This window comes from Dipteris shenzhenensis, chromosome 4 (assembly GCF_047967505.1).
Source record: "Dipteris shenzhenensis isolate YYH24624 ecotype China chromosome 4, Dip_SZ_1.0, whole genome shotgun sequence".
Taxonomy (NCBI): domain Eukaryota; kingdom Viridiplantae; phylum Streptophyta; class Polypodiopsida; order Gleicheniales; family Dipteridaceae; genus Dipteris; species Dipteris shenzhenensis.
This window is the reverse complement of record NC_141599.1, coordinates 19,867,434-19,939,522: the sequence shown is the minus strand read 5'-3', so window position 1 is coordinate 19,939,522 and position 72,089 is coordinate 19,867,434. Positions and strand designations below refer to the sequence as shown.

The window sequence follows — 72,089 nt, the reverse complement described above, 5'->3', positions numbered from 1 at the left end:
ATGGAATAAGGATTTGGAACAAGACCATTAAAGCATTACAAGTGCTAAGCATGCATCCTAAAGACTATAGGATATAGCAATCTATTCAAAACTTTTTTTTTATTTGTTGAAAACCAAAACGGATTGAAAATTTGGAATCCAAACTAGTGGGACTACTACATGGCGGTCTTAAAACATTGATAGTTGTTAGTATTGGTATAGATTCACCCTAAAATGGAAGAAGTTGGAAAAGTGCAATTTGTGCATGTGAAAATATATTTTAATAAATCCAACACTATTTATTGTTTCTTTTTCCATGTACTTGCTTACTATATGGCTCATAAGCATGCCAAAGGTCATTGCATTTAATAATACACAGCATCAAAACTGATAGTATGCCCTTTGGCCTATTTGTGTTTTGAAGCATTTTAGGCCACATTGCACTTGTTTGGGATATCCAATTCTGCTGATGTGTATCGCTAGAGGGGGGAAAACCGGTAGCTAAAATTTTTCTACTCCCATGAATTTCAAATTTTCACACTTCCCACTCATCAAATCTTGGAAGATTAACCAAGTCAAGGCACAAGGAATAGAGTGCGGGTTGAGGAAAGCACTCGCACGGTATCGAATAGGCAATGGTATCGAATCGGCAACGGAAGACACTTTTGCAACATCTGTGGAGGGAGAAATAACAACAAGAAAGAAGACCCCTTGTAGAGTAGCATAGCAGCAAGAAGCAGTTTTGCAAATGCACGCATTTGATCATTGCCATCAGAGGAAAGAACACGAACTATGGTGTCACGATTGGTGGGAGCATTCGAGGCAGAAACATCAGGCCATTCAGGTGATTACCAGTCTCAAGTCTTCATAAGCTTTAGCCTGCGCCCTAAAGTTTGTAGAGTAACAACCCCTCGGGAGATGCACGCTCAAAGGAGATGCTCTCTAACCTGAGAAATGGCCTACAGAAAGTGAAAGGGATGCACAGCTTAGATCAACTAGCTACAAAGAGGGCGACATTAGCTATGTTCGTGTCCCCTAAAACAAAGGAGAAACAACTTCGGTGCACAATGTCGAAGATGTCAATTAGAAGGACCAATGCAGGTCAGTGGTTGCCTAAACAAGCACGTTGTTTGTACACATGCTAGATACAACACAGGTCAGTGGTGCCTAAACCAGCGCAATGGTTGTTTGTGATTGAGCTTTGGGATAGTTTACTTGTTTCATTTCTTAAACCAGGCTTGGATTAAATGTGATTGTCCTAAACCAGACCGGTGGTTGGACAGACATTAGTTGTTGTCCAGCCCAGTGGCATGGTTGAGCAGAAATTAATAGCAATATATATCACAATATATTGTTATTTTACTAAACCAACCCGATGGTTGGAATAGCATGCAACCGCGGCTACTTCAGCTCAATCACCAGTTATGTGATTGTCCTGAACCAATGTGGTTGAACAGACATTAGTTATTGACTAGCCCATTGGTTGAAATTATTGTGTTTCTTAGTACTTAAATTCATTAAATTTAATTTTTTGCTATTTGGGTCATATACTGCTGTTAAATTGTGAAATTCAGCAATGAAAAGCAATATATTGTTATTTTATAATGGTGAAATTCTGAAATGAAAAGCAATATACTTGTTATTGTATAATATGTGAAGTTCATACCATCAGGCTAAACCATCCCGGTGGTTGAAATTGTGACAGTGTCCTAAACCATCCCAGTGGTTGAAATTGTGACTATCCTAAACGTGTCCTAAACCAACTTGATGATTGAAATTATGACTGTCCTATACTAGCGCGGTGGTTGAAAATTATTTTGCTTCATTATATACTTTAATTAAACTATGTTTTGTCTTCTTTTAGTAGTAGCAAAAAGGGGGCTCACTGTTCTGTTGTTCCTGCATGTTGGGTCAGTAGATGGAGTTGTATCTTAGTTTTTTGGATCAAAATCTGTACATTTCAATTGGGCAGAGGAGCTTTGAGCATTGTAAGCCTCGGTATGTCAGGAAACTCAAAGACAGGAATGTTGGTTATTGCAAGACACACATAGACTTTGACCTGGCCCGATAAGCTTGAGATCTGGTCGTGTTGGAGCATTGCTCCATGGGGATCGATGCCCATGCCTCCCTAATGAATATGTAGTCTGTAGGCCACCTGGATCCTCATCTTGTGTTACAAGGGAGGGCAAGTTTTGTAGCCTAAGGTCTCTATGGGAGCCAGTGGTTTGTCCAAAGGGAGACCGTGAGTGGCACAGGATTGAATGCATTTGTAGCACATGCAAGCATTGCAATTTGAAGCTAAAGAAGAAGACATACAATGTCTGTCCAAATGAAATGAGGGAAGACAACCATGTTGCTCGAAAATGGAGGAGATTTGAAAATATCAATGTTGAAGGATCCGATAAAAAGAGATGGCTACTACTATCATATAAGAGCACCCAACCAAGGGAGCTTGTAGGTCATGTGGTTCAATCCATCCCAAAATATGTGCTTCATAATTTCAAGGCCAACTGGCAGGATAAGCAGTTTAGGACGTGCCTTGCTAATTTTTTCCATGACACTATTAGATATGTCATAGATTTTGAAAAAATTTATTCATTTCAAGAACAAGATGAGATACCAAGTGCTCACTGGTACAACAAGTAGATAACAATTCTTGTGCATATCACGTACAATCATTTGCTTGATTCTTCCATGCCTGATGCCAATCTACTTGTGCTAACTCACAGGCATCCAGGTCAGTGCAACGCATGTACCATTTCTACATTTCAGATAATAGAGGGAACATGACACCTTATTTATGCATGTAGCATGCTTTTCTACTGCGTTGGGAATGGCTTTTAAAAAAAATCCCCATGCAAAAAATATAAAACAACATTGGGCGTGGTCAGATGGTGCTACCTCTCAATTTAAATCAACCCGTGGTGTATGCTACTTTGTCTCAAAGTTTAAATCCATGACCGGTCTAGACATGATGTGGAGTTTCTTTGGGTCTAGCCATGGCAAGGGTGAACATGATGGATGCGGTGTTGTTATTAAGCAAGCTCTGTTTATGGCACCAATTAGCATGCCCTCAACAAAAACTCAGAATGATGCCCATGATGCTGTAACATCGCTTACAGCCAGCCTCTCCACAGGCGCACATTTAACATACAGTAAACAAAGCTATAAACAGTAGTACGCAGAGTGCTCCATGAAGTGAAAATGGATGAAGTGCAAAGGAGAAGCTAGCACGATTGTGAGAAAATTAAAGGAGTTCATGGTCTGCACAGCATATGGGGCTTTTAAAACAACCAAGTAAATAAAACAAGAAAACTTTCTTGTTTCTGTAGTGCATGCATCATAGGGGATCATGATGATTATGAGAACATAAGACATGGGAGCGAGTTCAAGATTTCCCTGTACGTTCAGAGAGTGACAAACAATGGAGAGACAAACAACTCACCACAAATTCCAAATTATTTCAAGGAATATGTAAGTAAATATGAAACATTGATAAATAGATATAGATATAAATATACCTTTATATAATATACATATATAATGTCCAAGTGGTGACTTATTTTATGACTTTCAAAAATCCTTTCTTTTGCTTTCACCATTGCTTGGATCATAAAATTTTGAGCAAATATCCTCTTTACAGTTCCTAAGGATGACCTAGGAAAAATAAATAACACCTTTTTAATAGACCCTCTAAGTGTATTTTTCCAGAGGAATATGGTTTAAAGAGCTTGTCCCAACCCTATTCCGTCGACGAAATACCCTTGGAGAGCCTACACAGAAGGGGTCATAAGTTTTGCTCCTTAGCTCAAATTGAGGAGCTGTAAAAAGGAAAAATGTTCAAAATTTCATGATCTATGCAATGGTAGGCTTGAAACTATACTTTTTATAGTTATAAAAGAGAAAATTTAAAAATTTCAAGATGTATATGAGAGTTACAACTTCTCCCTAATTCATATTATGGTAGGAAGGAGTTCAATAGAGACCACATTTCCTAAAAGTAATTAGGTTTAGAGAATTGGGAATATTTTTAAAATCCCTACCTTGCCTTCCCATATTTGATAATGCATTAGAGATTAATTTATGATTGATTATAATGGCTTCAAGTATGAGGTTTTTAATATCTTTTTCCTACTCATCCAAGGAATATGGTATACATTATTACATGAGAGCTTCAAATATGGGATTGCTAAAGATTAGGGAAACTATTTTAAATTGATTGAATTACCAAAATGCTCAAAAGAGAGTATGTTAGGGAGGTATTTATAGGAGTTTCTAAAGTGTTCACTATTTGTTCATATATAGATGATGTTCTCTAAAATGAGGGTTATAATGAAAAATAAGTAAGTATATGGTTCCATAAATGAGAAATTAAGAAAGAATTATATATTCCTTTGAGAAATATACAAGCATGGGTGGTGTCAAAAATTATCGCTTAGACTTTTCTGCTCGTAGGTTTTTGCTCAAAAACTGTGCACATCCCTATTTGAGTTCGTGAGATTAATATTGCATATTATTTTCTTACATGGTATCAGAGCCTGGACTCTAGCAAGAAGATTTGGTAGTGTGTTTCTATTTGCGAGTAGATTGTGAGAGATGGCCCAGCCCACAAGACTGCGAATCCCACCGTTCGACGAAAGCGAAAAGTTGGATGGCTCTAACTATCCACTCTGAAAGTTCAAGATGAAGACCATCCTAAGCACATATGAGCTTTGGGATACTACTACTGGGGTAGACGTGAGGCTGGTTGCGAGACCACATCCAGCCAATGTAGGACAACAGATAGTACCAACTGCGGATGAGATTCTCGTGTGGACAAGAAGAAATGCAGATGCGCTGCACGTTCTATTGTCTACAGTGTAAGTGATTCCGTCATGGCGTTAATTCAATATGTCACCACAGTGGAGGAGGCATGGACGGTCTTGAAAAATCAGTACGAGACCACGAATCAAACGCGGATTCAGAATCTAGAGTCTCAAGCGGCAGAGAAGTTCATCACCAGGGTGAAGAATCTGCGCAATCAGATGACTGCGATTGGCATCACCATCATGAGCGAGAATCTAGCACGAAGGTGCATACGGATTCTCCCACCAAAGTACGATGGTCTTGTCACAGCACTGAATATGCAGAACAGAAATCCACCCCTCAATTTTGAGGATTTCAGTGCAATGCTTCTACAGGAGGAGATGCGTCAAAGACAAGGACTGGAGAAGATTCGGCTTTCTGGACTAGATCAAAGAGACGTAAGAGTAAGGACTCTGGTAACCCATCTTCTTCTGATGATAAAAAGAGAAAGAAGAAGATGAAATGCTTCTATTGCAATAAGGCAGGGCACAAGCAGAACGAGTGCTAGAAGAAGATTGCAGATGAGAAGAATGGAGTGAAGAAAGAGTCCAACAACAGTGCGCAGGTAGTACCAGTAGAGCTATTCGTAGCAATTGAGGAGATTTTCACGGAGGCAGTTCATGTACTTGTGGATGAACCTTGGATTATTGACAGTGGTGCATCGCGCCACATGACCAGTCGGAAGGATTGGTATACCTCTCTACAGCCGGTAGGGAATGACATCCTGGTAGCAGTTAGCAATGATGCAAAATGTCCAGCAAAAGGAAAAGGCACGATTGCTCTCAACTCAGATGGAGTTGTAAAATAGTTGTCCGATGTTCTTTATGTGCCAGATATCAAGAGGAACTTGTTGTCCATTTCTGTGATCATGGATCGGGACCTCAAAGTTCAATTCGATAAGAATGGTGCACAGATTCTGGATCTTCAAGGGAAGGTCGTTTGTAAAGGTACACGGCGCAACAACATCTACGAACTCTTAGCTTTTAGTGCTCGAGCCGATGTGAAGAACACTAAGCTGTGGCATGAGAGGTTTGGTCATCTAAACCTTAGTTCTTTGAAGGAGATGCATAAAAGTGGAATGATTGCAGACCTACCAAAAATTTCAGATCTGCCCGATGTATGTGAAGCTTGCATGATGGGCAAGCAGCATCGGCAGCCCTTTCCTAAAGAGGCCAGTAGGGCAAAGGCTCCTCTAGAGCTCGTTCACACGGACCTCTGTGGAAAGATGGAGACAGAACTTTGGGTGGTTCCTACTACTTCATGACACTGATCGATGACTACAGTAGAAGGATATGGATATACTTCCTGAAGACTAAAGACGAGGCTTTTAGTAGGTTCAAGGAATGGCATGTAATGGTCAAGAAAGAATCGGGGAGGAAGGTGGAGAAATTGAGATCAAACAGAGGTGGAGAGTTCACATCCATTGAATTCGAAAGTTACTGCAAAAGTCACGGGATCAAGAGGCAAAAACCCCCGCCACATACATCATAGCAAAATGGAGTAGCAGAACGCAAGATGCACGTCATCTGTGAAATGAGCAAGAGTATGATGAAAGGGAAAGATTTGCCAAAGACTTTCTGGGCTGAAGCATGTAACACGACAGTATACATTCTCAATCGTAGCTACACGAAGGCTGTGAACAGGATGACTCCACTGCAGGCCTTTTCTGGTAAGAAACCTTCAGCTGCACATTTCAGAGTTTTTGGATGTGACTATTTTGTGCATGTCCCTGATGCTACCAAGACCAAATGGGAACTGAAGAGCCGGAAGTGTATTTTCTTGGGCTATAGTGAAGAGGCAAAGGGTTACCGTCTCTATAACCCTGTTACCAAGAAGGTGATTGTAAGTCGTGACGTGGTCTTCTTAGAATAGCCGCATCAATTGGAGGAGGATGCTTCCTTCCCAGACAACCAGGACCAGGATATCCATCCAGTACCACCACCAATAGTAGACCAAACGCCCCCAACGGTGCTTGGGAGGATTCAAGATAAAGAAGATGAAGAAGAGCCTGCAGAACCACAACGGCAACGGCCATTCCTAAAGTGGGTAAAGCAACTTTTGGATGGCAGAGAACCTCCAGCCATTGAGGAGGAACCATCCGAACACTGCCGGTCCAAGAGATAAGAGGAGCAAAGAAGGGCGCAGGAACACTTGGTCAACTATGCTTTGATGACAAAGGTGATCCGTGCTAATGAACCCAAGTGTCTTGAAGAGGCATAGGGTGATGAAAGGTGGATGGAGGCTATGTAGTCGGAGTATGGCTCCATAATGAAGAACAACACTTGGAACCTTGTGGATCGACCACCAAAATGCAAGGTGATCAAGTGGGTGTACAAGACCAAGTACAAGTCTGACGGCATGTTGGATAAGTACAAGGCTCGGCTCGTGGAAAAGGGATTTGCACAGGTATATGGTTTTGATTATCAGGATACTTTTGCTCCCACAGCTCGTTGACTAACCACAATTCGCAATGTTTTGGCTTTAGCTGCCCAGGGAAGTTGGCTCGTGTTTCAGATGGATGTAAAATCTGACTTTCTGAATGGAGATCTCAAGGAGGAGGTATACGTGGAACAACCACCAAGTTTTGTGATCCCCGGTTCAGAAGGTAAAGTCTCTAAACTGAAGAAGGCACTTTACAAGCTGAAACAGGCCCCACGAGCATGGTACCAGCAAATTGATGCCTACTTTCTACAAAACGGGTTCAAGAGGAGCCCATTTGATGCAAATCTATATATCGTCAGAGAAGGAGGCAGATGTATGATCGTGGTCCTTTATGTGGATGACCTTGTCATAACAGGGAACCATGAAGAGAAGATCTCACAGACGAAGCATTTGCTAGGAAGAGAGTTTGAAATGACAGACCTCTCGGACTGATGCATTTTTGTTTGGGGATTAAAGTTTGGCAGGAGCCGAAACATATCTTCATTTCACAACTGAAGTATGCTGGAGAGATACTGAAAGCATTTGGCATGGCTGAGTGCAAGACAGTTGGTACCCCTATGGAGGTTGACGTGAAGCTCTCAAACGAGGATTCATCACCACTGGTGGACGAAGCGAAGTACAGAAGACTTGTGGGCACCTTGATTTACTTGTGCAACACATGGCCGGACATCAGCTTTGCGACTGGTGTACTAAGCAGGTTTTCCAATAAGCCCCGGGAGAACCACTGGAGGGCAGGGATGCAGGTGCTGAAATACATAAAAGGCACACTTGATTATGGCATCACCTATACCAAGGGCAACATCTTGACCAGATTCTATGACTCAGATTGGGCAAGAGACGTGGACAGTAGGAGATCAGTGACAGTTTACTGTTTCTCACTTGGATTTGGAGTTGTGTCATGGGTCAGCAAGAAGCAACCCACAGTTGCTCTTTCTTCTACTGAGGCTGAGTATAAATTTGCATGCTTTGCTTCTTGCGAAGCAGTATGGTTGAGGAGGATTTTGGGCGACATGGGTGCAGTGCAGAACAAGCCTACGCAGTTATCATGTGACAATCAAAGTTGCATGGTGATTGCAAAGAACCCGGTGTTCCACGCTCGCACAAAACACATTGAGATTTAATATCACTTTGTACGCGAGCTCACCATGGATGGAGAGGTCGACTTCGTGTACTGTTCGACTACAGAGAATGCTGCGAACATCTTCACGAAGGCTCTTGGAAGAGACTTGCTGGAGAGGCATCTTCATCGACTTAGCATTGGACCGAAAAAGTAAGTTCACTTGCGGGTGGACATTGAGGGGGGGTATTAGATATCAATGCTCCACTCTCGTGTAACTACGCAGGAACCAGCTAACTCTAGTTGTAAGCCCCCCATATGAGGAGAAGGCATTTGAGTAGCTCGGTTATCCGGTAGGTCCTGGTTTACACCAGATGGGGGCCATGTGTGGCCTGATGGCTGGACGGAGTTGGCACACTGCCAACTAGGCTACATGCAAGTGCGGGAAGGCATCCCATGACTGACCGCACTGAGGGTAGACAAAGCATTTCCCGAGGTAGCTCACTCTTGGGTTGCGGGGCCCGTTTGGAGTCCCAGATGATCCTGGATGGCTGTGGGCCGAACGGAAATCGTAGGTGAGTTGCTCTATTTTGCGCACCGGTTCTATCGCGTGGTCAGTGGCCTATTTCGGGATCGAACCCCCATCCGACCATTTTGGGCAAACTGGGTCGATCACCCAATTGAGCCCAACCGACTACGACTGGTGGCTATATAAGAGCAAGCCCGTGAAGCCTATTTTATCATTGGCTACAGCAACCTTGATTCCTTAGCATCTAACCTCCGTCCTCTACTGTTTCCAGCTTGCCATCGAAGCTTCTTTCACAGGAGCGCACGGTTGGGAGGTAGCACCATCTATTGTATCAGTTCTACAGTAATGAAATTTTTGATTCTCCATACTATCTGGTTTTCTCTCTTGCGTACAAGATCCTGTTATCTGTTGAGCACAGACATTGTATTATTTTCTTACATCTTCTTCATCCTGGTCTTTGCACTCATACATCTTTGTGCCTCTATCATGTCCTACCAAAAGAAGCCTACATCATGAGCTTGACAAGTACCTTAAAGGAGTAGGAAAAACAAAAGCCAGGGAAATTAATATTCACTGTCTTTGCCGACTCCAAGTAATACACCCACCACCGAAGCATGTCCTTCTTGCAGCTATTTTCCTCCTTCCTCTCCGGGTCTATTTTTGCAAGGATGCCATCCAGCATCATTTTTGGATAGAACAAAAGCATTCCAAAGTTATTTGGGTATGCCATATATTCGTTGTAGGTGGATCGGTGTACAGAGTTTTGGGCCTAGATTTCATAACACTACAAGGCATAGGCCATTTTCCGACGGAAATACTGACGCTTTTTACATTAAATTTTTTTTTTCACGGGCGCAAACGTCGCTATAAGTGTTGCTAAAAGTGTCAGAAAAGGAGCGTCGCTATATAGCGACATTGGCAAACGTCGCTATATAGCGACACTGTTAATCGTCGCTATATAGCGACACTGGTAAACGTCGCTATATAGCGACGATTAACAGAAGTTAAAAAAAAGGCTTAGTGGGGCTAAACAGGGCTTCCTTTTGGCCTTGTTTAGCCCCACTAATCCTTTTTTTTTTTGTAATTACAAAATAAAGTTTTTTATAACACTATCGGAGCGCGTGTATAGAGGCGTCTGAGGGCGCGTCTAAACGCGTGTCTACAGGCGCGTCTATATGCGCGTCTGGCTTGTTACAGACACACACAGACGCGTATATAGACGCTCACACAGATGATCTGTTAAACGGAGTTTTAAACGAATTGTTAGATGTGCTTTTAGACGTGCTGTTAGACGGATGTTTGGACGGACTGTTAGACGTGATGGTAGATGCGGTTTTTAACGCACTGTTAAACGGATGTTTGGATGGACTGTTAGACGCGGTGGTAGACGCACTTTTACTTGAACTGTTAAATGCTCTGTTAGACGCGTTTATAGACGCGAAGATTAGACGGGTCTATAGACGCGCTCTGACAGAGGCTCTTTTTTTTTTTCCCCTCTTTCTTCTCAGCTCCCAAAGTAATAGATTTGTTTATTTTTTTCTAGTTTAACATGTGGGGAGGAAGTGCTTCTAGCTCACCTGATCCGCGTGAATCGATATGGAAGGATTTATATAATATTTTAGGGCACCCTCCTAGTCCTGCGGAGTTATACGGGTACATGACGGGTGCCCTTAACACTCCCCAGGAGTCGGCACTATAGACTCCGAGCCACCCCACACCGCTTGAGATCACCCCAGCGGAGTCCGCACAGCCGTCTTATGCCCCGTCTTATGCCCCTTCCCCCTTCCCGTCTTATGCCCCTTCCCCCATGCCGTCTTATGTCCCTTCTGCCATCCTATCTTATGCCCCGTCCCCCATGCCTTCAGGAGGTCCTTCTACCTCAGTGAGCCATCGACGTACTCCCTAGCCATCGAGACTCGGTTCTCCAGCTACGAGTGGTCAGCGTAGTCCCGCGCAGTCCCCAGCTACGAGTGGCCAGCGTACGAGCTCGACACGATAGGGTGGCAGGCGTAGTAGCAGGGAGAGCGGTGGCGGATGCATGGCACAGTGCTTTGGGCCATGTGGCGGTGAGGAGGATGATGATTCCGATGATTTAGACGTGCCTCTGGGTGATGGTACGATTTATTATGACATCACCCAGACAGGAGGCATCTTGATGGATGCGTGGGGGAAGGATATAATGGCCTTCATGCACTCTGTAATTGCTAACAATTACAGAGATTGCTTTATCCACTATAAAGACCACCCAAAGAGGTTGGCTGATGAGACCCTCGCTACTGTTCGCTCTAGGTATCCTAACCCCCCCAATCGCCAATTCACAGATAAATGGGGGAAGTCAAAGATTGTTACGATACTTAGCAATAAAAGATCTTCCCTTAAGAGGTAGGCACTAGCGGAGCTTGCCAGACTTGAGGCAGGTCAACCTCCAAGGGGCCCGCCCCACACCGCTCAGAAGCGTGAGTGGAAGAAGGCAATGAAGTCAGCAAGGGAGGAGCCCAGTCTGCAGCATGTGGAGGCACGGAGGATCTAGATGGAGGAGTATGGGAGCGCGCATTTTGGAGCAGGGGGTGTTGAATCATGGGAGGCCCAATTTGTAAGTATCGATCTCAAATTATATTGCTTATGTAGTTTATTAGGAGGTTGGTTGTTTCTTTGTACTAATCCCTCCACAAAGTGTATCGCGGTCATGCAGCTTGAGATCGTGGGCAGATACCCTACTCCAGTGGAGACAGCCTACCACCGCCACCATCGCAGAGGAGATACATGGAGGCACTTCTATGATGACGGGTTGATTACTGAGGAGCAGTATACCCGAGCTACTGGACAGGCCCCCCAGGTATTTGAAAGTAATTAAATAATGCCAAAATTATAAGTAAAGATTTGATTTTTCATACATTGATATATGTTGTCCCTTGTTTACAGGGCGCCCCTGCACAAGACGACGAGGAAGACGAGGAAGGAGGTGCAGAAGGGAGCGTAGAAGGCAGCGCAGAAGGGAGCGTGGAAGGCAGCGAGGACTAGTCGTAGAAGTAGTGCTACTATTCTTTTTTGTACTTAAAGCCATTGGCTTGGCTTCGTGTCTCTTGTATATAGACTCCTCTTATTTTTTGTACTTGAAGCCACATGACATGGCTTAGCTTCCTTATTTTTTGTACTTGGAGCCACATGACGTGGCTTAGCTTCGTGCTATATGTATATACAAGCACTTTTTGAGCTTTCAATTTTATTGCGTTTTGGAGTTGTAATATTTTATTTGGAATTGTAATTAAAATGCGGTTGGCTGTAAGAATTGAATTACAGAATGTGGATATGGGATTCTTGTAACTATATAGCATACACAACATACACAGTATTCTGTAAAATTTAAAAAAAAAAAAGGTGCGTCTATCAGTGCGTTTACAAACGCGTTTATATTCGCGTCTGTCTATTCGACTTGCGTCTATACGTGCATCTATCAAAGCGTTTATATGTGCATCTATTTACGGGTGTATGAGCGTGTCTATACGTGCGTAAGTCTGATATATAGACGCACTAATAGACGCGGGTCTCCTGATGCACAAATAGACGTGCAAATAGACGCACCCGTAAGTTTTTTATTTAGTTCATGAAACGCGTCTGTGCGTGCGTCTATGGGTGCTTTGTCTTGTTGTGGCTCATGCATAAGCATGAGCCTATGCGGAAATAGAGAATGAGAGAAGCATAAGCATGAGAGAGAATGGAGAAGGGGGAAAGAGAATGGAGAGCTTATGTGGAAATAGAGAATGAGAGAAGCATAAGCATAAGCTTATGCGGAAATAGAAGCATAAAGAAGGGGGAAACTTAAGCATAAGCTCATGCTTATGCTCATGCATGAGCATGAGCTTATGCAAATGAGAGAAGGGGGAATGAGAGAAGGGGGAATGAGAGAAGGGGGAAATAGAGAAGGGGGAAAGAGAGAAGGGGGAAACTTAAACATAAGCTCATGCTCATGCATGAGCATAAATAGAGAATGAGTTTCCGCATAAGCTTCTCTCATTCTCTATTTCCGCATAAGCTCATGCATAAGCATGAGCTTATGCGAAAATAGATAAGCATGAGCTTATGCGGAAATAGAGAATGAGAGAAGCATAAGCATGAGCTTATGCTTCTCTCATTCTCTATTTCCACATAAGCTCATGCATAAGCATAAGCTTATGTGGAAATAGAAGCATAAAGAAGGGGGAAACTTAAGCATAAGCTCATGCTCATGCATGAGCATATGCTTATGCTTAAGCATTAGCATAAGCATACGCTCATGCTTATGCTCATGCATGAGCATGAGCTTATGCGAATGAGAGAAGGGGGAAATAGAGAAGGGGGAAAGAGAGAAGGGGAAATGAGAGAAGCATAAGCATAAGAGAATAAGAGGGAAAGGAAATAGAAGGAAAGAGAGAAGGGAAAAGAGATGAGGGGGAAAGAGAGAAGGGGGAAAGAGAGAATAAGAGAAGAGGGAAAAAAGAGAAGGAGGAAAAAGGAGAAGGGGGAAAAAAGAGAATAAGAGAAGGGGAAAGAAGGAAAGAGTGGGAGGGGAAGAGAGGGTTCCTACCACAACAACACAAAGCAACTATAGACGTGCTTGGTAGACGCGCAAATAGCGGGTGCGTCTATAGGCGTTGCTCTAGTAGAGAAATTACGGGCGCGTCTATAGGCACGGCTAAACGCTCGTCTATTTACACATAAATCACCGCGTTTATTTGCACGCTAGATCTGAGAAAATACGGGCCCGTCTAACATCCCGTTTATTAGCGCGTCTATTTGTGCATCTATTTGCGCGTTTATTTGCGCGTTTACACTGAGACTCAGACGCGCATTTAGACGCGTAAATAGACGCGCTCCAGAGAATACAGAAAGTGAGATTTTGGTGTACATCATTGCTTTCCAAACATTGCCCATGATTACCAAAGCACATAATTTTTTGCAAGCCCACATATACAAGAATTAAGGGAAATGAAGAGAATGAAATAATATGTAAAATAGTTTTGCCAATATCAATTGTGGGGCTACGGTTCAATCTCATCCTCAATGAGATCAACCCTTGCCAAACTATCTACTTCAAAATCCAAACAAGTGTTTAGATCTACAAATACATTCAACCCACTACTACTTGTGCCACTCATGTGCTCATCGAAATCAAGATCTCCAATGGTAGGCTCGTCCTCACGGGTAATGCCAGCCTCAATATCTATATCTCCTATCTCATGATCATCCTCCTCTCTTGTATCACGGTCATCATCATGTCCATGGCCATGATCATCCTCCATACGCTCCATATTAGTAAATGTACTATACATCACTTTGGAACGTGGCATAATAGGTATGACATGCCACCACCTATTATTATCCACCATTGGTTGATAGAAAACCTAATTTAAACACAAATACAATCATGTTACTTTTCTTGCATCAAATATTTAAAAGCGAGTATTTTTATGTGTGTGCACAGTATCTGTTCACATTGTTGCGGTAGTACTAGTGTGTCCTTCCTACTTTGCCAAAACTTTGTAGAGTCAATAGTTACAAAGCCACTTGCATGGCGTTTGATTGTTGTATTAGGGCCTCTTTCCACCACGTCCTTAAACCACTTTACATCCAAAACATACACAAAGAAGCGTCGAAAGTCAAGCATAATGATATCTTGGATTATGCCACAATAATCATCCATGGCTCCATTGGCTTCAAAGCTAGCAATGACGCCGCAATCTTGTGTGTTTCTCTTATCATCAATCCGTTGTGTTCGAAAATGCTTGCCCTCACACCATATAGCATTGAACATAGTGCACTACACTAAGAAAAAATCAATTAAATAAGCAATCTAAATTATAAAAACCTCCTAACTTATGCATAACATTCTATATACCGACCTTGCTCATGCATCCCCTAGCATACTCCCATTCTTCCATTATGATATGCATCCCCTCGTCTTTCTCTGCTTTCTCCATTTCATCAAGTAGCCAATCCACATGAATATCCTTTGGAAGTGCTCTTAGACGCTGAGGGTATGGCACACGAGATCCGTGGTGTGTACGAAAGAGGGCCCTTTCTTCTTGTCTTCTTGCCTTTGCATCCTCGTATCTTGTCACCCATCTTTTCATCACATCACTATTAAGCACGCAAAAGAGGTTGATACTATTACGCAACTTCGTGTCTATTACTTTGTTGCGTCCTTTTCCTTGAGGCACAATAGAGGTCATCCTTAGGTCTTCATCATCTCTCCATAGTCGTGGGAGAGAGCTATCCACATCAACAAGAAACTCAGAAATATATACAAGTGACTCTTGTACCAACCAACCCTCGACCATGCTACCTTCGGGTCTTGCATTTTGTCTCACGAAGCCCTTCAATGTCTTCATGAAGCACTCCAGGAAGAACAACCATCGTGCATGTATAGTACCGCATATAGCAATCTCATCCACCAAATGTACTATGAGATATTGTAGTTGGCTTGTGAGAATAGAACGTGGAAATGTCTCCTCCACTAAACAAACCGCCTCCACTGACATAACTCGAGCATTCTCAAGCATGGTGGGATCTATTTCCTTTGAGCTCACATACCTCACAAGCTCGCCCATCTTGTAAATACAATCTTTCACGTCCTTTGATGCACTACGTGAAATGCTAGTAGGTAGTATGAACTGAACCCGCGAGGAGGTGGTTGATTAGTTGCTTATAGCTATTCACTCACAAATTTGAAAGGAAAAAGATATTATGCATATAAAATACTTACTTGGAGCATCTTGTGCCAATCATGAGATTTCAAGCCATATAATTGCTCTATACCTCTTTTCTTGCTCTTTGTAAAGGCTCCCTTCAAACACCTCATGCATCCAGTGGGAGTACGAATTGTAGTAATAGTGCGCTTCACCGTCGCCATCTCTAGCTTTGATAACATCCACGGTGCACGAGGTAAAAAAACACGCCCATTTGGTCTCTCTTGAGGCCAAGCTTCACGCATCCTCCCTGTGGTACGTAGATCCTCCCTTATGCCTGTCGAATCTCGTGTCCCATTCAAATGCTCCCAAATTGTAGATGCCACATTCTTGAAGATATGCATGGGATCGAGCAGGTGATTGACCTTGAGGTGGGACCAATATGGTAAACGATAAAAGATGGAGTATCTAAACAAAATAAAGTGTTAGCGTGCAATCTTCACTTTCAACCAATATAGCCAATCTTTACTTCCAGCCAATAGTTACAAATCCTTACCGGCTCATGCCAAGTGGTGGAGGAGTTGTGGAACCATCCCAAATTCTCATCCAATCTCCCGCGGTGAGTGATTGTGGGAGGACTTCATTCCAAGGGGCAACATATCTAGGATGATCAGGTGGGAGAAATCGATGGTGATTCTCATAGATGACCTTATTCAATGCATCTGCCCGTGAGGCAACTAGCAAAGGACCACAAACAGGACATGCATGGTAACCCAATGTAGTGAGACCTGAAGCAATAGATGCAATTAAGAGTGGAAGGTGGGTTTAGGGTGCCACGTCATGCACCTCGGTACCTCTCCTGGGTTTAGGGTGACGAGGGAGGCCTGATCACATCATGCACCTCGATACCTCTCCAAAGTATCTCTAGCTCATCAATCAAAGGCTCCAAATAAACATCAAAGTTTTTGACTTTATGTCTCCCTGGAATTAGAAGGGACAGCATGACATGTCCTTTCTTTATAGCCATAGAGGGTGGAAGATTGTAATTCACCAATACCACTGGCCATACACTGTAAGACGTGCTTTTGAGACCAAATGGGTTCACACCGTCCATACCCAATCCAAGTCTCAAGCTCCTAGGTTCTTCCTTGAAGCTTGGCCATGTGTCTTCAATATGATTCCATGCAGGAGAGTCCGCGGGAGTTCTCCACTTGCCATCGGTTGATCGATGGGAGGAATGCCATGACATGAGCTCTGCAATAGATTTGCACTTGAACATATGTTGGATGCGAGGGATTATGGGAAAATGTCGCAATACCTTACGAGGCACGTCCAAGGTTTTGAGATCTGCTCTACATCTTGCCTCTCCACAAGTAGGACACTCTCTTGCATCCTTATGTAGTCCACGAAACAAAACGCAATCGTTGACACATGCATGGATGCGCTTGTAATCTAATCCTCCAAGAGAGGTCACATGTTGCCTTGCCATATCTCTTGAGGTCGGTAATTTATTCTCCCTTGGAAGCATTTTACACAATAGCCTGCCCGTGAAGACCATAAATGAGGAAAAGCATTCGAGTAATTGACCCACTAGCATAATTCACCATGTTTGCAAAATCGACTTTAAAGCTTACTTGAGTAATGCATTCAAACTTGCATTGCTCCATCCATAGATGGTTTGCAAGTTTAGTAACTCAAGGGAGGCACGTAGAACAGAGAATGTGCACCCCTCAAACAGTGGAGTCGATGCTGTGGTAAAAAGATCATCCTGCTCCATGCTATTATCCCTCCCTTGATGGACATATAAATCCCGCACCATATCATCAAACACCTCCTCCTCCACGGCTTCATGAGGAATGGTGGAGGGCTACTATCACCATCACTCCATGCATCCGTAATGGTCCCTCCTGAAGATCCCACCTCATATCGCCGATGCTTCGCCTCCTCACGACGGGCATAGGGTAACATGTGCGGGTGTGACACTGCATCCTGTATCAAATTAAAACGGGATCATTATAACTCAAACATATGAACACCCATAGGTATCTCAATCAACCTTAATTTACAAACCCTTACCCTGTTTACGGTCACATCCCATTCTCCATACTTTGAGATATGATTGAGCGTAATCCTGCGTGCACGATACATGTTTCCTCGACATCGATCACACAGACATTTGATTTTTTGCTCCAACCACATTTCGCGATGGTGGATACGGAGGGATTCATCCTCACTGGAGCTGCTTGTTGAAGATGGAGACATCCTACAAACAAACAACCCACCAAATTTGCTCTTCTTCAAATGCTTAACTTAAAAACTCTGTGTTGCGTCTATCGCCGCGTCTATCGTCGCGTCTAATGTCGCATCTAATTGCGCGTCTAAACGCACGTCTACTCTGTGTATTTAAACGTGCCTATAGATGCGCTAATAGACGCGACTATAGACGCATCTACTCTGTGTATTCAGACGCGACTATAGACGCGCTAATAGACACGACTATAGACGCGACTTTTAAACCTGCTTTTCGGTGCGCCGCTCGCTTTGCTTTTCTTTTGACTACTTAAACTTCACGAGCAGCTTTCTTCCTTCTTTATTAGTAGTTCTATAGATTCGAAGCTTAAGAGAGAGCCTCCCATACACAGTTCCAAGCTTTCACTCAAGACAAAGGGACCGTACCTACACTTGCTTCCAAGCCTAAAGAAGAGGAAGAGTACGAACAAGGAGAAGAAACAAGTTTGGAAAAGAAAGATCCTTCCATACCTTTTTCCAAGTAAGTCCTTTTGAAGTTGTTCTTGCTTGCTGTTTCCAGTTTTGTACTTTCTCGCATCCACGAAACGCAGCATCTAGGTATGAGCGACACGTTCTTTTGTCGGGCGAAACGTCCTTTTCGACTTTTTAGTATTCTCGCCTGTCGGAGCGCGTGTATACAGGCGTCTGAGGGCGCATCTAAACACGCATCTACTCTTGAAGGGAGGAGATTGAGGAGACAAGGAAAGGAGGAGATTGAGGAGACAAGGAGAAAGAGAAGGAAGAGAAATACATAAAAAAGAGGTGAGTTTTCTTTCTTTCTTGAAATCTCGTTTTTTGTTTCAATCCTTTCAAAACAAGCATGAAAACTAGTTTATAGGTTTAGCAATACAAGAAAAAACACTCACAAAACTAAAGCTAACAAACAAACAACCTACATTGTTGAAACAAACTCACCTCTTGAAGAACTTCCTTTCAAGAAACCAAAGAGGGAAAAGGATAGAGAGGGAGTACAAGAGATAGGAGAAGGGTGAGGAGTGGAAAATAGAGTGAGAGGTTGCTTGGAATAGGCGGGAGGTCGTCGAAAATAGGTGGGAGGAGATTTTGGGTTGCTTACTTGAGAGATTAGGGAATAGTATGAAGAAAACGCCACACGTTTAGCGTTTCGGGTTTTAACCCACAGCGTCGCTATATAGCGACGCTTATTTGTCGCTATATAGCGACGTTTTTAATTAAAAACGTCGCTATATAGTGACGGAACAGAGGAAAGCGTCGCTATATAGCGACTCTTACTGTCACTTTTTTTATGTAGCCTCAAGAGAAGCTCAAACATGCTATTTTATAATTGTTAATATCTCCTCTTCATGCTTATGTTATGATTTTATAAGTGTAGATGGAAGGGACGAGTGGAAGCTCGTCCGATGATGCACCAATGCCCGGGAGCACGAAGTGGCTTACGGAGAGGTTATACTATCATTGCACTCATTGCAAGCGAGAAGTACGACATCAACGTCATATTATCATGCGCCACCTGCGGATGTATGGGGAGGAGCCGGAACCAGTACCCCCCGTTGGTGTTGCACATGTTGATGGATCATCGGTAAGTCAAAGCTATTTAAGTTCGCAATCTTATTGTATACCAGGAAATAGAAGATCTTATATTTACACGAAATCTTAAAACAGGATGAGGAGGGTGACGAGGGTACACATATACCTTCTCACTTTCACAAGACTATAGTCTCCTGGATGATGACGAGGGTATGGTCGACATGATGGATTCCATTTTTAGGGGCACTACATCCCACGTACACGTGATGTCAGAGTCTGAGGTCAAAATGCGAGAGTTGCAATCAACACAATTGTACGAGGGTGCTAGGATGTCTAAACTACGTGCTTGTCTCTCAATCTTGAATCTACAAGTACAGTATGGGTGGTCAGATACAAGTGTCTCGGCATTAATGAGGTTAGCCCTTGCATTAATTTGACTCATTATTTGGATATTATTTGTTTTGAGAATCATCATTTGGATAGTGTCTTTGTCATAGGTTGCTCCAGAAGATGTTGCCTGCACCAAATACCATGCCCGCATCAAGAGATGAAGCGAAAAAGATGCTAACAACGGTGGGTATGGATTATGATACCATCCATGCTTGCCATAATGATTGTATTCTCTTTCATCGTGAGCATGGAGATTTGGCTAGTTATCCAAAGTGTGGGGAACAACAATATAGAGATGACTTGCAGGGTGAGTGGATACCGGTAAAGGTCTTAAGACACTTTCCCATCATTGCAAGAATACAACACATGTTTCGATGCAAATCCATAGCGGAGTTGATGACATGGCATGCATCTCATCGGTCCACTGATCACACATTGAGGATTCCTGCAGATTGTGCAGCTTGGAAGCACATAGATAATCAGTGGCCGGACTTTGCGAGGGAGCCATGCAACTTACATCTTGGGCTAGCCATGGACGGCATGAATCCTTTCGGGTTATGCTCGACATCTTGGCCAACATGGCCCATAGTCGTGGTGAATTACAATATCCCACCATGGCTAACAATAAAAAAGGGACACCTCATGCTTGCACTACTTGTGCGAGAAAAGTACAAGGCAAAAAACAAGGACGTGTACATGGCACCTTTGATAGAGGAGTTATAGATACTATGGAGAGGAGTGCAGGTCTTTGATATTTCCAGAGCTCCTAGACATACCAATGATATTTTGGTCACGGGTATCTTGATGCAGACCATGCATGACTACCCAGGATATGGAGAGTGCGCAGGTACGTGGTTGTGTCTTTACATGTATAATGAGGGATTATGCTTTTTTTACTCTCTTTTGCACGCATGTCTTGTACTAACACATTCATGCACGCGTGTAAGACTTGTTACAAGTGGGTACCATGCTTGTCCTGTTTGTGGACCGGCTCTGAAATCGCTTGCACGCTACTCCAAACATATGAGGAAATATGTTTATGAAGGTCATGCTCGATACCTTCCACTCGACCATCTCGCACGTGCAGGTCAGTTTGATCCACCACCATCATATTTGAAGGCAAGTGATTGGATTCAAGCTTGGAGGGCGAATGGAGAGGAACCTCCTCCTGGTATGAAGAGGCTATCGATCTTTCACGAGCTTCCTTATTGGGGTCAGTTACAAATCAATCATCTCTTGGATCCCATGCATATCTTCAAGAATGTGGGGGCTACTATTTGAGCACACTTGGTTGGTTCCAAGGACTTGAGAGGAGTGCGAGACGACTTGCGTGCTATGAATAGGATGTCTCGTTTGTGGCCCCAAGTGCATGCTTCGGGAAAAGTTGTCCTCCTGAAAGCAATGTGGATCCTCTCTACGAGGCAGGAGGCAGCGGTCAAGGCAGACATTGCCTCTTTTCAAACACCGACAGGGTACATGCATTGCTTGAAAGGAGCATTTTCAAAGGACAATAAGCTTAGTGGCCTCAAGTCCCATGATTGGCACAAGGTCTTATAGTTATTTTAAGTAGAATTAGTGTACCGATAATAGTGATGCGTTAGCATAATTATTATTATGTTATATTGTTGACATGACTTCATTGTTGCTTTGATAGTTCATCCTCCCAATTACAATAAAAGGGTGCTTACAAGAAGATGTTAGAAATGCTATATTCAAGATCTGTGGTATTGTGAGGTATGCTTACTATCAAATCGCATTATGTATTTTCTTCATGGACATGTGAAATAGGTGGATATCTCAAATATCTTACATATGCATGGACATGTGAAATAGGTGGATATCTCAAAAAGAGATCTCTATATCGAGCATCGAGAAGGCTAGGGTGGAATCCATCGAAGCCGTATGCTTGCTTGAGAAGCACTTTCCCTCAAGCATTATGACAACTCAAGTCCACTTGCTTGTGCACATAGTTGATGAGGTGCCTATAGCAGGTAGTACCGTTCATAGTCGATGGATGTTTTTTCTCGAGCGGTTTATGAAAACTTTAAAGGGGTTTGTAAGACAAAGAGCAAGACCGAAAGCAAACATGGTAGAGGGATGGCTTGTGTAAGAGTCATTAGTATATATCACAGAGTTTCTTGCATCCATGGATCCTGATATGCCGCAAGCTTGGCACAACAATGATGATCGCATCGTTGGCGAGGTTCCCCAAGGAAAAGGGGTTGAAAGACAGATGAGCGAAGAGCAAATGGAGAAATTCAATAAGTTTTGTATCCTCAATAGCCCTGAGATGCAGAAGTGGATTGAGAGATATGAAGTGGCCAAAGCAGAAAGAATTAATGCAAGGACGAGATTCAGAGTAATGTACAGGCGATCACAACCATATCCACGAGATCTGGCTCTTGTCCCTACTCACATGTCACTTGATTGGCTACAACTGGCTCTACGTAAAGCCAAACGTGATGGAGAGACAATAAACGAGTGCGAGCGAGAGTTATCATCTGGATGTATGGTGCATGTAAGTTTCTTATCTCTTGACGTAATTAAGTAATTGTTTGTGGCAATATATGCTATAAAATAGGTGCATCTTCATTGTTTTAATGATGCTCTTTTACAATACAAAAAGTACAGTGCATTATGGTCATATCACTACAAGGCATAGGCCATTTTTCGACGGAAATACCGATGCTTTTTACATTAATTTTTTTTTTCACGGGCGCAAAGGTCGCTATAAACGTCGTTAAAATCGTCGAAAAAGGAGCGTCGCTATAAACCGTCGCTATATAGCGACGTTATTAATCGTCGCTATATAGCGACGATGCAAACGTCGCTATATAGCGACGATGCAAATGTCGCTATCTAGCGACTCTGTTAATCGTCGCTATATAGCGACACTGGTAAACGTCGCTATATAGCGACGATTAACAGAAGTAAAAAAAAAGGGTTAGTGGGGCTAAACAGGGCTTCCTTTTGGCCCAGTTTAGCCCCACTAATCCTTTTTTTTTTTTTGTAATTACAAAAGAAAGTTTTTTATAACAAAATTTCCCTTGCTTGCAGGGTGATACAAAATTGTTCTTGTGAACGATGAGGAAGAAATGCATATACATATACAACTGTGTTTGTAACAAAATTACCCTGTGAAAGGGCGATACAAAATTGCTCTAACGAGCAGATATACAAAATGCTACTACCACTACTAATCCGAATCCGAATCCGAATTGTCTTGTTGGGCTGTTCCCTGGTCCTCGGCACCTGCATCTTCTCCCTCGTCCCCGACACCTGCGTCTTCTCCCTCGTCCTCAGCACCTGCGTCCGATCCTTGCCCCTGTTGATCGCTCGTCTCTGATGATGGGACGCTTGAGCTTTGACCCTAAGAGTGAACCATATAAATCGAAAATTAGATTGGAACTTAAATTAAAAAGTGAGATTACAAGTAGGAGTAAACTTATACCGTGCGAGCAGCCACCTCAGCCCAATCGACTGTCGCTCCCATTGCCTCTTGCTCAATGAACCACGGCTTGGTTCCTATCCGAAATACGCGCCGCGTCTCTGCATCCGTAGGAAGACGACCCATCGCAGCTTGCTGTGGATCCAATTTACGAGAGTTAGAGTTAGCTAAAGTGCATGTAATATGTAAGTAAAACAAATAGAACAATACATTAAATGGAAAGAAGTAAACTTACCACGGTTGCCTCGAACGCATACCGTCCGCCTGCACCAAAGTGCGAAGTACCTACGACGTCCAGCCATCTCTTCGCAGCCCTCCTCTGACCCTCGAACATTTCGGGATGGTCCCTATGTTGCTTCTTGAAGTACTTCCAATCAGCTTTGTCTGCCCAGCTGGGTTTAGCCAACCCCTTTGTAATGGAAGTACGCATGGTTGATCTGCGATGCTTTAGGACCAAACCCATGCGCTCGAGCATATAATTGTTATTAAACTCCACATTTGGCGGATTAGGATATCTTTGTTTTAACTCATCGATCACCGCCTGCTTCTTTTGGGCATCTTGATACCGCCAATCGATATTTATGCCGCTCTTGAAGTGATGACTCATCAACCGCCTCATGGCGGCCATCACTGCTTTGCCCTTTTTGTCTTCTATGATCTCTCCAGCAGATGTGATTTGATAGGAGAGATCCCCTGATGAGTAAGGGGGACTGACGGTAGCAGAGTTTGAAGGAGTGGAAGCTGCGCGACCGCTTCCGGATCGAGGAGTAGCTGTGGGAGTGAGAGAGGGAAAGGGACCTGACTGATACTGTGTCTCCGGACCAAGTGGAGACCTAAAGGAGCGTGAGTGTGCTGACTCGTCTACATCTCCTGAGTCAGCACAACATGAGCCGCCCATCCTACTCTTCCTTCCCTTGCGGGAGGCATGCGCAGGTGATGATCCCGCGGTTGAAGAGGCGCGAGGGGATGGCTGGGTAGTACGTCCACCCGTCGGTGTAGGGGAAGGAATTGCGGAGGTCCTCTGAGAGAGCAGAGAGAAGAATCTCACTGCCTCCTCATCGCTCATCTGCGCTACAAACTCGTCGGGAGTCCCAACAAAGCCATGCGCGGCTAGCAAAGGAGTCCCCTGAGGGGTAGTCGCAGTGCTACGTGGAAGAGGGGTCGGACCAGGGGTAGTCACAGTGCTAGGACCGAGAGGAGTCGGACCAGGGGTAGTCCTCGGGGTAGTCGCCTGAGAGGAATCAAAGTCCTCTGGAGCATATAGATCGTGAGCTCTCCTCCTGCGAGGCTGTCCGTACTCGTCTGATGAGCGACCTGATCCCATGTCTAACATAGACACAAACACGAAAACAAAAAACAAAAAACAAACATGAGCATTCTCATAGGCATAGGCATAGGCAAGAAGAAAGAAGAGGGAAAGGAAAGAAGAGGGAAAGGAAAGAGGGAAAGAAGAGGGAAAGATAAGAGGGAAAGAAGATGTAAAGGAAAGAAAAGAATGAGAATGAGGAAATAGAGAATGAGAGAAGGGGGAAATAGAGAAGGGGAAAGAGATGAGGGAAAATAGAGAAGGAGAGAAGGGGGAAATGAGAGAAGGGGGAAATAGAGTGGGAAATAGAGAATGAGCTTATGCAGAAATAGAGAATGAGCTTATGCTTCTCTCATTCTCTATTTCCGCATAAGCTCACGCATAAGCATGAGCTTATGCGGAAACTTAAGCATAAGCTCATGCACATGCATGAGCATAAGCATGAGCTTATGCTTAAGCATAGGCATCGGAAATAGAGAAGGAGCTTATGCATAAAATAGAGAATGAGTTTCCGCATGCTTATGCTCATGCGGAAAAAGAGAAGGAGCTTATGCGGAAATAGAGAATGAGAGAAGCATAAGCTTCTCTCATTCTCTATTTCCGCATAAGCTCCTTCTCTTTTTCCGCATGAGCTTATGCTTATGCTCATGGGTAAGCATGAGCTTATGCTCATGTTTTCGCATATGCGGAAATAGAGAAGGAGAGAAGCATAAGCTTCTCTCATTCTCTATTTCCGCATATGCTCACGCAAAAGAGAAAGAGAAAGAGCTTATGCGGAAAAAGAGAAAGAGCTTATGCGGAAACTCATGAACTATTTCCGCATAAGCTCCTTCTCTTTTTCCGCATGAGCTTATGCTTATGCTCATGGGTGAGCATGAGCTTATGCTCATGTTTCCGCATATGCGGAAATAGAGAAGGAGAGAAGCATAAGCTTCTCTCATTCTCTATTTCCGCATATGCTCACGCAAAAGAGAAAGAGAAAGAGCTTATGCGGAAAAAGAGAAAGAGCTTATGCGGAAACTCATTCTCTATTTCCGCATAAGCTCCTTCTCTTTTTCCGCATGAGCTTATGCCTATGCTCATGGGTGAGCATGAGCTTATGCTCGTGTTTCCGCATATGCGGAAATAGAGAAGGAGAGAAGCATAAGCTTCTCTCATTCTCTATTTCCGCATATGCTCACGCAAAAGAGAAAGAGAAAGAGCTTATGCGGAAAAAGAGAAAGAGCTTATGCGGAAACTCATTCTCTATTTCCGCATAAGCTCCTTCTCTTTTTCCGCATGAGCTTATGCTTATGCTCATGGGTGAGCATAAGCTTATGCTCATGTTTCGGCATATGCGGAAATAGAGAATGAGAGAAGCATAAGCTTCTCTCATTCTCTATTTCCGCATATGCTCACGCATAAGCGGAAACTTATGCATAAGCTCATGCTCATGCATGAGCATAAGCATGAGCTTATGCTTATGCTTATGCTTAAGCATAAGCATAAGCATAAGCTCATGCTTATGCTCATGCGGATATGGAGAAGGAGCTTATGCGGAAACTTGCGCATAAGCATAAGCATAAGCATAAGCATAAGCTCATGCTTATGCTCATGCGGAAATAGAGAACGAGCTTATGCGAAAAGAGAGAAGGAGCTTATGCGGAAAGAGAGAAGGGCTTATGCGGAAAGAGAGAAGGAGCTCATGCGGAAAGAGAGAAGGAGCTTATGCTCATGCGGAAATAGAGAAGGAGCTTATGCGGAAAAAGAGAATGAGAGAAGCATAAGCTTCTCTCATTCTCTATTTCCACATAAGCTTATGCGGAAACTTACGCATAAGCTCATGCTCATGCATGAGCATAAGCATGAGCTTATGCTTATGCTTATGCATAAGCATAAGCATAAGCTCATGCTTATGCGGATGCGGAAATAGAGAAGGAGCTTATGCGGAAAGAGAGAAGGAGCTTATGCGGAAACTTACGCATAAGCTCCTTCTCTATTTCTGCATGAGCATAAGCATGAGCATAAGCATGAGCTTGAGCACAAGCATGATCTTATGCTTATGCTTATGCATAAGCATAAGCATAAGCTCATGCTTATGCGGATGCGGAAATAGAGAAGGAGCTTATGCGGAAAGAGAGAAGGAGCTTATGCGGAAACTTGCGCATAAGCTCATGCTCATGCATGAGCATAAGCATGAGCTTATGCTTATGCTTATGCTTAAGCATAAGCATAAGCATAAGCTCATGCTTATGCGGATGCGGAAATAGAGAAGGAGCTTATGCGGAAAGAGAGAAGGAGCTTATGCGGAAAAAGAGAATGAGAGAAGCATAAGCTTCTCTCATTCTCTATTTCCACATAAGCTTATGCGGAAACTTACGCATAAGCTCATGCTCATGCATGAGCATAAGCATGAGCTTATGCTTATGCTTATGCATAAGCATAAGCATAAGCTCATGCTTATGCTCATGCGGAAAAAGCGCATGAGCTTATGCGGAAAGAGAGAAGGAGCTTATGCGGAAACTTACGCATAAGCTCATGCTCATGCATGAGCATAAGCATGAGCTTATGCTTATGCTTATGCTTATGCTTATGCATAAGCATAAGCATAAGCTCATGCTTATGCTCATGCGGAAAAAGAGAAGGAGCTTATGCGGAAACTTGCGCATAAGCTCATGCTCATGCATGAGCATAAGCATGAGCTTATGCTTATGCTTATGCATAAGCATAAGCATAAGCTCATGCTTATGCTCATGCGGAAAAAGTGCATGAGCTTATGCGGAAAGAGAGAAGGAGCTTATGCGGAAAAAGAGAATGAGAGAAGCATAAGCTTCTCTCATTCTCTATTTCCGCATAAGCTTATGCGGAAACTTACGCATAAGCTCATGCTCATGCATGAGCATAAGCATGAGCTTATGCTTATGCTTATACATAAGCATAAGCATAAGCTCATGCTTATGCTCATGCGGAAAAAGAGAAGGAGCTTATGCGGAAAAAGAGAATGAGAGAAGCATAAGCTTCTCTCATTCTCTATTTCCGCATAAGCTTATGCAGAAACTTGCGCATAAGCTCATGCTCATGCATGAGCATAAGCATGAGCTTATGCTGATGCTTATGCATAAGCATAAGCATAAGCTCATGCTTATGCTCATGCGGAAAAAGCACATGAGCTTATGCGGAAAGAGAGAAGGAGCTTATGCAGAAAAAGAGAATGAGAGAAGCATAAGCTTCTCTCATTCTCTATTTCCGCATAAGCTTATGCGGAAACTTGCGCATAAGCTCATGCTCATGCGGAAAAAGAGAAGGAGCTTATGCGGAAAAAGAGAATGAGAGAAGCATAAGCTTCTCTCATTCTCTATTTCCGCATAAGCTTATGCGGAAACTTGCGCATAAGCTCATGCTCATGCATGAGCATAAGCATGAGCTTATGCTTATGCTTATGCATAAGCATAAGCATAAGCTCATAAGCTTATGAGCTTATGCTTATGCTTATGCATAAGCATTAGCATAAGCTCATGCTTATGCTCATGCGGAAAAAGCGCATGAGCTTATGCGGAAAGAGAGAAGGAGCTTATGCGGAAACTTACGCATAAGCTCATGCTCATGCATGAGCATAAGCATGAGTTTATGCTCATGCTTATGCTCATGCTTCTCTATTTCCCCCTTCTCTCATTCGCATAAGCTCTTTTTCCGCATGAGCATAAGCTCCTTCTCTCTTTCCGCATGAGCATAAGCATGAGCTTATGCTCATGCTTATGCTTAACATGCAGAAAAAGAGCTTATGCGAATGAGAGAAGGGGGAAATAGAGAAGGGGGAATGAGAGAAGCATAAGAGAATAAGAGGGAAAGGAAATAGAGAATAAGGGGGAAAGGAAAGAGAGAAGGGAAAAGAGAGAGGGGGAAAGAGAGAAGGAGGAAAGAGAGAATAAGAGAAGAGGGAAAAAAGAGAAGGGGGAAAAATGAGAAAAAGAGAAGGGGGAAGAGAGGGTTCCTACGCCCATCACTACAGCTAGCGCTTAAGGCGCTAGCTGCAGGCCAATGCAAATAACAAAAAGCTTAAATGGAAAGAAGAGGAAGCACTTACCTGTAAAAGTATGTCCCGCTCGGTGTAGTGGACTGGGCCCACAAAAGAGAGAGTATGTCCCGCTCGGTGTAGTGGACTGGCCCTACAAAAGAGAGAAAACAACCCATTTTTTCAAATAAGATGTTAGTGGAAAGAGGAGATCACAAAAGCAACTTTTTGAAAGGAGATAAGGAAAGAGAAGATTGAGGAGACAAGGAAAGGAGGAGATTGAGGAGAAGAGAAGGAAGAGAAGGAAGAGAAATACAGGAAGAAGAGGTGAGTTTCTTTCTTTCTTTCTTGAAATTTCGTTTTTTGTTTGAATCCTTTCTAATCAAGCATGAAAACTAGTTTAAAACTTTAGCAATACAAGTAGAAACACTCACAAAACCAAAGCTAACAAACAAACAACCTACATTGTTGAAAGAAACTCACCTTTTGAAGAACTTTCTCTCTGGAAACCAAAGAGGGAAAAAGGAGAGAGAGGGTGTACAAGAGGTAGGAGAAGGGTGAGGAGTGGGAAATAGAGTAGGAGGTTGCTTGGAATAGATGGGAGGTCAGTGAAAATAGGTGGGAGGAGATTTTGGGTTGCTTACTTGAGAGATTAGGAAAGCTTTGAGCAAAACGCCGTGCGTTTTGGCGTTTCAGGTTTTAACCCACAGCGTCGCGACGGAACAGAGTGTCGCTATATAGCGACGCTTATTGTTTATTTTTTGGTGTGGCCTCTTGTGAAGCTCAAACATGCTATGCCTATAATTGTCAATATCTCCTCTTACTACATAGCCTTACTATATAGGATTTTTTGTTTCAATCCTTACTATATAGCGATGTCATTCTTTTTATATAGCCTCAAGAGAAGCTCAAATTAAACATGCTATGCTCATAATTGTGTACATCTCCTCTTCATGCTTATGTTTTGGTTTTACAAGTGTAGATGGAAGGGACGAGTGGAAGCTCATCCGATGATGCGCCAACGCCCGGGAGCACGAAGTGGCTTACGGAGAGGTTATATTGTCATTGCACTCATTGCAAGTGAGAAGTACGACATCAACGTCGTATTATCATGCGCCACTTGCGGATGTATGGGGAGGAGCCGGAACCAGTACCCCCCGTTGGTGTTGCACATGTTGATGGATCATCGGTAAGTCAAAGCTATTTAAGTTCGCAATCTTATTGTATACCTGGAATTAGAAGATCTTCTATTTACACGAATGAGCTTATGACAGGATCTTCATCTCCACTTCACCCCTCTCCTCTACTCCCATTTTACCCCTCTAGTCATCTCCCCCGTCCTTTTGCTAATGAATGGAGGGTTTTATTTTAGTGGCTTATTATCAAGAAGAAGGGGGGGGCAGCATTGGGGGGGGCTTTTTTGTAGAAATATCCTATATTGCATGTGGATTCAAGGGTTTCAAAAACTCTTTTTTTCCATATGGATTTTCTATAAGAGGATATTTAAAACTTCTCCCAAAGTGAATTAATAAACCCCTTCTATAGATAAACATTTAGTAAAAGATAGTCGTTTAATCTTGTTGAATTAATGCATTATGATTACAAACTTTTAGTGGCCCCCCTGAGCTTTACATTGTCCCTAGCTATAATTGTATTGATTTTGCCACTTGGATGTATATTTAGTTGGTGGTTTCAAAAAGGGGATCCCTTGGAAAGGATTTATCATTTTTCACATGGAAGTGTCCACATTGGGTGGTTGTCTCATAAGGACTACCACCTAACCCTTGGGTGCAACAAAGGGCTTGACATGACTGGTTATATGTTTACTAAATCCTTTCCATATGAGCTAGAGGAGGAGGAAATTCATAAGGATATAGATGCTCATAAGAGTTAGAAAGGGATGTGGATGGTTGAACCCATGCACAAGTTAATCATAGGATGAATGAATTCAAAGGGAGTGGTATCAGTTGTCAACGATGTAGGTGACATGGAAAATTAGAATGGACCTAGCGAATAGCTAGAGCTGAGTGAGGTTGTTTTTGTACTATTGTCAATGTCATTACAAGGCCTTTACCCTTTGTCATTGCCATTGCCTTTGCCTCTTCCACAATTGACAATGTTTTAGCTTGTTCAGCTTTTGGAGTGAAGCCTTGATGACCTTTTGGACACTCTAGGACTCTTGCCCTAGTGTTGGGGCTAGGGGTGTGTAACTAGAGGCACATGGAAGGAAGACATTCACATGCAATGTTAGGTGCTATTGTTGTGGTAGCAAGCAAGAGCAATCGCTCCTAGATGGCAAAGAAAAGGGAAGAAAAGGGAAGGGACTGAGGCATCTAGATCACCCTCAAAGGATGATCTGTGATTGCACTGATAGTAGGGAACCATTTTATAGGAACGTGAAAACCCACAGTCCTTTTGTAAGGTGGGAGTCTTGGAAAGTAGCCACTTGAGCAAGATTTGAGGATTTTTTGGAATTTGGTGGAAGTCAGCTTGGGGAGAAGCCACACAAGCAAGATTGGAGAAATTTTAGGAATTTGTGTATCCTATGGTAGGTTCATGGTGGGTAAGAGCGCTTCCCTATGTGGAAGCCAACACTACAAGGACCTATTTCCACACAAGGGTAAATGGCCCAAACGAAAGCTGTAAGGCCTATTTGGACAGTTCTCACGGGAGAGGAGGAGTGGGGAAGAAATGGTGGATGGTGCCAACGAGTGGTAGACTGAGTCCATCTCTTTTTGTTAGATTGTTTGGGCCTCCTGGGTGCTGCTTGCATTGAAAGCTGTATCTCTAGCCTCGAACACAACATCCATCCAATCTGCTGCCTCCTGTAGGTTCTACAGGCTCCAGGTGTAGGAGAAATAGCATCAAACAGGGTCACTCGCAGCAGCAAGCCTCCATTTTTGAGCGTGAACTAGAAAGAGGGTGGTAGTTTGGCAACCTGACAGCGATCACTGGCCCTGAGGAGCACCTGGGTGTGACTTTCACCCCTGGGTGGAAACAAGTCCCAAGTGTAGTAGTCCACTACCGAGCTAGCATTCAAAACATAGCCCATGAAGGCTTGCAGTTGGAGGTTTGGCATAGGCCATTGCAAGTTTTATAGTGTGAACCTTCAACGACCTTCTAAGCCCTTTAGGCATTCTAGGGAAGGCCATATGAAAAATTGAGGTTGCAAATGAATGTCAACAATTGTGGCAAGGTTGCAAAATTTTGCATATAAATACGTTTGAAGGCCAATGACAGATTTTGGCATTTTTACTTACTTTTGAACAGATTTTGTCCTGCAATATCGTTAGGGCAGGCCTTCAAATTTCAGGACTGGTCTGAACGCAACTATTACTCTGGCCACAGTACCATTTCTACTTTTTCATTTGAGAGCGAGATTTCCCAGGCGTTGATAATTGACCAAAATCAATTAAGCCGATGTTAAATTTAGCCAGGACGTTAGCTGCGGTCAGCGCTTCTATTATGACGTTTTTGCTTCGTAGCGGCACACGTTCGTTCTGCAAATCGTACGTACTCCCGTAAAGGACTTTACATTTCTGAAGTGGCCGGTACACCCTCTAAAATTCATTAAAACCGGGCCACTTCTTAAGGTTGTAATAGACAGTGAATGAGCAAGGTTGGCAGAAAGGCAACGAGGGGGGGACCTAGGAAAAGATACTAGACGTAGCTATACAGCAGTTTTTGAGTGTCGTGTCCGATTGGAACCGCTTGGAAATCAAGGGAAAGACGGATTGGAACCGCTGGGAAATCAAGGGAAAGAGGACGCAGGAGGATTGAAAAGTGGATAGATCATGGGATCGATTGTAGATGACGCTCGAGTCATGAGCATCTACGAGGTGCTTGCGCAAGACAGGCAATTGCATGGCATGCAACAACTTTCAACGGATTGCATGCAGGCAGCTGTCCTCGGGCACGTCCTGCGTGGCCAGCCTTTGCTTTTTACTCCCGTTTCGCTCCCTCTCCCCAGCTCGTGTGGCTGCCAGGACAGCCGCGTATTATTGCTGGCAGCCACAGCCGCGTATGATTGTTAGACCGTCATCTCCTTGCACCCTCCCACCTTTGGCCATCAGCATCCTCCAACCTCCCCCATCGGTAGTGTTAAACGCTGCATTCATAGTCCTCGTTCGGCCACCTGACTTAAAATGGCAGCTTCTCTCGTCTAGTGCATTATTTTCCAGAGTCCAGATCCAATAGAGCAGGTTTGAAACTTTGCTTGCATGCTGGGAGCTCCCCTGGCCAAGTGCCAGTGCCGATTGTTGAAGCTGGTAGTGGTACATAGACCATATCAAGCGTCGGATGTAGTAGGCTTTACTTAGGGAACGTACTCAGAGCCAGCAATCGTCAGAGCCTCGGGTGTCGTAACTTGTATCTTATCATTAAAACACCGCTTCGTTCTAAAAGTTCTGCGTCCCAGTGTAGCACTACCGTGCACTCCAAGTCTGCTTGGCCCTTCCTTCCATCTGATTCAGTCCCTGCAATGGGTCGCAATGGCACTTTGTCTCCTGCTTTTGCTCTCAACGTAGACTTGAAAGACCCAGAGATAGTCCTCCCCACTGACCCAACAGAAGAGTGCAGCTTCTTCCTCTCTAATATCGATAAAAGCGTAATTTATACAGTCGAAACTGTCCACTTTTTCGCTCCCACGGATCAGAGATCTACGGAGAACGTGGTAAAGGTTCTCAAGGATGGTCTTGGCAAGCTGCTAGCTGGGCCGTATCACTTCATGGCCGGACGTCTAAGGTTGAATCAGGAAGGACGTCTTGAAATCCATTGCAATAGAGCTGGGGCGCTCTTCGCGGAAGCCACTGCAGGTCACACTATTGAAGAGGTGGGGGATGTCACGTACCCAAACCCAGAGTTCAGGAAGCTCGTATTGCAAACCAACCATGCCACAAGTCTAGCGGAGCTTCCTCTACTACTGGTGCAGGTGAGTGCTACAACTTTCTTTCCTGCCTTGTGAGTCGTGACACCTTCTTTGGATGCGTAGCGGATGTGAACTTGGCAGCCCGCGTGCCTGGCTGCTAGCGCTATGTATTTGTCCCGTTTCAATTTTCATTTGCTTTAAGGGGTGTCCTCTACATTTCGTTACATCGCTTATCTGTCTACTGTTTCTGAGTCGGAAGCAGGTGACGCGCTTCAAGTGTGGAGGTTTTGTGATCGGACTGGGCACGAATCATACTCTCGTCGATGGATTCGCAGCTGTGGACTTCATGCTGAACTACGCGTCTGTCGCGCGAGGAAAGGGATTGGTTATCGAGCCACACCCGGATAGGACCCCCCTTAAAGCACGATCGCCTCCTTGCGTCACTTACGAGCACAACGAGTTCATAAGATTGAGCGACCTGCCTCCGGAAATCGTCTCATCTTTCACTGATCAAAACTTCGGAGCCGGCGGTGGGAATCTCTCCGGGAATATGCTGCCGTTAGACACGCACGCATTCCGCTCCTTTGCCTTCTCTGGAAAAGAGCTGGAGCGCTTGAAGCAAAAGGCCATGGAGGATGGAATGCTAACAAAGTGCAGCAGCTTCGACGTTCTAACTGCCCGTATCTGGCAGGCTAGAGCCGAGGCAACAGAGTTGCATCCTCATCACCCCTCCACCGTCTTTTTTGCAGTGGATCTCAGAAGCCGCATGAAGCCTCCTCTTCACCCTAACTTCTGCGGAAACGGTGTTTTCCCTGCGCATGCGACAGCAACAGCTGGAGAAATACGTGACAAACCGCTCTCTTTCGGCGTATGGAAGATTCAGAAAGCAATAGAAGCTGTGACGGACGATTACGTGCGGTCGGCGTGTGATAACGGGGAGGCTTCTCAAGGCGTGCCAGCGATAATGGAGGGATGCTTCTTTGTGTCGGCATGGTGGAAGCTACGATTCGACTTGGCAGACTTTGGCTGGGGAAGGCCTTTCTATTGCGGCCCTGTGGTGAATGGGAGGGTAGAATTCGTTCTACTACTGCCCAGCACTTCCAAAGACTCCTGCAGAGTCTTCCTTTCATTGAAGCCAAATGAAATGGCCAAATTCGAGCACCTTATGAGATCGGTTTGAATCTGCAGGAACGTGAAATGATCTCCTAGCAGAATTAAGTGAGGAAGCAGAGATAAAACTGCAAACTAATCAGGGAGTGACTTGTCGTTGATGGTGCATATTTTGTATTTTGCGTTTGGCGGTTGTATAGAATTTGTAATAGGCGTGTCCATAGTAGTCGAACCGAACAGAAGCAATATACAATTTGTAATAATGTCCAATTAGTTTGATGCAACAAAACAATCTCGCTCTGAGGGGTCAATCATTTGGGAATAAACTCATAAGTTTGTGGTGTGTAGTAGATGGTATCGATCTCAATTTGATGGCCCTGTTCAATCATTTGAGAATATTCAATAAACTCCGTAAATCATTGACCTTTAAACGAATAACCTTCTAGAATCTAAAGCATATGCTGCAAATTCATCAATGTCTGGTTTATGGATGAGATATGTTATCGTTGCATGTGGAAAATTCAACCGCCCATCTTTTCTTCTTGTCCACTATACCAAGGTTTTTAACATACCATTGGCATGGATTTCTTTTTGGCCTTCCTTATGGGAAAGTTTAATTGGAGTTTCCACTTTGAGAAGCTAAAAATGTTGGTTTTTTGAAATTAGCCTTTTAGATTTTTATGATTGGAACCATTTGCATCCCATCTTTTTCTCGTTCTTCTTCTCCTTCTTCTCTCTCTCTCTCTCTCTCTCTCTCTCTCTCTCCTTCTTTTTCTTTTTTTTCTTCTTCTCTCTCTCTCTCTTTGGGCAAGCCACATGAATGAAATTCATCTTATTCTGAATTTTGAGGAAGATATATTTGGGTAAAGACACGCTTTGGTATGGTTGTAGTCACTTGTATTCTTTGGCATCCTTTATGTTGTTTACATAAACAAGATTGCAAGGGGATCTTGAGATCAACCCACTATTTAAATCATCTTTACACACATTCTACTCATTCATGTAACGGTGATGAGTGTAGCATAAAGAGAGAGGCAATGCAACGAGGTCATCATTAAGAATTATTCAGAATGAGAAGGTCGGGCTCAATGAACTGATTAAATATTTCGAATACCAAACTAATATGAGACTGAAGATTGAGAAGGTCGGGCGCAATGAACTCTCTCCCTATTTAAGTGCAGTGCAGACACAACTAAGAGCCCATTACACTACTACACACAGATCCTATTGCGACGTTTACGTACCGACGTGTAGCGCCCGCTTAGCGTTAATCGTCGGTATGAAAAGCAGGTTTCGTAAATCGTCGCTATATAGCGACTGTTGGTAAAAGTCGCTATATAGCGACTTTTACCAACAGTCGCTATATAGCGACTTTTACCAACAGTCGCTATATAGTGACTTTCAAAAGTCGCTATATAGCGACACTGATACAAAATATTATAGCGACGATTTTACAGAGAGGTTTTTTTTTTTAATAGGCCTTAAAAGTTAGTTTTTTCCAATGACAAATTTTTTTAAATTTTCATACATGTTTGAGCTCATAGAGAATAAAAAAATGAGAGCATGTACATCAAGCCTTTGAAGCTCATATATTCATGTCCAAGTTTGAGATGCGAAAAATCAAATAAGAGCATTTACATCAACTGTTTCATCTTGAGACAAGTTTAAGGTGCCAAGCAAGTCTATCTCCAACTCTATACTGAGTTGATCTCCTATATCATCATCGTACTCTAGCATCGTACGTTCACCTAAAAGTATTTGATCATCTTCTTCAATAAAGCTTAAGTGTGGTGATTGATCTTGATGATTGTTGTCTTCTTCGTCAATATCGTGATCTCCATCCTCCTCCCGTGTGATGTCATTATGCGCATCTTCCTCTTGGCTCATATGGTGATCTACATCTTCTCTCGGGGGGGTCACTCATCATATGTAACCCTATCACGTGAGTTCAACAGAAGGATTTTTTTTATTTCTCAAATTTACAGAAATAAATATACATAAGGGACTATTTAAAATAGTTTTGGAAAAAATTTACAGATTTATATAGAAAAGGGGTACATTTTATTAATGAAATTTTTTACAGATAAGGGACTTTAAATATAGGCCTTGAACGCACGTGATATAGAGGGTTTATACATAGTGACCCCCCCGAGCATCTTCTTCGCTAGATTCATCAATTGGATCTGGCATTGGTAGTGGCATCTCCATATCCACATCTCGATCTTCAAAAATTTGCTTACTTCGTGATGCAACTTGGATCACATACCACCATCTTGGATCAGAACGATCCGGATGAAAAACCACCTATATTGAAGATGGGTGCCAAATGTCATCAATTATATATATATCAATGGACTTTAAAAACGAAAGCTTCGACTAATTAAATCATTAGTATGCACTTGCTCACAGTGCTCGGGAAGAACAAAAGTATCACTTTCATTGGTCCAATGTTTAGTGGAGTCTATTGCAAAGAGACCGCTACTATCTTTTCTCACTGTCGCATGGGGACCGTTGTAAGTAGTTCTAAACCATTTTACATCAAGAATGAAAATAGTAAATCGTCTGAAATCGATTTCATAGATGTCGCGTATGGTTCCACAATAATCCAACTGTGAGGAGAGAAGATTGGTATCCGAAGCACTTGCTCGGCTATCTTGTGTGAAGTTAGCCATGACTTCACAATCATACGTGACTCTCTTTGAATCGATGCGTTCCACGCAAAAATGGCGTCCATACACTACTACACACGCATCCTATTGCGACGTTTACGTACCGACGATTAGCGCCCGCTTAGCGTTAATCGTCGGTATAAAAATCGGGTGTCGTAAATCGTCGCTATATAGCGACTTTTACTAAGCGTCGCTATATAGCGACGTTAGTAAAAGTCGCTATATAGCGACTTTTAAAGGTCGCTATATAGCGACACTGAGACAATATATTATAGCGACGTTTTACAGAGAGGTTTTTTTTTTTTTTAAGCCTTAAAATTTATTTTCTTCCAATGACAAAATTTTTTAAATTTTCATACATGTTTGAGCTCATAGAGAATTAAAAAATGAGAGCATGTACATCAAGCCTTTGAAGCTCATATATTCATGTCCAAATTTGAGATGAGAAAAATCAAATTAAATAAGAGCATTTACATCAATTGTTTCATCTTGAGCCAAGTCTAAGGCGCCAAGCAAGTCTATCTCCAACTCTATACCGAGTTGATCTCCTATATCATCATCGTACTCTAGCATCGTACGTTCACCTAAAAGTATTTGATCATCTTCTTCAATTAAGCTTAAGTGTGGTGATTGATCTTGACGATTGTTGTCTTCCTCGTCAATATCGTGATCTCCATCCTCCTCCCGTGCGATGTCATTATGCGCATCTTCCTCTTGCCTCATATGGTGATCTACATCTTCTTCGCTAGATTCATCAATTGGATCCGGCATTGGTAGTGGCATCTCCATATCCACATCTCGATCTTCAAAAATCTGCTTACTTCGTGGTGCAACTTGGATCACATACCACCATCTTGGATCAGAACGATCCGGATGAAAAACCACCTATATTGAAGATGAAAAATCACGTGCCAAATGTCGTCAATTATATATATATCAATGGACTTAAAAAACGAAAGCTTCGACTAATTAAATCATTAGTATGCACCTGCTCATAGTGCTCGGGAAGAACAAAAGTATCACTTTCATCGGTCCAATGTTTGGTGGAGTCTATTGCAAAGAGACCGCTACCATCTTTTCTCACAGTCGCATGGGGACCGTTGTAAGTAGCTAGTTCTAAACCATTTTACATCAAGAATGAAAATAGTAAATCGTCTGAAATCAATTTCATAGATGTCGTGTATGGTTCCACAATAATCCAACTGTGAGGAGAGAAGATTGGTATCCGAAGCACTTGCTCGGCTATCTTGTGTGAAGTTAGCCATGACTCCACAATCATACATGACTCTCTTTGAATCGATGTGTTCTACACGAAAATGTCGTCCATATGACCATAATGCACTGTACTTTTTGTACTGTAAAAGAGCATCATTAAAACAATGAAGATGCACCTATTTTATAGCATATATTGCCACAAATAATTACTTAATTACATCAAGAGATAAGAAACTTACATGCACCATACATCCAGATGATAACTCCCGCTCACGCTCGTTTATTGTCTCTCCATCACGTTCGGCTTTACGTATAGCTAGTTGTAGCCAATCAAGTGACATGTGAGTAGGGACAAGAGCCAGATCTCGTGGATATGGTTGTGATCGCCTGTACATTACTCTGAATCTCGTCCTTGCATTTATTCTTTCTGCTTTGGCCACTTCATATCTCTCAATCCACTTCTGCATCTCAGGGCTATTGAGGATACAAAACTTATTGAATTTCTCCATTTGCTCTTCGCTCATCTTTCTTTCAATCCCTTTTCCTTGGGGGACCTCGCCAATGATGCGATCATCATCCTTGTTGTGCCAAGCTTGCGGCATATCAGGATCTGTGGATGTAAGAAACTCTGTGATATATACTAATGACTCTTGCACAAGCCATCCCTCTGCCATGCTTGCTTCTGGTCTTGCTCTTTGTCTTACAAACCCCTTTAAAGTTTTCATAAACCGCTCGAGAAAAAACATCCATCGATTATGAACGGTACCTGCTATAGACACCTCATCAACTATGTGTACAAGCAAGTGGACTTGAGTTGTCATAATGCTTGAGGGAAAGTGCTTCTCAAGCAAGCATATGGCTTCGATGGATTCCACCCTAGCCTTCTCGATGCTCGATATAGAGATCTCTTTTTGAGATATCCACCTATTTCACATGTCCATGCATATGTAAGATATTTGAGATATCCACCTATTTCACATGTCCATGAAGAAAATACATAATGCGAATTGATAGTAAGCATACCTCACAATACCACAAATCTTGAATATAGCATTTCTAACATCTTCTTGTAAGCACCCTTTTATTGTAATTGGAAGGATGAACTATCAAAGCAACAATGAAATCATGTCAACAATATAACATAATAATAATTACGCTAATGCATCACTATTATCGGTACACTAATTCTACTTAGAATACCTGTAAGACCTTGTGCCAATCATGGGACTTGAGGCCACTAAGCTTACTGTCCTTTGAAAATGCTCCTTTCAAGCAACGCATGTACCTGTCGGTGTTTGAAAAGAGGCAATGTCTACCTTGATCGCTGCCTCCTCCCTCGTAGAGAGGATCCACGTTGCTTTCGGGAGGACAACTTTTCCTGAAGCATGCACTTGGGGCCACAAACGAGACATCCTATTCATAGCACGCAAGTCTTCTCGCACTCCTCTCGAGTCCTTGGAACCAACCAAGTGTGCCCAAATGGTAGCCCCCACATTCTTAAAGATATGCATGGGATCCAAGAGATGATTGATTTGTAACTGACCCCAATAAGGAAGCTCGTGAAAGATCGATAGCCTCTTCATACCAGGAGGAGGTTCCTCTCCATTCTCCCTCCAAGCTTGAATCCAATCACTTGCTTTCAAATATGATGGTGGTGGATCAAGCTGACCTCCACGTGCGAGATGGTCGAGCGGAAGGTATCGAGCATGACCTTCATAAACATTTTTCCTCATGTGTTTGGAGTAGCGTGCAAGCGATTTCAGAGCGGGTCCACAAACAGGACAAGCATGGTACCCACTTGTAACAAGTCCTGCACGCGTGCATGAATATGTTAGTAGAAGACATGCGTGCAAAAGAGAGTAAAAAAAGCATAATCCCTCATTGTACATGTAAAGACATAACCATGTACCTGCGCACTCTCCATCCTGGGTAGTCATGCATGGTCCACATCAAGATACCCCTGACTAAAATATCATTGGTATGCTTAGGAGCTCTGGAAATATCAAAGACCTGCACTCCTCTCCATAATATCTGTAACTCCTCTATCAAAGGTGCCATGTACACGTCCATGTTTTTTGCCTTGTACTTTCCTGGCACAAGTAGTGCAAGCATGAGGTGTCCCTTTTTTATTGTTAGCCATGGTGGGATATTGTAATTCACCACCACTATGGGCCATGTCGACCAAGATGTCGAGCGTAACCCGAAAGGATTCACGCCGTCCATGGCTAGCCCAAGATGTAAGTTGCATGGCTCTCTCGCAAAGTCCGGCCACTGATTATCTATGTGCTTCCAAGCTGCACAATCTGCGGGAATCCTCAATGTGTGATCAGTGGACCGATGAGATGCATGCCATGTCATCAACTCCGCTATGGATTTGCATCGAAACATGTGTTGTATTCTTGCAATGATGGGAAAGTGTCTTAAGACCTTTACCAGTATCCTTTCACCCTGCAAGTCATCTCTATATCGTTGTTCCCCACACTTTGGACAACTAGCCAAATCTCCATGCTCACGACGAAAGAGAATACAATCATTACGGCAAGCATGGATGGTATCATAATCCATACCCACCATTGTTAGCATCTTTTTTGCTTCATCTCTTGATGCGGGCATGGTATTTGGTGCAGGCAACATTTTTGGAGCAACCTATGACGAAGACACTATCCAAATGATGATTCTCAAAACAAACAATATCCAAATAATGAGTCAATCAAATTAATGCAAGGGCTAACCTCATTAAGGCCGAGACACTTGTATCCGACCACCCATACTGTACTTGTAGATTCAAGATTGAGAGACAAGCACGTAGTTTAGACATCCTGGCACCCTCGTACAATGGTGTTGATTGCAACTCTCGCATTTTCACCTCAGACTCTGACATCACGTGTGCGTGGGATGTAGTGCCCCTAAAAATGGAATCCATCATGTCGACCATACCCTCGTCGTCATCCGGAAGACTATAGTCTTGTTGAAAGTGAGAAGGTATATGTGTACCCTCGTCACCCTCGTCATCATTGCTTTCCAAACATTGCCCATGATTACCAAAGCACATAATTTTAACAAAAACATCAATGCTTTTTTGCAAGCCCACATATACAAGAATTAAGTGAGGTGAGGAGGATGAGACAATATGTAAAATAGTTTTGCCAATATCAATGATGGGATACGGTTCAATCTCATCCTCAATGAGATCAACCCTTGCCAAGCTATCTACTTCAGAATCCAAACAAGTGTTTAGATCTACAAATAGATTCAACCCACTACTACTTGTGCTACTCATGTGCTCATCGAAATCAGCATCACCAATGGTAGGCTTGTCCTCACGGGTAATGGCCTCAATATCTGTATCTCTTATCTCATGATCATCCTCCTCTCTCGTATCACGGTCATCATCACGTCCATGGCCATGATCATCCTCCATATGCTCCATATTAGTAAATGTACTATACATCACTTTGGAACGTGGCATAATAGGTATGACATGCCACCATCTATTATTATCCACCATTGGTTGATAGACAACCTAATTCAAACACAAATACAATCATGTTATTTTTCTTGCATCAAATATTTAAAAGCGAGTATTTTTATATGTGTGCACAGTACCTATTCACATTGTTGCGGTAGTACTAGTGTGTCCTTCCTACTTTGCCAAAACTTTGTGGAGTCAATAGTTACAAAGCCACTTGCATGGCGTTTGATTGTTGCATTAGGGCCTCTTTCCACCATGTCCTTAAACCACTTTACATCCAAAACATACACAAAGAAGCATCGAAAGTCAAGCTTAATAATATCTTGGATTATGCCACAATAATCATCCATGGCTCTGTTGGCTCCCTCAAAGCTAGTAATGACGCCGCAATCTTGTGTGTTTCTCTTATCATCAATCCGTTGTGTTCGAAAATGCTTGCCCTCACACCATATAGCATTGAACATAGTGCACTACACCAAGAAAAAATCAATTAAATAAGCAATCTAAATTATTGAAAGCTCCTAACTTATGCATAACATTCTATATACCGACCTTGCTCATGCATCCCCTAGCATACCCCCATTCTTCCATCTTGTCCTCAAGTACCTCCCTGATGAAATGGTACCTGACCTCGATGTGTTTGGTCTTTGCATGAAAGACCGGATTCCGTGTAGCACTCATGGAATCACTATGCAATGTCGGTACACCTGTATGAATCCCCAAATCTCCCACTAGCTAATCAAGCCATATAGCCTCCTTGCAACCCTCTGTGGCTGCAACATACTCAGCCTTTGTGGTAGACGAAGCAACACACTTTTGTGCACGAGACATCCACGACACTGCACCACCTGCAAAGGTGAACACATAACCAGAAGTGGATCTCCTACTATCCACATGCCCTGCATAGTCTGAATCTGTGTACCCAAGTACATGCATGTCTCCTTTACCAAAGCAAATGCACATCTCCTTGGTACCCTTCATGTACCTCATGATGCACTTAACTGCCTCCCAATGCCTCTTTCCTGGATTAGCCATATACCGGCTAACAACTCCCACTGCAAATGCAATGTCTGGTCTAGTAGCTATCATAGCATACATAAGACTCCCAACTGCTAATGCATAAGGAACCTTGGCCATCATGGCCCTCTCCTCATCTGATTTGGGACTATCTGTATGACTCACTTTCACATATGGAGGCAATGGAGTACTCACTGCCTTCCCCCCCTCCATATTGAAACGCTGCAATACTTTTGTAACATACTCTTTTTGTGAAAGCCAAAGGAGTTTCCTACTCTGATCACGCATGATGCGCATACCAAGAATATGACCTGCAAGTCCCAAATCCTTCATATCAAAGGCCTCATGCAACTTGGCCTTTAATGCATCTAGCTCATAAGTATTCTTGCTAGCCAATAGCATATCATCCACATATAGTGCCAAGATTATCAGGCTATTATCCTTAGCCCTTTTAGTGTAGAGGCAGTGATCAATTTCACTCCTTCTAAAACCCTGGGACCGAATGAAAGCATCAAACTTCTGATACCATTCTCTAGGTGCTTGCTTAAGACCATAGAGACTCTTCTTCAGCTTGCAAACTAAATGCTCTTTGCCCTTTTCTTCAAAGCCTTCCGGCTGAACCATGTAAATTTCCTCATGCAAATCCCCATGCAAGAAAGCTGTCTTGACATCCATCTGCATAAGCTCCATATCCTCTATTGCCACTAGTCCAAGCATGCATCTAAGTGTGGTCATCTTCACAACCGGAGAGAATATCTCATCAAAGTCCACACCCTTCTCTTGCTTGAACCCTTTAGCAACCAAACGGGCCTTGTACCTAGGCACATCATCACCTGTGACCTTCATTTTGTAGACCCATTTACATGGCAATGCTTTCTTTCCATGTGGCAAAGAAACCAAGTCCCAAGTCTTATTCTTCATAAGTGAACTCATCTCTGATTGCATAGCATACTCCCACTTGCGTTGATCCTCACGCATCATAGCCTCTCTGTAGCAAGAAGGCTCCCCGCAATCAGTAAGCATCACATAGTCTACCCCTGGAACAAACCTATCAGGCGGTCTAGACACTCTAGATGATCTTCTCAAGGGCATTTCAGCTTGCTGTCCCACTTGCATATCAGCCACATTTGGCTCATCATTTCCACCAATAGATGATCCATCATCTACCCTTGATTGTATACCTGTGGGAGTACTTGGTGGTACCATTTCTTGCACATTTGGTGTATGGACAGCTTGCTGTTTATCAACATATGCAGGTGGATTCACATCTTGGAAAGTGATTCTCCTCATTTCCACATCCCTCATGGGTGCCTTATGCATCTTCTTCTCATTGAAGACCACATCATGGCTGCGTATGATCTTCTTTGCTTCTGGATCCCAGAGACGATAGCCCATCTCTCCACTTTCACCATAACCCAGAAAGATGCATTTCCTAGACTTAGGATCTAGCTTCTTTCGAAGCTCTTTTGGCACATGTGCATATGCCTCACACCCAAATATACGCAAATGAGAGTAAGAGGGCTTCTTTCCACTCCATGCCTCTTCAGGAATACCACCATCCAAACTCTTACTAGGTGATCTATTGATCACATGCACTGCAGTCTTCATTGCCTCGGCCCAAAAACCACCAGAAAGACTTGCATTGGAAAGCATGCATTGCAACCTTTCTTGAATGGTACGGTTCATCTTTTCTGCAACTGGATTTTGCTCTGGAGTACGAGGGGATGTGAGCTCCCTCTTAATCCCACGTGTATCACAGAAATGCTGAAAGTCATGAGAGAGATACTCTCCACCATTATCAGTCCGTAGGCATTTAAGCGTTCTACCTGACTGATTCTCAACAAAGGCCAGCCATTTCTGAAATACCTGGAACACATCACTCTTCCAAGCTATAGCATAAGCCCACACTTTCCCAGTTGCATCATCAATGAATGTCACATAGTATTCAGCCCCGCCTAATGACCGTGTAGGCATGGGACCACATACGTCTGAATGCAGCAAATCAAGCATTTCAAACTCTTTCTTTCCTTTTCTTTTATGGGCTGATTTAGTCTGCTTCCCATAGAGACAGTGCTCACAAAATTCAAAATCAGAGAAACTCAAATGCGGTACATAACCCAAACGGCATAAGAGTTTCATTCCATTCTGGCTCATGTGCCCCAACCTGCAATGCCACAAAGAAGTGCTTGGCTGCTCGGTTATTGCAACAACATGATTAAATACCCCTGATACATGTAAGGGATACAAAGTCCCACACTTGGCACCCCTAGCCAAAAGCATAGAGCCCTTCTGAATTTTCCAACTCTGAAAGCCAAAAGTGGTGTGAAAACCAGCATCATCTAGCTGACCCACTGAAATAAGACTCTTGGTCAGCTTAGGTACATGTCTCACATGTTTCAAAACAAATGCAGACCCATTTGCAAAAGAAAACTTTATGTCACCTGCTCCCACTATGTCACATGCATAGTCATTTCCAAGATGCACACAACCTGTCTTTCCACTATCATAAGTGGAGAACCATTCCCTATGGGGAGTAACATGGAATGAAGCACCAGAATCCAAAATCCAATCCTGGGAATATGCATCATCTGAAGTGGTAAGCAACTCTGCAGATAAACTAGACATGAAGAGAACGTCATTGTCACTATCATGTGTGACTGCATTGATCTCCTCGATCTTCACTTTTCCTTTGTCCTCCCTTGGACTCTCTTCCTTTTGATTTGCACCCCAATTTGCATTCTTTTTCTTATCCTTTTGCTCTCTCTTTTCAGCTTGTAGCAATCCTTTTTCATATGGCCCTTCTTGCCACAATGGTAACACTCAATGTTCCGTGCCCTGGATTTGCTACGAGACTTCCCTCTTTCTTGGGACTTCCCCCTGAACTGTGATCTGCCCCTTTGCACATTTAAGGCTGCATCCTGCTTGTTGCCATCCATAGACTTCCGTCTAATCTCCTCGGCCAACAAGCTACCCACAACATCATCAAATTTCAGTACTCCACCAGGTGCAGAGTTACTGACAGCTATACGGAAGGTATCCCATGAGGATGGCAATGAACATAAGAGAAATATTGCCTTAGTCTCCGCATCAAAATTCATTTTCTGAGCCTGAAGTTGGCTGAAAATAATATTGAATTCATTCAAATGAGAAGCAATGGCGACCCCTTCCTTCATCTGCAGCTCAAACAACCTCTTCATGAGGTAAACTTTATTAGAGGCAGTTTCCTTCTCATAAGTGGCACACAATTTCTTCCACAAATCTTCCGTAGTCTGCTCATTTACTACTGTGAAATAAACTGACTCTGCAAGATGAAGTCTAATAGTAGACTTTGCTAATGCATCCAACTCATTCCAATCATCCTCAGACATATCCGCAGGCTTAGCTTCAATACCTGCCAAGGGTTTAATCTGCTTCTTTTGAATAAGCACATCCCTTATTTGTTCTTTCCACAAAGAAAAGTTTGTCCCATCAAACTTTTTAATGCTGAAAAACTCCTTTTCAGACGTGGAAGAGGATGCCATGATGCAAATGAAACAAAATCCCAAATGCTAGTACCTACAAGAGAGAATCACACCAAATACTAGGTGCACCCAAATGTGTATGCCACAATAGAGTGAAATATCACCAAAACTCAAAGCTCAAAGCATCTGACTCATGTGCATATACTATGCATCCATATGAGCAAATCTGGCCCAAAAGAAAATGCCAATAAGTGCCAAATGACTCAAGCATAAACACCGTCCACTGGCATATGCATCAATAATGTCTCATCCAAGAGAGCATAGCACTATCAATGCATCACCAACAATGTTTCAAAGCTGTCCCTCAGCATAAAATAGCATCCATGTGCAAAGCGTCCATAAAAAAAATAACATCCCACAAGGCGATTTGGGCCTATCAGCGCATCCAACAAGGACGGCAATGCATCCAAATGGCCTATAAATCATCCACTGCAACCCAATGCATACCACGAATGAGCGCACACTGCTCAAACTGCAACCAGAGTGATCTGCATAACGTATGCTCAAGAAATCATAGTCCCACGGTAATGAGCGCTACTGAAAATAGAACCTGAGATGCCTCAAAACATGGGCGCCATCGCATAATTGGACTCAGCAAGAAAATCTGCAAATATCTCTCTTCTGCCAGAACTCCAAAATCCCAACCGATAAGTGAGAAATGGGAGTCAATACTTATCCACTGCCATGTGGCATAAATCTAAGGTTTCAAAACCTTAGAATGAAAAATGCATAACAGAGAGACGAAATCGAATACACAGAGATTTATAACTCTGAAAATCCTCCACCGAATCACGCAAGAACTGATAGGTAGGGGTTTTTGGGCGTCCGGAACGCAATGGGACAGATGGTTTTGGAAACCGTGGTCTCAATAACTGGGTCCAACACACGAACTGAAAAACGTTTTTGGAAACAGAGCTATCTATAAACTCCACCGGAGTGCGAATGATGAGCAACATAGAAGTTTTAGGACCTCTTGAGTCCACCGGAACTGACAGATCTGCAAATGGTTGCTCCAAACTTGAGTTCCAACACCCGGGCAAAAAACGCAGGAACTGACACAGTGAGTCAAAAATCCACTGAAATAATCCCAGATTCAAGAATGAAGGTGTTTCCAAGCTCCTGAAGTAATGTGGACACCAAAAGCAAGCAATAGTTGCCTCTACAAGTCAATACGGAGTCTCTGTCATCGAACGGAACAGGGAAAAGCTCAAAAAACGACTTTTTCTTTCAAACCACTTAACAGGCTCTCAAAACCACTTCGTAAAGCCAAAGTGACTTTTCCAAAGGTTCCTCCAAGGTCTCCGCACACTCGGATGCAAGTAAAGTCACCCACAAAGCTTCCCACAAAGCTTCTCCTTCCTCCCATAGAGCTGCTGAGCTTCAAGCATTCACGCACGCTCAGCTAGATCACCCGGGCTCTAATACTAGTTGAGAGTGCTCTCAACGGAAGCAAGAACGGAAGAAGGGGAGAGAGAGACAGAGAGCCACACAAGTTTTGGTGGGTGCAGAACCACCCTAATCTTCTTTTTCATTCATTTATATATGTGTTTGAGTATTGTACATTACCGGGGTTAAGGCACAGTGACCTTTAACCCCCACATGTATTTCTACACCAAGATGGTGTATATGTACACCAGCTTTCCAATAGAATTGGTCAATTTACAAATGTTCTTAAGAAATGTTAGAAAGTAGAATGTTCATGGAAAGATTTTGAACCTATAACACAATTTGAGTAATCTTTTCAAAAATAATAGAAATATATATTTAAGCAAGCATAAAAATTGCATTCGCAAACTATTAATCACTAGCGCAATATTCATAATAGTAAGTTTTTTGGTAATCTCATTAAGTAGTTGGTATTTTCACTAAACTTTGGTTTTTAAAGTTAGGTTTAAAAAGTGCATTAGGAGTGTATTCGGGATTTTTGGACTTTTCTTTAGTCCAGTTTTGAAATTGGACTTTACACAAGTCCAAAATTTTTAAATAGTGTGTTTTGGCTAACTCGTTACAAAACTTTTCAAACTCATGGTTTTGGGGATAGCATTGTCACATGACCTTATCAAAGTCATGCATAACAATTGGGATCTCTTCAAGATTCATATTCCACCACTCGGGGTCTAAAAGGTACCCAACACTATGAAAGGTATTGTGAGCATGCTCCCATCAAGGCCTAAACAATTGCCATAATCCCTTGCATTTTGTAGCATTAAATGGTCTTCTCTCATTCTCTTGGCCTGGGTGAGTAGGGGGATTCCTCACAATAAGAGCTTGCTCTATACTTTAAAAGTGCATTGATGTATTTCTTATTGTTGGAGCCTTTGAGTCCAAAGATCTAATTGCATATAATATAGGTTTCATGACATTAGCAACATCCTCAAGTCATTTTCATAATGTAGGGGATCCCGATTTTTCTTTTAGGTCATGCATTTTCTCCTTTGTTATCCTATCAATCAACTCTGACATCCATCATTCAAATGCATCACAATGAATGGCTCTAAATACTCATTTCATTAATTTTGGACTCATGTGTCTACATTTGGACTAATCCTAAAACTCCTTCCTAAATAGAAAGTTGAATTTATGGAAATGTTGTTCGAGAATCTCTTTGGCACTATCATTTCCACATAATAAAATTTAGAATATCTCTCTATAATGTTGCACTTAATAATAATTTAAATTAATAATTTAATAAAAAATAATAGTTTAATTACATTTAAATTAATAAAAGTAATTTAAATGTATGAGAAATTTATATGTATGTATGTGTGTATGCATGCATGCATGCATGGATGTATGTATGCATGTATGGCCCATGCATGACATTAATTTACCATAAGAGTCCTCCAAAATCTTCAAGATATCATAAGGTATGAACAAACACCTTTTGAGAGTAACTCTAAAATTTGGTAGATATGAAGTCACACACGATGCTACACATGCATGCATGGAATGTATATGTCCTTAGTTTTGTTGAGATATCGAGCTCCACTCGTGATATGCTAGGGTGACCGTTGTGCATTTATGTCACTGACTTGTTAGCTGTAGATGTAGTTGGTACACTGCCCATGAATGATAGTTGGATGACAGCTATCTTTATGTACTCTAGTTAGTGGCTCAGTTAGTATGCCACCAAGGTTATCTGAGTTTGGTTTGAGACCCACATATAGGGTTCACCTATTCCTTTTGTACTTAGAGAGTTCTTTTGGCTTTCACAACTAAGAAGAGCAAAACTGTTTTCAGCCTCCACCTTTGTGTATATTCCCCCATTGTGTATGTGAGAAAGCTACAAGTGAGACTCCTTCCTTCTCTCCCACTCTCTTCACATGGTATCAGAGCTCGGTTCATGGTAAGGAGCTCAAGAAATCAAACCAAGTTCGTGGTGTCTTGGTAAGAGGATCAGTATTGCTTTCCTTTTTCGAGTTTGGGAGCAAATCTCTGCAGGTAGCATAGCCAGAAAGTGCAAGAGTGCACTGTTGTCTCAGATTGGGACGCCCTTCGTGGTGTGGCGAGAGGGCAGTATATGCTGTGGGAAGGGGTGAAGTCTTGGGTGACATTATTTTATTGATTTGAGGCCATTTCGGGGCTGGCTTTGGTGGCAGAAGTTTTTCGCAGGCACTCAAAAAAGTGCCCTGTTTTTGCTGTGCGACCACTGTTCTACAGGTTAGTGAAACGTTGCCATAGAAATTGCATCGTATGCATATGCACAGAGATATTGGGAGTAACATAATCATTCTTATTGCTTGTTGATGCAAAATCGTCATTAGGAAGTGACTGTGTGGTCAAATACCACTTTCGTCAATTTTGTAGATTTGCCCTTGTGAGGCAGAAGTTGTGTTTTTTGGAGTGTTCTATAATGGCACTTGATGCTCTTTCACAGATAGTCATTGAAAAGCTTGACAAGAATAAATTCCAAGCATGGAAGTTTAGAATGACGAATTTCCTTAAGGGAAAAGGCTATTGGGAGTTCATTACTGGAGCTGAACAAGAACCAGTTATTCCTAATGTTCCCAATCAATAGGAGTTATAGGCATTTAAAGGATGGCATGAGAGAGCCAAAAAAGTTATGTACTGACTGTCTATCAGTATTTCAGATTCTATGATTGTGCATATTCAGGATGCAAGCACATCGAAGGAGGCGTGGGATACTTTGACAAAAATGTATAGCACAAATACGCAAGCTAGGAAAATGTAGCTCATGTTGGTAAGCTGAAAGGAAAGCAAAGAGTGGACACAAACTCAGAATACTTGCATTATGGAATGAAGAAGAGTGAGGTCCTTAAGTAGGCACCTCATACATGCTCACTGACATCACTGATGACTTCATAGCTCCACAATCATCTCCTCAATCTGCTCCTAGATTCTCTCAATCATCCTATGTGGCTCTCCACCACCTAACTATGCTTGTGGGCACCTAACTGTGCCTCTAGCACTCACACATAGAAACCAAGGTGTGCCTGAGGCATACACCTTGAGAGATCCCATCAAACCCCCCCTCAAGGGAATGCCTCAGGCTATGTCAAGGATACATCTAGTCTCATAGTTTCTCATGCCATCTCATGGTGGTCAAGGATAAATCTATGGCTAGGTTCTCATGCTAGCAAGGGTTCCCATGGGTGTAAGGTAAACAAAAGGGATACAAAAAGACCTTCCAATGGTTATCTCCCCTGCATGTACATGCACACAATGTCTGCAGGAGGTATCATGGAGCAAAACATACACATGGCCTACATCATAAGGTGACCAGAGGTGTTTACAAAACACACAAAACACAATAGTTTATTTCATTCATTTTGGAGGACTATCTAGGCTGAGTACCTTGACATAAAAAGAGAGATCTGGAGCATACATAGAGATGATTTAAAATGCATAATCTTCAAAGGATGCCTCATCTTGTGGAGGCAAAATATCCATGTCAAGGCAAGGTCTTACCACATGGGCAGTGTCTAGTGCCTTATAAGATGATACTATGATAGAACAAGTGGATCTGAAAATCATATCCTTCAAGAGATCAATTATCTTGTCATCTCCATAGTTGTGTAGAGAAGCATATCTTAGGTATCTGACCTTCATCTTTTTCTTGTACTTGGAGTCAAATGAAGGTGCCATGAGAGGGTAGATCTCTGGCTTTGTAGTTGCTTCCTTTTTGGCAACCATTGTTTTGGCAATCTTCAACAAGGAAGTCAGGTTGGCATTTTCATCCTTTGTAGCATAACAAGACATTACTTTATGTTTAGGCTTTTCACATATTTTGCATAAGCAAGCCATGAGAGGGTCTCTAACCCAGGTATTGGGCAGTGTCTTCTCTCTTACAGGGCTTAGAATAACAACTGAAATGCTTCAAAATATAAGCATTTAATGTAGCAAAGTCTTGTGACCAAATTTCAAGCAATGATGCTTTCACTTACATGCTTCACAGAGGTGGCTAAAATGAATACTTTCCAATCAAAACCAGGTCTAGCAATTCAAAGCAAAATTGAAGCCACACTTGTATTGATGTTTTTTCAAGTTTCAAAAAACCAGAAATGCTAGAATAGCATCTTATATAGCATCATCTTCAAAAAGCTTGTCAAAACTGTCAAAACCAAAAGGCTGAACTTGGAGGGCTTGTAGCTTACTCTTTAGAGAAAAGGAAAAGGGGGTTTTTAAGGCAAAAGAGAGATGTTATACCACAGAAGGTCCTCTGGGAAGAAGAGGTGAAAAAATGCATCAGAACTCCATAGCTTGCCCCTTCAAAGTCGACTGGTTTTTCACTGATTTCTCCTTGAATATGCAGCCATTGCTGCTCAAATTTCAGCACAGAATAGCCCAAGGCATGGAGAATCTACCTCTAAAATGAATTAGAGGAAGCTGAAGTGTGTTGAGAGAAAATGTAGAAGAAAAAGTCGACGGAATTCGTGTAATGGCGACGAAACGAGCATGGTTTTCTTCAATTCCTCTCAGCCAGGGGTTCGCCCCTTTGAGATGGATCTCCAACAGGAAGGGCATGGGAAATGGTTGAGAACCGGAGGAGAACAAGCTTAAGCAAACTTTGGGGAGAAGAGGAAGAGATGGTGAAGAAGAAGATGGAGAAGAGGATGATGATGTGGTAGAAATGGGCTCAAGGGGGATCAAAGGCCTCTGATATCATGTTGGTAAGCTGAAAGGAAAGCAAAGAGTGGACACAAACTCAGAATACTTGCATTATGGAATGAATAAGAGTGAGGTCCTTAAGTAGGCACCTCATACATGCTCACTGACATCACTGATGACTTCAGAGCTCCACAATCATCTCCTCAATCTGCTCTAGATTCTCTCAATCATCCTATGTGGCTCTCCACCACCTAACTGTGCTTGTGGGCACCTAACTGTGCCTCTAGCACTCACACATAGAAACCAAGGTGTGCCTGAGGCATACACCTTGAGATATCCCATCAGCTCAAGTAGGAGTTGCATAATGTGTATAGAGAAAATATGAGCATCAATGACTACCACATGAAGGTGAAGAAGATTGCAGATGCACTTGCTTCTATTGGGTCACCAGTGGAAGATGATGATTTAGTTTCTGTGACCTTCAATGGTCTAGGAAAGGATTATGTACAGTTCCGGACATCCATTGCCATCTGTGAGAATTTTCCTGATTTTGGGGAGTTGATTGCTCTTCTAATTTCTGAAGAGCAGAGAAATGGTGGTGCATCTTCTTCATGAGGAACTTCAAAAGAAATTGTCTTCTACTCAAATGTTGGAAGAGGTAGAGGCAGAGGTAGAGCAAGCCAATGTGGAGGCCATGGCAGAAATCAAAATATGTAGCAAATTCAAGAAAACCAGTCCTATGGAGGAGGACGTGGTAACTTTAGAGGCAAGGGGAGCCAAAGAGGTCATGGTGGATGGCAGAGAGGCCAAACTGCAAGCATCAATGTTGAATGCTACTATTGTGGTAAAATGGGTCATATGGTTAAAGACCGCTATAAAAAGTAGAATGACATCATGATTGGAAAATTGTAGCAAGGCAACTATGCATCCTCTAGTAGACAGGGTGATGATAGAAATGAGCATCTGTTTATGGTGCAACACATGACCAATTCTGTGACAAGTGCAGAAGAAAGCAATGATGTGTGGTATGTTGACTTAGGTGCATCAAACCACATGATAGGTCATGCAGAATGGATGCAATATGCAAGGAAAATGGAAAGACCAGGATTTGTGGAGACTAGTGATGATGCTGCACATCCTATTGTGCAGATTGGTAAAATTCCTTTGTCTATGTAGGATGGGAAAAAGAAATACCTGTCTGATGTATTTCATGTCTCAAATATCACTAAGAACCTGGTTTCTATTGGTCAAATGGTTGAGCAGGTCTTGCAGGTCATATTTAATCCTCATGGATGCTTTGTTGAGGATATGAAAAGTAAAGGTCGCTTGATAGCAAAAGGGAAGAAGAAGGGCAAGATGTTTATGTTGGATGTGGACATGCCTAAATTGAGTGCAACAATGTTTGCACATGGGACCGGTGTAGTTGCAGATATTGATATCTGCCATAAACGCATTGGTCATGTTAATGTACAATGACTTAAATTAATGTAGGCCCAAAATATTGTTGCAGTATTGCCTAAGTTCAAGGTTGCAGAAATGCATAAGGTATGTGAAGCCTGTTAATTTGGAAAACAGGCAAGGAAATCATTTCCTAAACATGTTCAAGAGAGTAAGAGGCCATTGGAATTAATCCACTCTGATGTATGGACTACTATAGCTGCATCTATTGGAGGCTGTCATTATTTTGTCACTTTTATTAATGAATATAGCAGAAAAGTTTGAGTGTATTTTATGAAAAAGAAAAGTTAAGTGTTTGGGCATTTCAAAGCTTTTAAAGCTATGGTTGAAAAATAAACACACTTGCAAATACAGATGGAGGGGGAGAGTACCTCTCAAATGAGTTTGCAAGTTTCTTGTAGGAGCATGCCATAAAGCAGCAATATTCATGCAGTCATACCCCACATCAAAATGGGGTAAAATGGACTTGCAGAAAGGAAAAATAGGCATATTGGAGAGGTATCATGTGCCATGCTCAACGAAAAAGACCTACCATATTATTATTGGGCTGAAGCAGTTGCTACAGTAGTCTACATAATGAACAAGACTCCCACTGCAGCAATACATGGCATGATGCCAGAGGAGATGTATACTGGTAGGAAACAAGATATTTCTCATTTGAAAGTTTATGGTTGCATTGCCTATGTTCATGTGCCAGATGAGTTGAGATCCAAGTTGGATCCAAAAGCTGGGGAGTGCATTTTTATTGGTTATTCTCTGCAGCAGAAAGGGTATAGATGCTATAACCCTTCTACTCGTAAGTTTACAGTAAGCAGAGATGTTGTTTTTGATGAGATGAGCAGCTGGTATAAACCAGTAAATGTGATTGATGATGTAGATGCACAAAATGGTAATGCTGCATAGAATTCACAGCAGCAATCACAAAATATTAGTGGACCTGTAGTGTCCTCTAGCAGTGGTTCACATACTTCACCATGGAAAGGCAGATTGAGATCAGGAGGATCTCCTCAAAGCAATGCAGATAGTGGTATGTAAGTATCACAAAAAGGAAAAGAGAAAGTAGATCCAGCCCATGGTTAATGTGAATGCGGGTCACTCTTATGTGGATGTTGAATCCAGTGGCTCAAAACAGAGCCTTGATGATGAGTTGGGTATTCCTTCTATTATTACACCTGGAGTAAGGAAGACAAGGAATGTTTTGAGAGCACCTAGTAGTGAGCCTATTTTGTGCAGGTCTACCAAAGCTAGGTATCCTGTGGATAGGCTGAAATATGATGGATTTATAGCCATTCACTATGCCTATATGGTCAAAGTGATACATGAACCAGAACCCACTTATTTTGAGCAAGCCATGGGAAAAGAAGAATGGGAGAAAGCCATGGATAAAGAAATGGAGGCCTTGGAAGCAAATGCTACATGGGAATTAGTGCCTTTGCCTAAAGACAAGAATGCAATTGGCTACAAGTGGGTTTATAAGGTGAAGCACAATGCAGATGGTTTTGTGAACAGATACAAGGCAAGATTAGTTGTCAAGGGGTATGCACAAACATATGGAATTGATTATGAAGAAACATTCAGTCCGGTTGCAAGGATGGCAACTGTATGAGCAGTCATTGCTATGGCTGCATCAAAGGGATGGTCTTTACATCAAATGGATGTAAAGAATGCTTTCTTGCATGGCGATTTTCAAGAAGAGGTCTATATGGAGCAGCCACTAGGTTATGTTCATGCTGTTCATCCTGAGTTTGTTTGCAGGTTGAAGAAAGCCTTGTATGGCTTGAAGCAAGCACCTAGAGCATGGTCTAACAAGATAGGACAATATCTTGTTACTATTGGCTTTCAGATTTCCAAGGCAGATTTCTCACTTTATGTGAGAAGAACAGAGAAAGTTATTATGCTGCTTGTCATTTGTGTTGATGATTTGATCATCACAGGTGATAGTGATGAAGATATCCTTCATGTGAAAAAGCAGAAGTTTGAGATGAAGGATTTGGGAGAGCTGCGTTACTTCTTGGGCATTGAGGTGATTAGATCCACAAGTGGGATGTGGCTCTTATAGAGGCAGTATGGATTGGACATTCTGTCCAAATATGGGATGACACATAAGCCTATTTCAGTTCCTTTGGAGCAGAATGTGAAGTTGAGTGCAGATGCAGGTGAGCTTCTGGAAGACCCTACTATGTACAGACGCATAGTAGGAAGTTTGATTTATATGACTATTACCAAGCCAGATTTGAGCTATGCTATTGGGTTGGTAAGCCAGTTTATGCAGGCTCCAAGGAAATCGCATTTGGATGCGGCTAGATGCATGGAAGGGAAGAGGAGGGAGAGAGAGAGAGAGAGAGAGAGAGAGAGAGAGAGAGGGGAGGGGTAAGGGGAAGGGAAGCGAAGGGTAGGGCAAGCAAGGGGGAAGGGGAGAGGAAGGGAAGGGAGGAAGGGGAGGGGAGGGAAGGGGAATGGGGATGGGGAGGGGAGGGTAAGGGAGAGGGGTGAGGAAGGGGGAAGGGGAGAGGAGGGGGAGGGAGGAAGGGGAATGGAGGGGAGGGGAATGGGGAGGGGAGGGGAGGGAAAGGGGGAGAGGTGAGGAAGGGAAGGGGAGGGGAAGGGGGATGGGGAGGGGAGGGGAAGGGGGAAGGGGAGGGGAGGGGGAAGGGGGACGAGGGAGGGGGAGGGGAGAAGGAAGGGGAGGAAAGGGGGGGGGAGAGTGTAACGGGTGGCCCGTTGACAAGGGACTGAGCCTTAGTCCACCCCTCCTTCATCATCACCTTCGAACTCGACATCGGTAGCAAGGAGGAGGTCCTTGCCCTCTTTTGGGTCAAAGGGGGAGCAACCGTTTGACATCTCTAGGACCTAACCAAGGGGAGCAGCCCATGGTAAGGTTGGACTCCCCAACTATGGCTAAAGGGTTCAATTCAGACGGATATTTGAATTGATTGGCCCTTCTAAGTGACTGTTGGAGAGAAAGAGTACCAAATGAGGACTAAAGCCTTAATGAAGGTGGTTGAACGTTGGAGCCAAGGGATATACTCCCTCCAAAAATCAAAGACACATAGAGGGGATCAGATTCTAGTAGAGACAGACTGAGACGGGGAACTCAGGTCATCAGAGCTTAGGAGAGATCGTGAGCTGAGAGCTCTTGCTGTAACTGAGAGTGTTGTGAGGTTTTGCTGCAGCATTAGAGGATGCTCTCAATGTAATCTTACCCTGTGGCGTTTTGACCACAGGGCCCTCTTCTTTTTGGAATACAAAAAGCATTTGTCTCTGAGTGTTTTGACTATGAAATGGAGGTAGATTGCAAGCTCGTTTTCCCCTCCCCTTCGTGAGTGTTGAGTGTGCAGGAGGTCTCAGAAGCTCTCCTTCGAGCCAGGGCTTCCCCTTGGCTTGGAGAAGAAGCCTACTAGAAGGCAGACCGAACGGAAACTCGTGGAGGGCGTGGTGGTCGTCGAGGTGTCTACTCAGGAGGCCGCTTCGTCAATATAGAGAGCAGTGCGGAGGGCATGGTGGATCATTCGATCCAGGAAGTCATGAGGATCTAAAGACCCTCCTAAACATCCCTTCTACCAAGTGGCAGGGTGCACGAAGCCCGGATCTCAGAGAACCGATGCTCTGAGATCCCGCCATCAACTGACGGAAGCGGACGGAACTGCAGTTCCGTCGCGCTCCAATTGGGAAGGCTCGGCCTAGGAGCTCAGAGGCTCCATTCAAAGAGTCCTTTGGTACAAAGGGACGCCCCACCGATGAGATCATGTGGCTAGGCCAGTGGTCATAGCCGACTTGTGCACCAACATTACCTCTTTACTTGTGAGCTGCAATAAAGTGCAAACCTTCAAGTGCACAAATTTACATATTTTGTCTATATTTTAAAGGTCGATATTTGTGAAATCAATTGATAACCACTCAATATCTACCTCCTAACTTGGCCAACTTAGCTAGCCGCTTATTCACTCTCTCTCTCTTTTTCTCTTCTTTGTGGTACTTATAATTTTATAAAGAAGAGACTAATCATTGCTAAGGACTTGCTAGTTCCATCGATAGAGTGGCAGTTATAAGCACAACCATAAAGTGAGCTACTCTTAGTGTCAACCCCATTTTCTTTTTTGAACAAATCTCTTCTTTGCACTCTTTATCAAAGCAAGCTTCACCTACCAAACATCCAAGTAGTTTGCTGAAACATCAATCCATCATAGTACATTGACAAACCAATATGTCACTATGAGCTACGCAAATAATCGCATCATTAAATGCAAATATTATGCGCCTCCATCTTAGCCATTGATCTTGATCTAGATTAAGGGTCCACATTAAAAGGTGCCTACTACTTCTTAATCTAGCCTCCCCAAAGTCAAAATTAGCCATTTGGAGCCCACCAAAGTGCACCTCACTATCCACTAAAGCCATCCTAGGTCTTTCATCTAATCACCATCCACCAAATTAAAAGTATCCATGTCAGTTTACTGAGATGCAATAACAATGAGTCAAAATCTTTATGCCATGATTTCTTAGAGTCCTACCAAGTTTCATCTTGTTTTGACCATCGATGCCTAACATATGTAGAAAGCCTATGCTATTGATTTTTAATTCTAAATCCTATATTGTAAATGCTAAACCCTAAACCCTTTATCCACCCTAAAGTACTAATAAAAAATTATAATTAATAAGTAGATTATTGAAAAGAGACTAATATTTATATTATTGTTACTGCTGCAGCTTGCTTGCAAAGAACTCTCACAAAGGAAATGGCTACAGATTTTGTTCTAGGGATAGAGGTGATTTTATATAGCAAACAAGAAATAGTTGCATTTGCTATCCAAATTCAATTTGCCACCTCAGAAAACTTGGCAAAGGTAAGGTGGCAATTACTATATCAAAGATTCTTAGCTAATGAGAAAGCTCTCGACTAAAAGTATGTCACCATCCTTAATGTTCGTAGCTTGCCACAATAACTAATGCATGTCTCACATACTTTTACATAACACGAATTCACCACTTGATGTCATTTATACCAAATATGGGGCTTTGAATAAAAGAGAAGAGCCTCAATCTAGAACTATGAATAGACTACAAGAAAGAAATTAAGAAAGTAGTATTGTGTGTTAATAGTACTCCACCTTAACCATTTCTTATGTATGGGTTAAACTTGCTATTTTGGGTTGTACCTAAGGGCCTTGCCATTCTGAGAGGTGGTAGTATCTTCTTGGCACCCACCTACACAACTCCTTTAGACGATAAATAAATCCCACTTAAAGCACCCAAGCACATAGGTTGGACCCCTAGCTGTATGTCATGATCCATGCCTTCACCTCTAGTCCTCATGTGCTAGCCAACTGCACTTGACTTGCCTTAGTCCTCTAACTTGTATATACATCTTGCTCCTCTTGCTCTAGCTTATATGAAAGACATGTTTTGTAATGAAGATTTATCCAAAGACCCTGGCTTAATCTTGTCCATTGAGATTGCTAAAGTAGTTATAAAAAGAACCTTAACTAACTAATGGGAGTATAACATCACATGGAAAAAGAAGGAAAAAAACATGTACTTCAAGATAAGGAGAAGACAAGAGCATTTATAGTGTAATAAGTTCCAAGTACTACCGTACAACCACTCAAGATGAGGTAGCAATTGCTAGAGTAGGATAGAGATTGTAATAACATAATATGGTAGTTGTCAATGCCAATAACAACAATTGCAGACACATTATATTTGTTAGATAGAGCTAGGTCAGTTCACTACAGAACTCATTACGGTGGTCTTTGTAGCCCTTCTGGCTGAGCATCTATGTCATCGGTGTTCTGACTATTCCAAATGGAGTCAGCTGTTGGTAACAATGGCTTTGGATGCATCTCTTTGACTATGGCCTTGTCTAGCTCTTTTTCTAGTATTTTAATCTCCTCCTTATCCATAGTAATTTTATGGGAGGAAGCATGTTCAGGTATCATCCATTTAGGATATAGCTTGTTGTGTGTGCCCTTCACTACAATTTTGTTAGGGCCTTTCAAAGCGTGGATAGCTTGGAAGCAAATAAAGCAACAGGGCTTGGATATTCCAATGTATTGGTCCCCTTTCAGATCCTTGTTATGGGATAGCAGTGGTGCCATGTGCATTTCTGCATGCACAAAAATATTTTCATCACGCTCTTTGTGGCTGGGGTCCAAAGGTGTGAGAGCAGCAATTCTCCGCTCTCGTTCTTTGGCATCAGTGGTCTTGTAGGCGGGATTGTAATGATCTTCAAGTGTCTTATTTGTGAAGTCATCCATTTTGCGTGTGATGGGTCTCGAGTACCTAACCTCTCGATGATCCAAAAACTTTCCTTTGTATTTGGCATAGCTATGAGTTCCCAATGCCCAAGTCACAACGTTATTGAAGGATGCACTGTAGGATGCTAGCTTGTTCCAACGCTTGACCATGAGTGGCCAACTCTCTGCATTTTCCTTAGACATGGGATATTTCCTACAGTGATTGGATGCATCAGCAAGCTTCCATAATCGGAAACTAGGATCCTTCTCTTTCTTTTCATACTCCTGAAGCCATAAATTCAATAAGTCTTTTGACTCTCTGATTGCCTTTGGCAATGAACTTTCTACGCCTTGCATGGCTTTCAACAACTTGCCAAGCCTACTCCACACCTTGTCTTGGCAGTAGCGATAAATGAGGATGGTCAAATCCCGAAGATTTCCTTTGCGGTGTAAAGTTTCCACTGTACAATTCTGGCAGATCTGTTGGAGGTGTGCGAGGAGCTCTTTGACATACTTCTTGTCTCCATCATTCCACTCTGTGTTCTTGGCCAAACACAGAGAAAGCTCCTTCTGATTGGCTTTCCCAAGTGCTGCACTATCTATGTTGCATGCAACCACCTCCGTTTGAACGACATAGTTGTTATCAGGATGGGTGGCCCTGGCGCATATGGTTGCCAAGCTTTGATGAAGCCTAAGCATCGCATCCTTGGAATCAAGTATCTCCTTCTTGTCAACCTGCGCACCCAACATGACAACCCGCCGACAGTAAATGCTTTTCTGGTACAAGAGGCGTGCTTGTTCCTCCATGGCCATCTCACTTGAAGATGTATTTGTCTAGTGCCACACCTGCACCATGTTCATAAGCAGTTTAGACATAATGCACGCTTCTCTCAATTCCGTGTCTAAACTATGACAGTGCGAGCTCACGATGTTGAATACCATTCACAAAGAGAGATTATTTACTATGATGCTTCTCAAAGAAAACGACCACCCCTTCAAATATCATTTCGAGCCCTCAATTCTTAAAACATTTTAGTAGATTCCAAATTTATGTACCTGAAGTAGCAATAAAGCAATAAAAAGACACTAGAAGTTCACCTAGTCTGGAGTCTCTACAAGAGAGTTATCTAGCCTTAAGGAAATCCAATCTGATGCATCTAGTTTACAACTGTCTCTTGTTTTATTGAAGTATTTAAGAAAATATCTTATTATAAACTGCAGGCTTTATTATTTGTTCCATGACCATTTGAATGTGGGCTCACCTCAAAAGTTCAAATTGCTAGCCTATCAACATATTGAGAGAATTGATGCACAACCAACATATTTTTTGCACAAGATTCCTTACCTTCTATGTCTAAGAAACCTCGCACTGTCCTGCTTGAGTTGTCAAGGAAGGGGCAGCAAAACCAAAAGAACAAAAGTAAATTAAAACCAATAAAAAGGAAGACTTCCTAGAAGAATCATCTGAAAGCCTCGCTATGAACCAGAGAAGCGAAAAGTAGGAATGAATGGGTATAAGTTCTAAGATGCACGAATGATCCATTGTACGTTCCTTTTACTTCCTTTGAGTGTAATACACTAAACATACCATGCTCAAATATATTTTGACTCAGCAGCTAGCTAGCTTGGCCGAAAGTCTTTAGTATAGTACACATTCAGCATTATGAAGGCAAGACGTGTGTGCGTGCGTGAGAGAGAGAGAGAGAGAGAGAGAGAGAGAGAGAGAGAGAATGCCAGTTCCTACCTTCTATGCTGCGAAGAGTTGGGCCGGTATCGAACTCCTGAGGAACAGCTTTTGCTTCAAGAGTGAGGAAACAAATGTTTCTTCACAGAAATTCAAGAGCGAGACAAACTTTTAAAGGGGAGCAGCAGAACAGAGACACGGTAATGCAACACCTTAGAGAGAGAGAGAGAGAGAGAGAGAGAGAGAGAGCGCGCGCTATCAATGCACAGTGTGAGATATCTACTGTTCACTCCTCATCGAGAGCATCAACTTTGGTCACTCACTGCAAGAGCATCAACTTTATATAACCAGACCCTTAAGAGCGCTGTCACGCGTGCCCCTCAATTCGCAAAGCAGGGCAGGTGATTCCCCAACATGGGCGAATCAGTTCTCTAAATTAGGCAAAGCTCTCAAAGGAGGGGCAGCGGGCTGCATTCTAATTTCTGAAGCAGCTTCCCTTGTTGTCTGTTGTGCAATTAAAGATCTGTTTTTTTGCTGTCCTTTCTCCAACTAAAGATCCGTCTCTGCTACCATAAAATCCATCTGAAACAATCAAATGCACTGCTGCAGAATCAAACAGTGAATGCGCTGCTGAAGATTTTCTAAGCTTACAAGCACTAATTGCAGTTTGGAAGAGGGGACGCTTCTCCAAACAGTCCTTATTATGGCTCTCCTTCTAAAATGAGCAGCACAACAGAGACAACAGAGAGAGAGAGAGAGAGATAGAGAGAGAGAGCATCCATGTACAGTGTAAAGGTACTCACTCCTCATTACACGCGAGGAGATGAGCATATCAACTTTGTTCACTCCTCATTTCACACGTCACGAGAGCATCCACTTTATATCGCCAGGCCTTTAAGGGAGTCACATGCCAATGTAGAGTGTACTAGTGTAAAGGTATTCACTCCTAATTGCACACGTTACGAGAGCATCAACTTTATATAACCAGGCCTTTAAGAGAGTCCCATTCAATGGAGAGTGTCGGTATTCAATCCTCATGGCAGACGCAAGGAGGATATCGACTTTACATAAGTGGGCCTTTAAGATCACAGTCACTCATGCCCCTGATGCACAAGGAGAGTATCAACTTTACATAGCTAGGCCTTTAAGATCACAATCACGCGTGCCCCTAGATGCATAAAAGATTCCTTTTGCCTTCACCTAAAAGTAATGTGGGAAGCATTGCACAATATGGTCTAGCATAGACAATGATAGTTTTTGGCAAATTCTTTTACAAGTTGAAGATGTGGCCTCGCAAGCCACATTGTTTCTTGAAGGATTCTACTCCTAAATGATTGTTTCTCCCAGTGATTCTTTTAAGGAGCTTGTAGCATTTTCCTATTCTCTACTGGTTGCTGATTTTTTGTCCCCTTTGTCAAACATAGTCTTTTAATCTTATCATGCTTATGCTAGAACATGTCAAGATTCCTATTTCAATTGTCTACCAGTGCAAATGAGCTAGACTTGGCTACCAAGATGTGGGTTTGAGCTCATAGTTGATGTTCGTTCCATTGAGCGCGCCAAAATTATAGGGTGCAAAGTCAATACTTGATTTCGGCTATCCTCAAGTATTCAAATGAGTGTAGTCTCTACATTCCTATTCCAGGTCAAGGTAGGAATTACAGGATTAAAAACCCTCATAATTGGCAATGATATCTCACATGATCTAGAAAATTGTGTTCTCATCTAAACTGGTGTACCTTGTCAATCGGGTCAAATTGTTGCAGCAAATATTTTATCGCAAATAGAGGGCGATTCGTGTGATTGATTCAAGGAAGTGATGTAAAGCAATGGAGAAATCCATAAACTCTTGAAAGGACACATTATGCAATCTATTTTTGTTAATGGTTGATGATTCTTCAAGTATGATTTTAAAATGTCATTCAGAAGAAGTATTTCCTCTTTCATTTGAAAATGTTATGTTCATACTTTTTGGATTCTTGTACCCCATTAACACTTGGTGATCCTGTGCCTTCGAATACCCAATCAATCCTGATCAATCAAAGATGTTTTTGAAGGCTAGTGATCAAGGTAAATGGACTTAATGTACCATGCATAGTGATAGAATGGTATTTCATTTCTCGGATGTGAGATCCTATGAAGTTTGAGCAAAAAGTCTTTGCAATGTGACAATGGTGACATTCAAGATCAATGAGGTGAGGTGCAACTCACTTATTTATTAATAAAGCATGTTGCTTCCAAAAAGAGCCAGTCTCTGCGTATGGGTGGTACGACTACCCCAATCCTAGGGTTTCAAAAAAAGGTGGCACACGTGAATATGGTGCCAAAAATTGATAACAGTTCATATCTTATCTATTCAAAGATAGTACAGGAAAGTCATGTTGGTATGGACAGTCTGATACTACTACCCATATGTTAGGCAAATAGGATGGGAAAAGTTTTGGCTCCTATGAAACATGCATCAAGCTCGACTCAGGTGAGAGTGAATACAAAAGAAATAGAATGCTCAAGTGCTCATAGTAACATTTTGGTGAACTGCCAAATGTGGATAAGGAAATACAGATGGCTACCCAGAATGTCGATGAAGTAAATATAGATGACAATTTGGGGACCCATCGGAGAGCATATTTGATTTTCACATCCATTATCAAAACCATTGCATTGGTCAGATGGCACAACAATTATTGTGTGAAGTTTGACCCTTTGCAAGTAGAAAGATCCAAACCCATAACTACCCGAACTCTCAAAACTAAAAGAAGACGAGAGAGTACCAACAACATCATTGAATGGGAAGAAACATATCTTAGAACAACATTAGAATGTAGAGCCGTGGTGAAGGATGGAGGAGCTGCTCGTGAGCTCCCCCTTGCTGCCCATTATTGGGAGATATCCCATAGACATTGTGACTTTCTAAAGTCTAGTGTCACACTCTATAGTGTTGTACTTGTCTATTGTCTATTACATCAGTCAACATCAAGCTATCTACAGATCACCATCTGCCAAGCTACTCAGGCCCTAGTGTTCCTCATGCCGTCTGAACCTGCCCAGAGGAAGTTTTGTACCAACCATCAGAGCTGCCCAATGCATCCTCTGTGAAAGCACCAACAGGAGGCAATATACGAAGTAGTGGCAAGAATGCTGGGGTAGTCAGTGTCTGTGTGGCGTCGTACTAGGGTGGATACTAGCTCAATACCGATCTTCCATGCCCACTTCATCATGGAGGCTTCCACCCCGAACAAATTCGCACATGTCTGGATGGGCCAGAAGTGTGTCTGGTCCACCTTTGCCTCCATCGACAATCTGATAGCTGCCATCGCTAAACCACACACCGACTCCTTGTGCGTGAAGCTCAACTGAAAGTTTACCTCTGTGCCATGGGCGTACCAAAGATCTAGTCCCTGTGGTCCCATCCACTCATCCATCATGAGCATAAGTTGATTACCCAAAATAGCATCAAACACCTCCGGGGACCACTTCTCCAACCTTGTGGAGGCAAATGGAAATCTCCAAATAGGGTTTGTCTGAGATCCCACTCCACTGATCAAACCCCCCTTGCGGGGCTGAAGGACCATGAGCATGATCTCCAATGGTAGAGCGTATGAGTCCGGAATCTCCAGATAGTTCCAGGGTCCTAACCTCAAGAAGTCCCGCAGTAAGGGATGCCTAGGATGGAGGTTGGGAGCTACTAGCTGGGAGGACAAGCCTCGTCTCTCAGGATCCCTCTCTGAACAGGCCCGTTGAAGCGATGAGGAGGCAGAAGTGGGCATCGTCGTTCCCTTGCCTGATGGCAGGGGTGTCGAAGAGGCTGCTACTGAAGCGGAGAGGGGAGCGACGGGAGAGGGAGAGGTCGGGATGTGGGGGACAAAGGGCGGGGGGTGGGTGGTGAGAGTGACCATCGGCGGAGGGGGGGCTGAAGGGGGGGGGGAGGATGCGGGGGGAACCTTGGAGGGGGAGGGGGAAGTGAAGAGGAGGGGGGGGAGGGGTGGGGGGGAGGGGGAGGAGGGAAAAGGGTGACCTCAGGCCCCCCCTACTATGATCAGGCTTGGCGGGGCTCTAGATCGTCGGCTCCTCCATGGCCCTCGTCAGGCTAGTGACTGCGGCTTCCTCCATCGCCACATCTAGAGCTCCTGGGGTGACTATTGAGAGGCGACTATTGGAACCATTTCAGAAGTGGCTCTCAATACACAAAGAGCTACTTGCAAGAGTGTCATTTCCATTCCATTAAAGAGACAGAGTGTGTTCTTCCAATCAAGAAGGAGATAAGACACAAAAGAGCATCCCTTTTATTATGCCATCATTGTGACCCAAAAGAAAGTCCAAGTGAGTGGGTCCCAATGGACGATATCATTAGAGAAGAGAAGTGCAAATCAAATGTATCATCATGAAAGTCCATGGTTGATCACCCTGCATGAACTGCAACATCATTTCCCCCTCATGAGCATATCATGTGAATATTTAGAATATTCAGTCCCCCATGTAGTCTAGGCATGCAAAGACGATCCATTAAAAGTGCCCGAAGGGATTTTTAGTAAAAGCAAAGAGCTCCATGATAGTAAAGATAAAATTGGAGATGTCCTACTTGGCAAATAGCATGAAGACAAGAAAATTGGAGATGGGAAATGAGAATGGACTGAACGATACGATAATAGACATGCAAAGGCTAAGTTTCCAGTTTCTAATATTCTATCTTTTTCTTGAGCATGTTAATCCCTAGTTTGTTTGCTTATGGTGAGTAATAATCCACCCCATATGGTAACCAAGATGTCTTATGAGCTACATGGGTAAAAGAATGTCCCTTGGCCATAATATATGATGCCAAGCTTTCTCATGGAGAGGTAGAAGTTTAGATTTCTATTACATGGAGCCTCGTATCTAGACCATATTAGTCTTTTAGGGTAAGGAAAAAAAACATCCACATATGGATATGCAATCAAAGGTCTATTGCCATGTAAATATTCCTAGACCATGCAAAGCACCAAAATCTAGCAAATGATCCATATACTATAGCATGGGATGAGTATCTATGGCATAAAACAACACACACAGAGGACAACCTTGTTGTAATAAACTAAAAAGGGTCCAATGGTCTTTAATCCCTTTGCCAAAATGCCAGTAGCTTGACTATCTTGATATAAGCAATAAAGAAGATGCTGTATTTTCCCCCCTAGATCCTAGAACTTTCATAGTTTGTGAGATAAAGTCCCAGTAAATTGTTTCAAAGGCTTTAGCAATATCCAGCTAGAACAAGCAAACATCTTGCAAGTTAGTGTACTTTGCATATTCTAGCCCCACAAATGCATTGGTAATATTCTCAATAATATCTTTGTGAGGAATAAAGTCATATTGAGTAGGATGAAACCCATCATGTAGAAAGGCATTGATCTGAGCCATGATCATCTTAGCAACCTGCTTATAAAAGACAAGAATAAGAGTAATGGCTCTCCGATTTGAAAAGGAACCACATAAATGCCTTTTGGGGAATAGCTTCACCAAGCCAACTTCAACCTGGCATGAATGTTTTGAGTTTCCCATGCTTGAGTGATCATATATACTAATGCATGAAAAATGGCATCCCAATACTAAAGTTGAAACTTGATCGTGAGACTATCCCATCCTAGAATTTGCCATTTCCCAAATGTTCAAATAGTAGCTTTCAACTCTCTCTTTGTCAAAGGAAATTTGAGATGTAAAGCTTGATGTGGACAAAGAATTGGGCTGACATATCAAAAGAGCTCCTATGGAGTTGACATAAAATAGAATCAACTTGCCCAAAATGTTGAGAAAAGTGAGAAACATAAGTCTCAACAAGCTGTGCTTGGAATTGGTTCTCAACAAGCTGTGCTTGGAATTGGTCTAGGTACCATCCAAAATTTTAACCCAAGAGATATTAGCAGTTTGCCATTTATAATGCAAGTTTTCCAAAAGCTCCTTTGAGACTGCTTTGTGCAGCAGCCTGACCACCTGCCATTGTGTAGCCTTTTGCCACAGCTTTGCCACCTATCACCGGTGAGCGCGCCCATGCAGATCATGAAAATTCAAGATTGGCTTGGAGAGACCACTGTGCTGGTTCTTGGTATAATAATGAGATGCAATCTATCATTCTAAACACCACTGCAATGCAGTCTCTGGCCTGACTACTTGTCGTCGCCCAACATTTTGCAACAACTTTGCCACCTATCACTGAGTAGTGTGTCCATGCAGATCAGGAAAATTTAAGGTTATCTTGGAGCAACCACCATGCTAGTTCTTGGAGCTATGGAGGTACCTATTTTTACTTATTATAAAAGGAGATCTATGAAGACCACCGCGCTGTCAAAACAAAATTAGATCTATGACAAGCGCCGTGCTGGTTCTTGGAGTTATATATTAGTGTACCAAGAAAAATGTACTTTGTTGTGCAACCAAGGAAAATGCAATTGACAATATGGCCCTTGAGGGGTCCCCTATAGGGGAAAGGGCCATATCAACATGACATATCTGTCCAGTGGCATCCTGGATATTGTATAATGCATGTCAATATGCCCTTACCCCTAGAGGGGACCTCTCAATGTCCATATTATCGATTGCATTTTCTAAAAGTTTAATTATATTTCTCTAGATGTATCTCCATACAATCACAGCGGTGGGTTATTGGAGCTATTTTAGCACTATTTTGGTCCTAAACCAAGGGCAATGTAGTCCTACTTTATTGGTGTTTTACTACTTGTTGCAATAAATAGTAAATGAGAAAAAAAGTATTCTGAGCCACCGTGGTGACAAGAGGCCCAGTGGTGCCATCCAGATAATCAACTAAAATTCATTGAGTAAAAATTGACAAAAACAGATTACATCTACATCCAATAATAGGTTATCAACAATTTATACTAAGAGAAAAAATTGAGCATAAGATCTTACATTTATAAAAAGTCAGCAATTAGTGAGAGCCTTGGTGGCAAAAAGATTGCATCTAGTGACCGTAATCACTTAGCCATTTGCTGAGTGGTCTATATAAAAATTAATAGACAGTTTATACTGAGAGCTTGAAATTGAACAAAAGAGATTGCATTTGTAAAAACACAGTAATTGCTGAGAGCCTTAGAGACCAAAAGATTACATCTAGTAAGACAAAATATTGCTGAGAGCCTTAGAGGCCAAAAGATTACATCCAGCCATTGCTGAGTGGTTATGAGCCTCGTTGAGCAATAGGATATTTGTACAACCCACTTTTTTTACCAGCCTAGCTTGCTACATTTGAATTTTTTTGGGAGCTGATGGAGGAGATGATGGAGAGGCTGAAGACTGTGCACATTGCCAGGACAAAGATTACGACTCCCCCAACAAGAAAAGAGTACTCTGTTATAAAAATTGTGATCGTTTTGTCAATGTCCAGGGGGAATCCATACATCACAGCCATATAGAGGCCAAAGGTGTGCATTCCATTCAAGCATGTGACATGCAAATGTGGGGGGATCAAGGGAATGAAGGGATTCCAAAAGAGCCAGCATTTCCCATTCTATAGAGTGCAATGAAATCACTTTATATGAGAGGGTAGACAACATTTGTATCACATTGCATCAAAGGGTTGTAGTAGTTACAATAGGCATGGTGAAGATGAGTGGGTGAGTAGTGGAGCAGATGAGCAAGGGAAAAGATGAGTGATGAGAGTTGGAGGAGGGAGCATGGAGAAAAATAGAACCGGGGTGGAAGAGAGCTAGCTGGAGGAGGGTGCACAGAGCAAAGTAGCAGAGCAGGGGCGGCGGATGAGAGAAACGTTGCAAAATGCCAAATGCCAAATGCCACGGATCTTATATATTATAAAGTTTGAGCCACCGTGGTGGCTGGAGGGTCAGAGGCCCGGTGTTCCATCCAAATAGTCATGACTATCACCTTAATGAATCAAAATCTGAGGAGGGTGCCATCCAAATAATCACGAGCCATTTTTGATAGCAAAGGATTACATCTAGTGATCATAACCACTCATACATTGCTGAGTGGTTTATATAAAAATTAAAAACAGTTTATACTAAGAGCCTCAAATTGAACAAAAGAGATTACATTTGTAAAAACTCAGCAATTTCTGAGTGCCTTAGAGATCAAAAGATTACATCTAGCGAGCCAAAAGATCATTAAGAGACTTAGATGCCAAAATATTACATCCAGCCATTGCTTAGTGGTTACGAGCCTCATTGAGCAAGATGATATTTGTACAACTTAGTATTGCTGCAACCTAGCTTGCTGCATTCGAATTTTTTAGAGAGCTGATGGAGAGGAGGCCGAAGAACGTGCACATTGCTAGGACTCAAATTATGGCCCCCGCAATAAGACGAGTGTACACTGTTGTGAAAATCTTGAGTGCTTCGACAATGTCTAGGGGAATCCATACAACATAGCCATATAGAGGTCAAAGGTGTGCTTTCCATCTAAGTTGATGACATGCAGATGTGGGGGGAATCGACCAAGGGAATGAACGGATTCCAAAAGATTGAACATTTACAGTCCTACAGAGTGCAACACAATCACCTTACATGAGAAGGTAGACAACATTGGGATCACATTGCATACAGGGGTTGTAGTAGTTACAATAGGCATGGTGAATATGAGGGTGAGTAGTGGTGCGGATCAGCAATGGAGATGAATGATGAAAGTTGGAGGAGGGATCATGGAGAAAAGTAGAGCAGGGACAGAAGAGAGTGGGAGGAGAAGCCTCCACTATTCAATTTTCTTCATTGTTTCGTCTTCTATCCCTATCGACCGTGTCTTTCTGCCTTGCACTCTTCTTGATACTTATATCCCCTCTCATAATGGATCCCCCTAGACACATCGAGCTCCAAAACATGTAAGAGGAATGTAATAAGGTGAGAGAGAGGGAGAGCCACACAAGTTTTGGTGGGTGCAAAACACCCTAATCTTCTATGTCATTGATATATATATGTGTTTGAGTATTGTACATAACTGAGGTTAAGGTACAATGGCCTTTAACCCCCACAAACTCCCACTTAAAGGCCAATGTACCTTTAAGAGAGAATTGACAAAATATGAAGAGGGGAGAGGAGAAGAGTGGAGATGAGGAGAGAGGGCACAGCTAGAGAGCACACCACAAATGACTAGCTATACACTAGATTTAGTTGAAAAAATAGAATATATACAAACCCATTTAGGGTTAGGGGATCCAACCCTTTCCTTTATAGCATCAGGCTGCATTGACACAAGTTGAATTGTTTCAAGCTCTGGGTGGTAGAAGAAACCCATCAAGTATGAAGTGTATGGCTTCGATCCCTTTTTTTGCATTTCCTTCATAATCGGATAATATATGTAGGTGTGCTTCCTTGCATGAAGCTGCACTAAGTTGTATTTTTTGAAGGTGGAAGAAATCCATCAAGCATTTAGTAGGCAGCCTAGATGTCCCTTTTTTATATTTCCTTTGGAAGTGGATGATATACATAGGTGTGCTTCCATGTTTTGGCAATGCACGAAAAAACATTTTGTACAATCATTCCAAGGGTTGGAAGATATTTTGAAACATCAAATTTTTATATCAATTTTTTTTTGTATGACATATGCTCTTTGTGCTATGGAGTTAATAACTTTTAGAAAAAAGGTGTCTTCTGACAACATGAAGAGCAGTTAATGTAATATGTTACCATTCTCATTATTGAAAGCATTCAATGTTTTATTTTATCATTACTTTTTCATAGCAAAGGAAACATGATTTGAACATGTACTTCTGGAAACATGCTAGCCAAGATGCAGGCGAGTGGGTAAGCTTTCTTGGAGCATAAATTGTGGTAATTGGCTGTCCTGGATGAATATGATGTGGTTGCTATTAAACAGATAACACCTTGCATTGTTGTTTGTCCACGCTCACTTATTTGGCCTCACTCGCTTTTCTTCGCTCGCTTTTTCGTAATCCTCTCCTCAGAGTAGCATCGTTTAGTTTTGAGCAATTGTCGAGAAGCAAATTGAACGGGATACATGAACCGATCCTCCCCTTGCTGGAGAAGAATACCTGCCAAAGTGTGCTCACCAAACCCAGGATTGATATAGAAAGTCTTTAACCAATTAGGATTGCGTAGAATGGGTTTTGAAGCCAGAGCACTCTTGATTTGTACAAACCATGATCATAATCCTCATCCCAAGAGAAATCAACTCCATCTTTTAATAGCATAGTTTGGGTCATGTCAAAGCAGCATATTGATCAATGAAGCGACGATAGTATCCTACTAGATTGAGAAATGAGTGTATCTGATGTTTGGTTGTTGGCGGGGAGAGCTTGAGGATAGCTTCTACCTTCTCGGGGTCAGGCTTGACGCCCTCGAATGAGACAATATGTCCCAGTAACCTCCCTTGA

The 72,089-nt window shown here is 42.6% G+C and overlaps 2 protein-coding genes across 3 annotated transcripts; one reads left to right on the top strand and one right to left on the bottom strand.

The window, feature by feature from the left end:
- Positions 1 to 32,297: 32,297 nt before the first annotated feature.
- Positions 32,298 to 34,802, top strand: LOC147902568 (acyltransferase GLAUCE-like). Its single transcript, XM_087373708.1, has 2 exons — positions 32,298 to 33,377; positions 33,577 to 34,802. The coding sequence occupies exons 1-2, from the start codon at positions 32,928 to 32,930 to the stop codon at positions 34,492 to 34,494; spliced, it is 1,368 nt and encodes a 455-aa protein (XP_087229834.1). The 5' UTR covers positions 32,298 to 32,927; the 3' UTR covers positions 34,495 to 34,802.
- A 24,631-nt stretch (positions 34,803 to 59,433) lies between these two features.
- On the bottom strand, positions 59,434 to 62,467 carry LOC147902567 (uncharacterized). 2 transcript variants are annotated; one of them, XM_087373387.1, is made up of 3 exons: positions 61,823 to 62,467; positions 61,424 to 61,452; positions 59,434 to 60,924 (listed from the first exon to the last, which is right to left on the bottom strand). In XM_087373387.1, the coding sequence occupies exon 3, from the start codon at positions 60,889 to 60,891 to the stop codon at positions 59,584 to 59,586; it is 1,308 nt and encodes a 435-aa protein (XP_087229513.1). In that variant the 5' UTR covers positions 60,892 to 60,924; positions 61,424 to 61,452; positions 61,823 to 62,467; the 3' UTR covers positions 59,434 to 59,583. The 2 variants fall into 2 exon arrangements, with proteins under 2 accessions (XP_087229513.1, XP_087229514.1); XM_087373388.1 differs by lacking the exon at positions 61,424 to 61,452.
- Positions 62,468 to 72,089: the final 9,622 nt, after the last annotated feature.

Excerpts from the sequence above, each read along its gene's own strand:
- LOC147902568 (XM_087373708.1), top strand. The coding sequence starts at position 32,928 with ATGGGTCGCAATGGCACTTTGTCTCCTGCTTTTGCTCTCAACGTAGAC. Across the intron at positions 33,378-33,576 it reads TTCCTCTACTACTGGTGCAG|GTGACGCGCTTCAAGTGTGG; the intron begins GTGAGTGCTACA and ends AGTCGGAAGCAG.
- LOC147902567 (XM_087373387.1), bottom strand. The coding sequence starts at position 60,891 with ATGGCCATGGAGGAACAAGCACGCCTCTTGTACCAGAAAAGCATTTAC.